The sequence below is a fragment of the Lissotriton helveticus genome, chromosome 3_2 (genome assembly GCF_964261635.1).
Source record: "Lissotriton helveticus chromosome 3_2, aLisHel1.1, whole genome shotgun sequence".
In the NCBI taxonomy this organism is placed as follows: domain Eukaryota; kingdom Metazoa; phylum Chordata; class Amphibia; order Caudata; family Salamandridae; genus Lissotriton; species Lissotriton helveticus.
The window spans coordinates 309,993,289-310,065,377 of record NC_136062.1 but is presented as its reverse complement, the minus strand read 5'-3'; positions in this window follow the sequence as shown (position 1 = coordinate 310,065,377).

Genomic DNA, 72,089 nt, shown 5'->3' with positions numbered 1-72,089 from the left:
GGGGCAACACTTTTCCAAACTATAGGCGAGAAAATATAGCCTGCGGGGAAAAAAGATAGGGTGTGGCCACGCTTAAGGGATATCTTATGAATTGCGTTTTTATTTGTTACCCCTTTGATATATACAGCTACACTTTCCTAAGAAAGAATATTTGTGATTGCTTAATAAAAACTGTTTCAAACCTGGACTGAAATTGTCGCAGCTCAACCACACCTACTATTTTGCTGCAAGGAAGTAGCTCTCCCCGCGACAGAAGTATTCACCACACTATAAGTATACATTATAAGTAAACATTGTTCCAGAGAAGTAGACTACTCAGAATCCTATTTAAATGAAGACCGCAACAGCGTGCTTTGTTTTTGCAACCCCCTCCTCCATATTATAATATTTGCTCCAAAGATGTAGCAATACCGTGCATCGTTGTTTTGCGGACGTGATTTCCATGGCCCAAGCAACACTCACACTACTTGTATGTGCACCCCACATACTGCTTGCCGCAATACGGTGCATTGTTTTCCCGATGGGATTTCCAGAGACAACGCAACCTTGCCACAATACCGGGCACTGTTGTTCTGCGGACATGATTTCCACAGCCTACGCAACATTCAAACTCCCTGCCTCTGCACCGTACAGACATACATGAGCGACATATTTCATACTCAAAAAATATAATAAGATATAAACATAGTATCACTGATTAACTAGTATTGTCATATTACCCAAACATTTGAAACATTTGAATTCGGGTTAAATAATGAATAAGTTAATAATTAATTAGTAATCAATTATTACTTAATTAACTACCCATCCTAGACCCCTACAAACCCAACAACTCATACATAAAACAACTTAAAATAAATTAATTACACAATTTGCATAAATAATTATCAATTTAATAATTTATAATAATTACAAAAAATATTTATTAATGATTTATACCTAATCCTCCTACCCTCTACCCCTGTAAACCTCACATCCCGCTATGACACTATAAATTACTATTAACAATTAAATTAAAAATGATAAATAACAAAATTAAAAACTATATATGGTCCTCTTTGATGGCATCATGGGAGGATGAAATCTGAAAGGGGGTTAGATGGGAGTATGCGCAAGACGGATTGGGGAACAAACCAATTTAACCTATTAAGGCTTCTAGTCATGGGTTGCCCTAGCCATAATGCAGGAGTATGCACCTTTGTGTATATATAAGAGTGCAATTGCGGATGATTGGCATAGTACACCCTGTACTAGGGGTTGAGGCAAGTTGTTCAGCAAGATACCTGGTGGATTGTTGCAATCTACTGATGTAGTTGTGGATTTGTCCTCCGATCTGGTCCTCTGGATTACGTATGCAGTTCTGGGTGTGAGTGGGTCTCATTAGAATAGGGTAGAGGAGGAAAAAATTGTCTCTGCTGTGTTGTCCAGCTAATTTGTGTTGTGCGCCGTCCACCTGTCAGCTAGAATGGAACATCAACATATAAACAAAGACAGGTAGTAGAGCTAAACCTTTATGGCTAGAGGTCGTAATACACATAACCAGATTGTATCACTGACATCACATCGATTTCATAAATATTGTGACACTCAAATAACATGTCAAAAATATTGTTGACACAAATATTGTTTCCCTTTACTTATAAAGGTAAGTACAAAATTACCAGAAAAATATAAATTCACACTGATATCATAAAAAGACAAAAATACAATTTTCTATAAATACAGTTTAAAATAGTAAATTCTAAACATTCTAACACATAGCATTACTATAATGTATATTAAATATTAAATACATGTCTGTAACATTTAATATCAAAAATACATATATACTTATATAAACATACATACACAAATAGATATGAGTATGTATGTTTCTATAAAAATATTTATAATGTAGCCACTATTAGCAACAATATATACTTTCTATTATTTTTTTATGTTTTCTTTCAATTGACTACTATAAAAAAGCATATATGTATACACATGCACACATTTATATGTAAATATATATATGGACAAGAGGACTTGGCTCAAACCCAGGAATGGGTTTTTTAAATGTTCTACGTGTAGAGCCTGCAAGTTTGGGGTGAACAAAACAAAATACAAAGTTCCGTTCAGCCCTAATGAGATACCAATCACAGGACATTTTACATGTCACACAGAATTTGCGATATATGTCTTAACTTGTACATGTGGTCTCTCATATATTGGTACCACGAAATTGCAGGCACATGCACGTATTTTACAGCACCTTTGGGCCATTGTCAACAGTGACTCTAGCTATCCGGTAGCACGACATTTTAAAAAGACACATGCCAATGATCTTCAGTGTCTCAATTATGTTGTCATTGATGCCATCCCACCTCTGCATAGAGGTGGGAACAGAGAAAAACTTCTTAGGCAGCTAGAGTCACCATACATTTTGGAATTCGACAGCAAGGCCCCGAATGGTCTCAACAATACGGAAGACCTACATAACTTTTTATAAGACAAATGTAGTTTAATGAATCAGCTTTTAATCAATGAGTGTCCTGTTTTTCTCAATGTAGCATTTTTTTAGGCCTACCATATATGTTCTTGTCTCCATCCACAGGGGTTCTGTACATATTTTAACTTTCATCTTCTATTCGATTTTTAACTACCCATTTGATTAGTGAATATGTCCATGTATATTCTTAGACAGAGAATAAGATATACATAAATCTTTTTTACTTTCTTGTAGATATGATGTTCACTCCTTGGATGCTGTCTCTGAATTATATGAAATATATCTTCAGACAGAAACCTCCTTGACTAACTGGAGTTGCATCTCAGAACAGCCTACCTGACCTCCCATCGTTCCAATTACATGGAATTTTTGTTAATGTAGTAACTATTTGCACTTTATATCACAAATTATTTTTAACATGGTTTTTACGGACTGATAGTTTTCATGTGTACTGTAATTTCCGTCATGACTCTTAACCGGCTTGTACCATCATTAAGGCCCCAAGTGTAGGTGGCAAACTCAGGATTGCGTATTTTGCACATTTTGCGATGTTTTCCACACAAAGTATTTTGCACTGGTTAAATAGTAAACAGGTATGCTATTTTTGCACATGAGATATGAGTTTTGGAAGTATTGGTTTATCAAGAATCTGACGGACATCAAAATGTAGGCACTTTTGCAGTATTTTGTACTGGGTATACTGTATTTTACTTACAACTGCTAATTAGGATGTTGTAGGCATTTTTTGGACATATAGCACATTTATTTAAATTGCCTGCCATGAAATGAAATTTCAAATAATGTATATTTTTTTTTCATGGAATTGGAACATGCATATTGTCTTGTAGTATTTTTTCTATTGCCATATACAAAACCATGTGACACTAATGGGGTGTGTACTTATATGTCTGATCTCGCATGGAACTTACATGTGATCAAGGCCAGCTTGGCTGGCCGAAACACGTAATGGCAGGTTGCGGTAGCACTGCATACAAAAATGAAAAATAAACCGGAATCACACGAAATGGTGTTTGTGTGTCTCTTCATCGCCGAAAGGAGGTTGAGGATGTCATGGATTTAATTATATATTTTATATATATATATATAACCTACTGGCGGTCGCTAGTAGGTAGTTAGGATTGGCTACCATAGGAAATCCGCAACATTCTATTGGGAATAACTCTGGCGCCGGTTGAGGAATTTGTGTGTAATTTTCCAAACTTTTGGCCAGCTCCGCTCCTTCCCTGGAAGTTTCGGGGGGATTCGTGGGGTGGGGGCTGAGAAAAGAGGGGGGCCCAAAACGTGTTTTTCCCATGTTAATTTCCATAGGACGGTCTGACAAGTCTACAGCCCGAACCGCTGAACGGAATTACGTCAAACTTGGCAAAATTGTAGGGACTGGTACGCAGATGTTCCTTTGCTATATTTGGTGAAAATTGCTCCAGTGTTTTTTTTTTAAATTAACTTCAAAAACACATATATATCTATAGGCGCGCTCCGAGCGCTCACCGGTACGCGTACCGGTGAGCGCACCTGGCGCGCTACGGGAGTGCGCGAGCAGAAAGCTGATTGGCTGTCGGGTGTCTGTCAACATTCTAAACAGTCCGGAGAGTCCGCCATCTTGTGTCTCGGTAGAATCGAGACACAAGAGGTGAAAAGGAAAGGGAGAAATAATTAAAAGGGGGCAGAGTAGACACCCCCTGACCCCCTACGTTTTCTGAGGGGGGCCTAGAAGGACCCTGAAGGGCAAAAAAACTTTTTTTTGTTGAAATTTTCGTGGGGTAAGCGCTGGGTGCGTTCCCAGGTGCGCGCTCCGGTACGCGCACCCTGAGCGCAACACAGGGAAAAACAGTGTAAAAAATTATAGTAAAAAAATCATTTAGAGTGCTTAGAAGTAGGGTAGCTCTGAAAAGAGCTGTTGTGTTATGTGGGTGTTTTTTGTACCTACAAGTAGGTACCAATGCAGAGTCTTATATTCAAGAGGAAAACTCTATTCCCCTCATCTGTAAAATGCACACCATCTCTCCAATACATGCCTTGCATGTTGTAAAACAAGTTTTTGTGGTAAATGGAACCCATACCATAGTCTCTGAGGAAAGCAGAAACTGATTTATTCACATGTTTCCTTGCTTTCTCAATCTGTGGACAAAATTGGTTGGACCAGTTCCATTTTTGCCTTTGGCATATATTAGAAAATACCAAGGCAGTTTTTGGAAAAAGTGACATCAATTGCCCAAAGATGTCCTTTAAAACCATTTCCAGACCTACCCCAGTCAAAGTGCCTAGGTCATTTCCACCACAGTGCACAATTATAAGGTCAGGGTGTGGTAAATGCATAAAGGATTTTACCAATGGTATCAATTGGTGACTTCTCAATCCTCTCTGTCCAATCCATACAATGTCCACATTTGATAAATCAAGGTTGTAAATACCTCTGTTAGCTGCGTATTTTTGACTCCAGTGGACAAAGCTATGACCCACAAACCAGACTTTTGGGATCTTGAAGGTAGATGTGCTTGTATTCAGATGAGTTGTGGAAATGAAATGGCAGTTTGAAAGTAGGAGTTATGTAATGGTTGAGATTCAGTGCACTTGAAAAACAAAAAATGATTGGTGCTTTCTTAACATTCTCCACTGAAAACTAGGGTGCATGCTTTTGTTTTTTGAAGGAAGTCATTTCAATGGTTGAGGAAAAGTCATTTCAAGAAACATTGCACATGATTAGCGGGTACATTGAGTGGTCAAACATCCTTGCTGCTTTTTTTTTTTGCAACATAGTATGATGAACTTTTGAACTGTGTGCTGGGTGAGGAGGGAGTTACCATGGTAACAGGGGAATGAGCACTGGGGGGATGGGTGAATGTTATGTGACTTTCAAAGTGTTCAAAAGTACCACCAATTAAAATGTGCAGTTTCTTACTCCACTTCATTAACTCCTTCTCTTACTCCTTCTGTCCTCTCACTTCTACACTCCCCTTCCCTCATTCTCTCTCTGTTAGCCTCATTCTCTCCGTCCCCTTAGTTTCTCACTCCTTTTCTATCACGCTCACTCCCTATAACTCAGCCATACTCCTACACTCACCTTCTTTCAGACCTTTTCCTTTACTTTCCTTCCTCTGTCTTCCCATCCTTCGCTCCTTCACTCTTTTCCCTTCCCTAACTCCCCTTACTCCATTTCAGTAACTCCTTCTCTCAATCCCTCTGTCCTCTAACTTACTCACTCCCCTTCTCTCACTCTCTCTCTGTTACCCCCATTCTCTCTGTCCTCTTAGTCTCTCACTCCTCTTCTATCACACTCACTCCCTATAACTGAGCCATACTCCCACACTCACCTTCTTTCAGACCTTCTCCTTTACTTTCTTTCCTCTCTCTTCCCTGCCTTCACTCCTTCACTGTTTTCCCTTCCCTTACTCTCCTTACTCTACTTCATTAACTCCTTCTCTTACTCCGTCTGTCCTCTTACTTCTACACTCCCCTTACCTCATTCTCTCTGTTAGCCTCATTCTCTCCGTCCCTTTAGTCTCTCACTCCTCTTCTGTCACGCTCACTCCCTATAACTCAGTTATACTCCCACACTCACCTTCTTTGAAAGCTGTCAACAACCAGCTCGCCGCCTTCCTCGAAGCCAACAAATCCCTCGACTCCTCACAATCTGGATTCCGAGCCAAACACAGCACTGAGACCGCCCTCATCGCAGCAACAGACGACATTCGAACTCTACTGGACAATGGAGACACAGTCGCCCTCATCCTCCTCGACCTCTCTGCAGCCTTCGACACAGTCTGCCACAGCACCCTTTTACAGCGCCTCAAAAACATCGGAATCCAAGGAAAGGCACTGGAATGGATCACCTCGTTCCTCTCCGGAAGAACCCAGAGAGTCCGCCTCCCACCATTCAAGTCCGAGGCCTCTGAAATCATCTGCGGCGTACCACAAGGATCCTCACTCAGCCCCACCCTCTTCAACGTATACATGAGCCCCCTCGCGACCATCGCCCGCCAACACAACCTCAACATCATCTCTTACGCGGATGACACTCAACTGATCCTTTCTCTCACCAAGGACCCCAGCACCGCCAAAACTAACCTACACGAAGGAATGAAAGAAGTCGCCGAATGGATGAAACAAAGCCGTCTGAAACTGAACTCAGACAAAACAGAAGTCCTCATCTTAGGTAAATCCCCCTCTGCTTGGGACGACTCCTGGTGGCCGGAAGCCCTCGGAAAAGCACCCATCCCGACAGACCACGCACGGAACCTTGGCGTCATCCTGGACTCTTCACTTTCAATGAACAGACAAGTCAGCGCCGTATCCTCATCCTGCTTCAACATCCTTCGCATGCTCAGAAAAACATTTCGCTGGATCCCCACCGAAACAAGGAAAACAGTCACCCATGCTCTGGTCACGAGCCGACTGGACTACGGAAACACCCTCTACGCAGGTACGACCGCCAAACTACAGAAGAAACTACAACGAATCCAAAACGCCTCAGCCAGGCTCATATTAGACATCCCACGCAACGAACACATCTCTGGTCACCTTAAAGACCTCCACTGGCTACCCGTCAATAAGAGGATCAATTTCCGACTGCTTACCCACGCACACAAATCACTCTACGACATCGGACCAGATTGCCTCAACTCTCGACTGTCCTTCTACACCCCCTCCCGCCAACTTCGATCTTCCAGCCAAGCATTCGCCACTGTCCCTCGCATCAACAAAACCACCATGGGAGGCAGATCCTTCTCATACCTGGCTGCCAAAACATGGAACTCACTCCCCGCTTACCTTCGCCTCACCCAGAATCACCTAGCGTTCAGAAAACAACTTAAAACGTGGATATTTGACAAATAACCCCCCTCCCCTCCCCAAGCGCCTTGAAACCCTCTGGGTATGTAGTGCGCTATATAAATTTTATGACTTGACTTGACTTGACTTTGAAACCTTCTCCTTCACTTTCCTTCCTCTCACTTCTCTTTCTTTACACCTTCACTGTTTTCCCTTCCCTTACTCTCCTTACTCCACTTCACTAATTCCTTATCTTACTCTGTCTGTCCTCTTACTTCTACACTCCCCTTCCCTCATTCTCTCTCTGTTAGCCTCATTGTCTCCGTCCCTTTAGTCTCTCACTCCTCTTCTGTCACGCTCACTCCCTATAACTCAGCCATACTGCCACACTCACCTTCTTTCAGACCTTAACCTTTACTTTCCTTCCTGTCTCTTTCCTTCTTTTGCTCCTTCACTCTTTTCTCTTCCCTTACTCTCCTTACTCCACTTCACTAATTCCTTCTCTTACTCCCTCTGTCCTCTTAGTTCTACACTCCCCTTCCCTCTTTCTCTCTCTGTTAGCCTCATTCTCTCTGACCCCTTAGTCTGTCACTCCTCTTCTATCACGCTCACTCCCTATAACACAGCCACACTCCCTCACTTATGTTTCTTTCCTCCCTCACTCAGGGCCTCATTTATGAGAAATGACGCATCGCTGCGTGAAAGCAGCGATGCGTCACTTCTCAGTGCGCTCTTCTTGCGACATTCCTGATGCGTCATATTTAATGTATGACGCATCATGTCGCAAGGAGTTACAGATATGTCAGTATTTCTGACGTATCTGTAAGCGCAAAAGTGACGCATTGCTGGAGTGTGTCACAAAAGTGACGCAACTCCAGCAATGCATCCTTTCACATGGGGCAAGCCCCATGTGAAAGGGCCTGCGTCAATCTTACGCCTGCTGTGAGGCAGGCGCAAGATTTTGACGCAACGGCGTCCTAAAAGTGACGCAGTGAAATCTCATAGATTTCACTGCGTCACTTCTACGACCCTTCCTTGCGTCAATACACCCCCTTTGCATACATTATACCTAGGCGCAGGTATAATGTGGCGCAGGGGTTTACAAAGTGACGCATCTACCTAGATGCGTCACTTTGTAAATATGACTCAACAAGGTGCAATTTTTAGACCACTGGTGCGTCACAAAAAGTGACGCACCGGCGGTGTAAAAGTGACGCATGGCCTCATTAATGAGGCCCTCAGTCGCCTACTCTCACTTTTTCTTTCACTTTCTCTGTCTCTTCACTCCCTTACTCACCTTGTCTCACACTCACTTGTCTTTATCCAGTCTGTATCTCTACTCTTTCCTAAACATTAGTGCTCCTGTTCTACACAGACACGGTAGCTCCAGACGCTGCTCCCCGCTCTGTCTGCCACCTGAAGTGCTTCTGCCTCCTCGCCTCGCTCTTCTGCCTGCCATTGCCTGCCTCGAGATAGCGCAAGTACCCATTATCGTTTAAACTGGGACTTTGTTTGAGCATTATTCTACCGTAGCGCTCCGTTTGCCTAACTACGCTGTAATCAATATTTTAAAATTGATGCGCTGCCTGCCTAACTAATTGTTGCCTGATCTCACCGGTGCCACTGACATCAGGATCGCGTTATCGATCTCTGTGCCCCAATCCGGTTTCGATTTTGGCTGAGGCCATTTTGAGCTTGCAGTTGTTGTTGTTTGCTTTCGGTGTCTTCCCTGCCCAGATCCCCGCCCAGCTCCCGCCTCCCAGCTGACCATCCCTCGCCCCTCCCCCTCTTCTATCCGCATATGACACATGTTCCAGCGCACAGCGGTCACGCGCAGCGGTCGCGCCCAATGCGCGCCGAAGGTAAGCCCGTCTACGCCCGTCCGCGCCTGGACCGCGCCCAGCGCCAGACCCCCTGGTCCTCGCACATCCCCCTCCACACACATAACGTACGATGCCGCCACCCTCCTCGCCCTCAACCCCAGACACACACCACAATGCTACGAAGCTGCCCCGGGACGTACCCACGGTCCCTTCTCCTGCCGCTCCTGCAAATTTACCAGCGATAAAACCCATTCCACATCCACTACCCCCAAACACAGTTCCGATGCTAACCACCTGAAGTGCATATTGCTGAACACCCTCTCGGTCCACAGACACGCCACGGAACTCTGGGATCTACTCGACACTACATCACCAGACGTCGCCTTCCTTACTGAAACATGGATGAACGCATCATCAACACCCGACATCGCCATAGCCATCCCGGACAAATACAAGATCATCCGAAAAGACCGCACCATCCAAACAGGAGGAGGCATCGCCATCATTCATAAGAACACCATCCGAATCACGACCAGCTCCGACGATAACGTTACAACCGCCGAACACCTCCACTTCCAGATCCACACCGACCCTAGAACCACAATCAGAGGCACCCTCATCTACAGGCCTCCAGGAACACGTAAACAATTCAGCGAAGACATCACTGACTTCATCAGTCCACATGCCCTCGCCTCCGAGAACTACATTCTACTAGGAGACCTCAACTTCCACCTAGAATTGAAAAACGACAACAACACCTCCACCCTTCTGGACAACCTGGCCAATCTCGGCCTCAAACAACTTGTTGACACCCCCACCCATGTAGCCGTACATACACTCGACCCAATCTTCACCTCCAGCAAACACATCTCCTTCGACCACACCACAGCTCTCCATTGGACGGACCACTGTTGTGTTCACTTTAGCTACAAAACCACCTCGACCCACAACCCCCCACAACTTATCCCCCGAAGAAAATGGAACAAAATCACCACCGACCAACTCCTCACATCGCTCAACCAGAACCCACCCACCCTCTCAACGGACCCAAATCAAGCTGCCATCAAATTCAAACAATGGATCACTCACAGCGCTGACGAATTAGCACCCTTGAAAAACCATCTCACCAAACAAGACTACAAAAAGGCCCCCTGGTTCAACGATGAACTTAAAAAATCCAAGAAGCTATGCCGTACTCTCGAGAAAACATGGAGAAAAAACCCAACCCCCGACAACATGACCACCCTCAAATCAGCCACCCGCAAACACCACCAGCTGATTCGATCCACCAAGAAATCAGCATTCAAGAATCGACTCGACAACAATGCCCACAACAGCAAGGAACTATTCAACATCGTCAAAGAATTCACCAACCCCACCGCAGCTTCAAACGACATCACCTCCCAAGACCTCTGCGACTCGTTATCCACCTTCTTCTACAACAAAATTGCCGACATACATAACAGCTTCGAAAACAGTTCCAACGAACAATACTCTCCACCCCCCTCAGACTCTAAAACGCCCTCTAACAACCTCAGCGCCTGGAACCCAATCACCACTGAAGACACCATCCGCCTAATGAATTCCATCCACTCTGCCTCGCCAACAGACCCATGTCCCCACCACATCTACAACAAAGCAGACTCCATCATCGCACCCCATCTCCGTGATGTCATCAACTGTTCCTTCAACTCTGCTACCTTCCCAGAAAATTGGAAACATGCCGAAGTCAGCGCCCTCCTGAAGAAACCCACAGCTGACCCCTCTGAACTTAAAAACTACCGCCCCATATCCCTCCTCCCATTTCCGGCCAAAGTCATCGAGAAAGCCGTCAACAGCCAACTCGCCGCCTTCCTCGAATCCAACAACTCCCTCGATCCCTCACAATCCGGCTTTCGAGCCAAACACAGCACCGAAACGGCCCTCATCGCAGCAACAGACGACATCCGTACACTACTGGACAACGGAGAAACAGTGGCCCTCATTCTACTCGACCTTTCCGCAGCCTTCGACACTGTCTGCCACAGCACCCTCATACAACGCCTCAGCAACATCGGCATAAAAGGTAAACCCTTGGACTGGATCATCTCGTTCCTAGCCGGAAGAACCCAGAGAGTCCACCTCCCCCCATTCAAATCAGAGGCCACCAAAGTCATCTGCGGTGTACCACAAGGTTCTTCACTTAGTCCCACCCTCTTCAACGTCTACATGAGTCCACTCGCTTCCATCGCGCGCCAACACAACCTCAACATCATCTCCTACGCTGACGACACCCAGCTGATCCTTTCCCTCACCAAAGACCCCAACACCGCCAAAAGCAATCTTCACGAAGGCATGAAAGAAGTAGCCATATGGATGAAAAATAGCCACCTAAAACTCAACTCAGACAAAACGGAAGTGCTCATCCTAGGATCATCCCCCTCTGCCTGGGACGACTCTTGGTGGCCTTCGGACCTGGGATCCGCATCCATACCCACAGACCACGCACGTAACCTAGGCTTCATCCTAGACTCCTCCCTCTCAATGACCAGACAAGTCAACGCCGTCTCATCCTCCTGCTTCAACGTACTTCGTATGCTCAAAAAAATCTTCCATTGGATCCCCAACGAGACAAGAAAGACTGTCACCCACGCACTGGTTACAAGTCGACTAGACTACGGAAACACCCTCTACACCGGAATTACAGCCAAATTACAGAAAAAACTCCAACACATCCAAAACGCATCGGCGAGACTCATTTTGGACATCCCTCGCCAAGATCACATTACCGGCCACCTGAAAGACCTCCACTGGCTTCCCGTCAACAAGAGAATAACATTCCGTCTCCTCACCCACGTACACAAGGCCCTCTACAAACTAGGACCCGAATGCCTCAACACTCGACTATCCTTCTACACACCCACCCGCCAACTAAGATCCTTCAATCAAGGCCTCGCTGCAGTCCCGCGTATCCAAAGATCCACTATGGGAGGTAGATCCTTCTCCTACTTGGCAGCCAAAACCTGGAATTCACTCCCCACTCACCTCCGCCTTACACAGAACCACATCTCCTTCAGAAAAGAACTGAATACCTGGCTATTCGATAAAAATTGTACCCCCTCCCCAAGCGCCTTGAGACCCTCTGGGTGAGTAGTGCGCTATACAAATCCTTGAACTTGAACTTGAACTTACCCTTCCACACCCCCGTTCCTTTACTACATTTTCTTCACTTATCCTCATTCCCCATGTTCACTCTCCTTCTCCTCACTCTCCTTCCCCGCACTCACTTTCTTTCAGTCCCCCTACTTCACTTCCCTTCCCCTCTCGTCCCTTTTATTTGCTTTCTCGCTCATTTTCCTGTTCTCTCTCACTGCACTCCACTTCAGTTACTCTTTTTCATTTTTTTAAGAATATATCTCTTTTTTGAGAATTGGAGGTAGTTCTAAAAAGAACTTTTTTTTTCTTCTTTTTTCATTTTTTTCTCAACAAAAACAAAAACAGTGAATGGCAAACTGCTCAACAGGAGCAAAAAAAAAAATCAAAATTAGGGCTGGGGACGGCAGCGGTGGTTCTCTATTGCTCGAGCAATGATCATAATACTTTGTTCCCCGTAACAAAGTAGTGCATCACAATGTTTGCGTTTGATTGAGGCCTCATTAAAAACAGGCTGAATATTTGGGATCAGCTGTTCTGGTCGCCCCCTCACTGATGCAGTTGCTCCTCCAATTGAAGTAGAGGCACCATCCCTTGGAGCCTCTCGTGCCAGAGCCCTGACACTCTCCCGGGCATAGTTCTGGGGGTGCCTCCTCTGGACGTGCCGAATCATAGTTGAATTACCAAAACTATACTTCCTTCTGGGGTCTCCTCGGGAAAGTATAGTATGGCAGATCTTACACTCCACCTTTGGAGCATTTACTTTTGTAAGTCCCTCAGGTATAGAACATTTTTTCCAGATGAAATGTTCTTTCACCTTCGGCTGAGGAGGCTCTTCATCTATGAAACCATCTGACTCCTCACTGCTGCTGGATGCTCTGGCAGCCATTCTATCCACAGATTGTTAGCACAGAAAAAAAGAGGTCTTGCTCTCACCAAAGTGAAAGAAGAAGTGAAAGAAAAGGGTGGGGTTTTCATTCTTTGAAAAAAAAAACTGTTAGCAACCAATGAAAATTGTTATTTTAAGATCAAATGACTTGACGCGCTTACGCTGCGCGCACCGGAGCGCTTCCGGGGGCGCTTACGCCGCGCAAACGTCGGCGCTTCCGGGGGCGCTTACGCGGCGCGCCTGAGTGACGTTTTGGTAGCTTTACAGAAATGCAAAATCATTTTCATTCAGAAAATCAAAAATACTGCTTTTATAAGTATGGTACAGAATGTCTTGCATTAATATTTAGTTTTCATACATATTTTTCTTTACGAGCGCAGAATTAGCCTCTCGCTGCACTCTCGGGAGAGCTTACCGGTGCGCGCACCCTGAGCGCTCCAAGTCAAAATGATACGGGTAAGCTTACCGGTGCGCGCACCCTGAGTGCACCAGGAAAAAATGATTAAAAAAAATATATACATTGAACAAATAATTTAAAAAAATATATATATAATTAATAGTTGTAAAAAACAGCTAATAAAAAAAAATCCTAGGTTACAAAGTCGATATACAAAGGAATTAGCTTTTAAAAAAACTATGAAATTGACTGAAAAAACCATAGGTTTCACAAACGTTATAGTTAGGAATTAGCATTTAAAAAACCTTTGAAATTCAGTGAAAAAACCATAGGTTTCACACTCGTTATAGTTAGGAATTAGCATTTAAAAAACCTTTGAAGTTCACTGAAAAAACCATAGGTTTCACACCAGTTATAGTTAGCTGAACATTTTACTCATACAAAACCATTGAAATTCCCACGTTATAGTTAGTTGGACTCACTATAACTCGCACGCCCCCAATCCACTGCTGATGATGTCACATATTACATCATTCATGACATGGGCAGTGACACCACTGATAACATCACTGATGACATCTCAAATGACATCACTGATGACATCACTGATTACATCTCAAATGACATCACTGATGACAAATGTCATCAGTGATGTCATTTGAGATGTCATCAGTGATGTCATCAGTGATGACACTGACCATGTCATAAATGATGTAATATGTGACATCATCAACAGTGGATTGTGGGCGCGCGAGTTATAGTGAGTCCAACTAACTATAACGTGGGAATTTCAATGGTTTTGTATGAGTAAAATGTTCAGCTAACTATAATTGGTGTGAAACCTATGGTTTTTTCAGTGAATATATATACACTTGCGTTCAGTATGAAAATTACAGCGGCTTTATTTTAGACAATATTGCCAAGTCCCAACGCGTGTGCTCACACGTATCGGCTGTATCCTGCCGAAAAGAACGCACCACGCAGAAGGTAGAGCGCCGGCGTCAAGAAGGATCAAACGTACATTGGAGATATATAGATATATCTATATCTATATATCTATCTCTCTCTCTCTATATATATATATATATATATATATATATATATATATATATATATATATATATATATATATATGTATATATATATATATATATATATATTTAATTATCATAACCAAAAACAACAAATGAATACAAATAATTTTTACAACACAACAGGAATCTGCGAGAGGTAGATATTATTAGGGACACCTCGGAATAAGAGGCAGACACTGATCACTAAGAGTTGGTTCCTGGAAGAAGAAGAGAAACAGCAGGACCAAGCTCGGGACCAAATTTTCCTCAGGAATACCAAATCATTAAAGAGACATGGTGAAGATATCCATCCTGAACCAGACCCCCGGAATCAGTAGGAGAAATGTCAGGAGAAGCACAAAGAGAAGGAAATACCGGGGGACCAGAACAGGTTACAAGACACAGGAAAACGTTCCATGGCAAATAAATAATCAAAATCTAACAATTGCCAATCTAACAGAAAATAAATTAATGCCTGCGGAGAAAACAGTGTTAAAATTAGGATTGACATTCTGCCCCACAAGAAATTGGGATTATGCTCAAACAAGAATAGATCTGTATCTTTTTATAAGAAAACTCAAACTAAAGAGAATGTTTGCACTTAATCCAAGGCGTAGCACTGCACCAACAAATGCAACTAGCACCCCCAGGGACACTTTGACTGGTAATGATCTAAGCCCACCAGTCACACTGTATCAATTGGAAGCAACAGTGGATGAGACAGGCAGACAAGAAACAAGTGATTCAGTAGAATTTCTTAGAGAACTGGGTATCGAACAGAGAAATGTCAAAAGTAACTTTAAAGCAAAGTCTAGATTTATACCCAAAGGACCATTTGATGTGGTGGACTGTTTCCATGAAACGGTTATCAGGGATCTAGACAAACGTAGGAGAACTGGAAACCACTCAGGACAATCAGGAAAAAAGAAATTTAATTTGAGTAAGGAAGAACAACATGCTGTAATATCACTCCAAGATGACCAGAACATAATTATCAAACCCTCAGATAAAGGCGGAAATATCGTCATATTAACAAAGGAACAGTACCTGGAGGAAGCACACAGATTACTAGGTGATCAGGAAAGCTACGTCAGGACGTCAAGGTCAACTTACAATGCCAGCGTGGTGGAGTTTGAAAGAATGCTTAAAAATTGCTGTGATAAAGGCATTCTGTTGGAAGAAGAGTACAGTTTCATAAAAGTGGTCTATCCTGTGATACCGACTTTCTATTATTTACCCAAGGTCCACAAGAATAAGGAGAAACCACCAGGTCGTCCAATAGTTTCATCCAAGGGGAGTCTCCGGAAGAAGGCGTCAATTTATGTGGACTCCTTTCTTTCTCCATTAGTAAGAGATCTCAGCTCAATTCTACAAGATACCACAGATTTCATTCCTCTAACACAAAACACAAAACATTCAATGGGAAGCAGATTGCATCATGATAATCATGGACATAACAAGAGTATCTACCTGCATTTACCATGAAACAGGACTAATGGCCTTGGAGGGCTCTCTAAACAAAAGATCGTTAAATTATGTGGAGCATAATCAAAGGCTCCTACAAATGGCTTCATTCTGTCTAAAAAAGAACATATTTATGTTTGCTGGGCAACTATACTGGCAGAAACAAAGAATAGAGATGGGCATGTGCTTAACCCCCAGTTACGCAAATCTTTTTGTAGGGTCGTGGGAGAAGCAAATGGCCTGTGACAAACAATTGGTTGAAAAGATTCTATTATGGTCTAGGTACATAGACAACCTTTTTATCATATGGCCAGGTACCCAGGGCGAGGCTGAACAATACATAAAAGATCTTAATGTGAATTAATTGAATTTGATCTTTACCTATAAAATTAGCACAACGAAGTTACCATTTTTAAACCTAATGGTATTTACTAATAATAATAGGCTCTGTATAAAAGTGTTCAGGAAACCAACAGCTGACAACGTGCGGAAAGTCAGCATCCAAGGTGTTTTATTAATAGCATACCCTATAGTGAGCTGTTAAGAACGAAACGGAATTGCACCCTGGAGGCAGACTGTGCACAAAGTGAAATGCTACATAGATTCAGGGAAAGGGGCTACACCAATGCAGTCCTTAAGAATGCCAGTAAAAAAAATTAAAGAACAGGCAGGACCTCCTTGCATATAGTGGGGGAGAAAATCAAATTGGAAGGAAGACACTAGTAAAGATGGTACCAGACTAATCTTGAGTTCCTTGACAGAATCTAAGCAAGTACGAGAAATCATCGAGAAGAATTGGGGGATACTACAGGCATACTCAACTTTACAGAAAGAACAACAAGATAAGCCTCACATTACTTATAGGATAAATGTGTCTCTTAAAGACGCATTGGTGCACAGTCACTTCCAAAATAAGAAAATCAAAGACATTGGCATGGTAGGTTTCTTTCCTTGCACCAAATGTAAGGCGTGCAGAGGCAGCATCAAGGTCAAGGTGTACGAAATACAAGGGAAGACTGTTAACAGATAAATCTCAAAACTGCTTAATTGCAATTCTGATTTTGTAATGTACTTCCTGGTATGCCCTTGTGGCAAGAAATACATCGGAAGTACTGTGCACCAGGCAAATAAAAGGGTTCTAGAGTACAAAAGAGCAAGACATTTAAAGGAGAAAGATTTAGATACTTTAGTATTGACCAGGTGCAACATAAAGAGGGAGGAGGGGATATAGTGAGAGCACTCAGACAAATAGAATCCAGATATATAGTAGATCTTCAAACCAAGATCCAGAAGGAGCTGAATAACGGAGGAGGAATTGTTGATACATGCGGGATAATAACAATCAGGAACTAGAGTAGAGAGGAGGAGAAAGGCTCCAAAAGTTGATGAATCGAACCTAAAAGAAGATTCATCAGGGAAGGCAATACATGCACATAAGTCCTGGTGCTTTAAAAAAGGATCAGATGCAACGTGAGGAAAGTTATTAATCTATAAATTAATTTAGGAAGGCCGATTTGCGTTATTTTAAAGGATCCTAGGGACCCTTGAGAGTTTCACTGCCAGCTATTGCACTTTATGTCACTAATAAATGGTTATGAATCATGAACTATAGGAACCTCTTTTTTTATTGGTTTCTTGAATGCATATGAAATGACAATTAACAATTGGCTGGGGGCGGAAAAGGAAAAATAATTTTAACTAGAAATCGATAGCCAATTCAGGGCTGAATAAGTTGGGTCATTGGCATCAGCATAGATGCAAATATGATTGGGATATGGCATATTGATATGCAAAATCAAATGTCCCCACCCTATCAGTATGATAGTTTTCCGAAATTCGGAAATAGGTCCTGGAATCATGTTAATATTTACATTCGTATATCAATGTGTATCGCAATTGAATCCAAGGCTCATACAGGGCATAATATGTTGGGTTGGTAGGCCAATAGATTAGATATTTTTAAAGATATAGGCATGGGTATCATCGAAGGAATGGTCCTAATTTGAATGATAAATGGCAAGATTACAAGCCTATGTGCAAGGAGCATACACAAGACCATTACAAAATGGCCACCACACTTGTTTATTTGTTTTGCTGATACTTAATAAGGAGTCCTATGTTCATGTTTAGTTGATCTTGTTGAATCATTTACACATCACTGAGGTATTTAATTGACAAAAATGAAATGTGGCGCTGATATTGACAAAGGCCAGGGAGCCAAAATGTGTTTGTCAGCCATGGTGACACGCTGTGAATTTACGATAAAATAGTATTTGTCTCAAGCCCGGAGTGCCCAACGTCTCTCAGAAAGGTGATGTGATTAAGCGTGTCCGCCATCTCCTGCTGGAAGAACCCACTGTGCTTATGAGCGGTAGCTGTGACTGAATCTGGAGTAAGGATCACATATATATATATATATATATATATATATATATATATGAAACAAATAATCCACCTCCCACAGTGACAGCATGGAAGGAAGCATGGACACGAAGTGGCTTAGGATACGGCATCTCTTTATTAGTTGATGTCGTCCTCGATCCCGAGCACAAGGAGAGACGCGTTTCGGCCTCAGGAGGCCTTTGTCAATCTGGTTTGGCACCGTTTGCAACAGTATTATATAGCCCCTCCCACTGGACTTATGAGTGAACATAGAGACCATACTGTGGTGTATGTGATCCTCTTCAAGTAACATAACATCTAATGCATGTAGTCTGTAGCTGGAAGTCAGCAAAATGAAAGTAAGGCATACCATCAACAATTATTGTGCATAATGCCTATATTAAAATTGCCCAAAATACCTAAGATTCAGACTGCATAGTTTGTTTATGCATATAAATCACATCAGACGCTATAGACAGTGAGAGTTAATATGGGTATTTAACCTCCGTGACAAAACCATAAATCCTATAGTGCCTAATGAAAAAAAATATATGTCAAAAGCAATTTAAAAGACAATTTAAAAAGCCGCTACTATAGAGCATTTCTATTCATGTCACAATAATGTCATTCAGTGTCACAGAAGAGCTTCTCTCGAGCTGATGCCAAGATCGTAACAGCCCGACCTCTGACCTCAACCATTAAATCACTTTCAGTCTTGCCATAGTATTAGTGTCACGCTCTAATTTATACATGCTACAGGGTCCGGATAAATATACTCTCCTCTCGGGGTCACAAAACTGAAAAGTGAGCAAACTGGAAACTCACAGTCTATCGAGCTCGTGCTCTCATATATATATATGTCTACCGGTCGAAACGCGTCATGCAAAGGAGGTCGTGGTGTAAATAAAACAGCACCGTAATTTCACGAGCCAACCAGTGGTCTGTACCTGTTCTTTTCTTCTCCGAGTTTCAAGGGGATACGGATGTTTGCTACAGGACTTGGTTGCATATATATATATATATATATATATATATACACGCTCCTTTGCCTGACACCAAAGATTGAGCAGCACCCGAACACAGGACCAAGGTGGCAAGCCTTTATTTCGGAGTACAAGTGGCACGCTGCAGGCAGTTTCGATCTGGCAGCCACAAACGTGACCTAGCCTGACGCGTTTCGAGGGTGTGTCCCTCTTCCTCAGAGGCAATCGCGATTGCTGGTGTGCTCCGGTTCCTGTCCCAACAAGCCTATTTAACGCCCAGGATGGGCGGGTCAAGTGTCCCACGGCATCATAGAACTTGTGGTCCCGGCAAATCCAACCACTGATGGTGCACTAATGTTCTGTCCTTTTCAAGCCCACAGATGGGCCACCGCTCACAGCGTCCACTTTAAGCCCCGGTCTGTGCTCCACAAAGACGGCATAGGCATATATACTGCCGTGTGGCCCCCGCTCTTTAGATAGGGTGGTGCCGCTCGATGGCTGGGATGCCGCCAAAAAATACACGCTCCTTTGCCTGACACCAAAGATTGAGCAGCACCCGAACACAGGACCAAGGTGGCAAGCCTTTATTTCAGAGTACAAGTGGCACGCTGCAGGCAGTTTCGATCTGGCAGCCACAAACGCAACATAGCCTGACGCGTTTCGAGGGTGTGTCCCTCTTCCTCAGAGGCAATCGCGGTTGCAGGTGTGCTCCGGTTCCTGTCCCAACATGCCTATTTAACGCCCAGGATGGGCGGGTCAAGTGTCCCATTGCATCATGGAACTTGTGGTCCCGGCAAATCCAACCACTAATGGTGCACTAATGTTCTGTCCTTTTCAAGCCCACAGATGGGCCACCGCTCACAGCGTTCACTTTAAGCCCCGGTCTGTGCTCCACAAAGACGGCATAGGCATATATCCTGCCGTGTGGCCCCCGCTCTTTAGATAGGGTGGTGCCGCTCGACGGCAGGGCTGCCGCCAAAAAATAAACGCTCCTTTGCCTGACACCAAAGATTGAGCAGCACCCGAACACAGGACCAAGGTGGCAAGCCTTTATTTCGGAGTACAAGTGGCACGCTGCAGGCAGTTTCGATATGGCAGCCACAAAGGCGACCTAGCCTGACGCGTTTTGAGGGTGTGTCCCTCTTCCTCAGAGGCAATCGCGGTTTGGCGGTGTGCTCCGGTTCCTGTCCCAACATGCCTATTTAACGCCCAGGATGGGCGGGTCAAGTGTCCCACGGCATCATGGAACTTGTGGTCCCGGCAAATCCAACCACTGATGGTGCACTAATGTTCTGTCCTTTTCAAGCTCACAGATGGGCCACCGCTCACAGTGTCCACTTTAAGCCCCGGTCTGTGCTCCACAAAGACGGCATAGGCATATATCCTGCTGTGTGGCCCCCGCTCTTTAGATAGGGTGGTGCCGCTCGACGGCTGGGCTGCCGCCAAAGAATACACGCTCCTTTGCCTGACACCAAAGATTGGGCAGCACCCGAACACAGAACCAAGGGGCAAGCCTTTATTTCGGAGTACAAGTGGCACGCTGCAGGCAGTTTCGATCTGGCAGCCACAAACGCGACCTAGCCTGGCGCGTTTCGAGGGTGAGTGCCTCTTCCTCAGAGGCAATCGCGGTTGCAGGTGTGCTCCGGTTCCTGTCCCAACATGCCTATTTAGCGCCCAGGATGGGCGGGTCAAGTGTCCCATGGCATCATGGAACTTGTGGTCCCGGCAAATCCAACCACTGATGGTGCACTAATGTTCTGTCCTTTTCAAGCTCACAGATGGGCCACCACTCACAGCGTCCACTTTAAGCCCCGGTCTGTGCTCCACAAAGACGGCATAGGCATATATCCTGCCGTGTGGCCCCCGCTCTTTAGATAGGGTGGTGCCGCTCGATGGCTGGGCTGCCGCCAAAAAATACACGCTCCTTTGCCTGACACCAAAGATTGAGCAGCACCCGAACACAGGACCAAGGTGGCAAGCCTTTATTTCGGAGTACAAGTGGCACGCTGCAGGCAGTTTCGATCTGGTAGCCACAAACGTGACCTAGCCTGACGCGTTTCGAGGGTGTGTCCCTCTTCCTCAGAGGCAATCGCGGTTGCAGGTGTGCTCCGGTTCCTGTCCCAACATGCCTATTTAACGCCCAGGATGGGCGGGTCAAGTGTCCCACGGCATCATGGAACGTGTGGTCGCGGCAAATCTAACAACTGATTGTGCACTAATGTTCTGTCCTTTTCAAGCCCACAGATGGGCCACCGCTCACAGTGTCCACTTTAAGCCCCGGTCTGTGTTCCACAAAGACGGCATAGGCATATATCATGCCGTGTGGCCCCGCTCTTTAGATAGAGTGGTGCCGCTCGACGGCTGGGCTGCCGCCAAAAAATACACGCTCCTTTGCCTGACACCAAAGATTGAGCAGCACCCGAACACAGGACCAAGAGTTTGAGTTTGAGTTCAAAACATTTATTGAGCGCGCGTACACCTGGCGGTTTCATGGCGCTATGAGGTACTGAGCCCTAGAGGGTAGGGAAGTCGGGGAAGATGAGGAGGGGTGGATTATGAAGGGAAGGCTTGTGAAAAAAAGAAAGGTTTTTAGGGCCTTTCGGAAGTGGGAGTATTGAGTGGAAGATCTGAGGTTGGCAGGAAGAGAATTCCAAAAGGCGGGGGCAAGTGTGGAGAATTTCGTGCCCCCCCTCTTTTTACGTCTGAAGCGTGGGACTGCCAACAGGTGTTGGGAAGATGAGCGAAGTTCCCTGGCGGGGGCGTATGCCTTGATTTCCTAAGAGATAAAGGCGGGAGCTGTGCCAGCCTGGGCTTGAAAGGTGATGCATCCCATCTTGAACTGGACTCGTTCTCAAATAGGGAGCCAGTGTAGGGACTTTAGGAGAGGAGTAGCGTGATGGAATTTTGCCAAGTTGTAGACCAAGCGCGCCGCCTGGTTTTGAACCAGCTGTAAACGTCGCATGCTATAGGCGGGCATACCGCAATATAGAGCATTTCCATAGTCCAAGCGGGAGACCACCATCGTTAGGACAATGAGTTTAAGGGCAGAGAACGAAAAAAAACGGGAAACTTTGCGGATGGTGCGAAGTGAAAGGAAAGAAGAGGACACCACTGAACTGACCTGGGAGTGCAGGGTGAGTTGGTTATTCAGTTTGATCCCTAACGTTTTTACGGAGGAGGAAGGGGATGGAGGGGGACCTAGTGAGGGGAGCCAGAAGAGAGAGGTCCAGGGACTGAAGCAACCACCTGTCAGAATCAACTCGGTCTTATCTGGATTTAACTTTAGGTGGTTGTAATTCATCCAGTCCCGGATGAAGATCATAGTGGACTGAAAATTCACCATGGACTCTGGGGATGGGGACAGGGTGAAAATAAGCTGCAGGTCATCTGCATAGTTAAGAACGGTGACTTCCATTTGGTGGAGGGCGAAAATAAGAGGGGCGATGTACAAATTAAATAAAAGGGGAGAAAGGGAGGAACCCTGGGGGACCCCGCATGGGACTTTCCGGAAGTCCGCCGAGAAGTCGCTCAGGCGTACTGCCTGGATGCGGTCCCTCAGGAAGGAGGACAGCCAGACCAGGGCCGAACCTCCGATCCCCGCCGCCCTAACACGAGAAAGTAAGATGGAATGATCAACCGTGTCAAAGGCGGCGGAGAGGTCGAGGAGGACCAGGGCCTGGGGAAGGTTGGTGTCCATACCCTCTCTGAGGTTGTCAAGGACCGATAGCACCACTGACTCCGTGGAGTGTGCGGGGCGGAACCCCGCCTGCCGGGGGGCTAAAACCCCACTCTCCTCCACAAAGGTGCTAAGCGTACGGGTGACATGGCGCTCTAGTACCTTCCCTAGGAAGGGCAATAATGAAACAGGGCGGTAGTTGACAAGGGCGGAGGGGTCGGCTCCAGGTTTCTTTAGGATGGGCAAGATGGTGGCTGTTTTTAGGGGTTGGATAACAATGCCCTGAGACAGTGAGCTGTTGAGAAGTTTGAGAGGGGGCTGCACACAGGTGGAGTAGATATGTCTGAGGATGTGAGGGGGACAGGGATCCAGGGGTGAGCCTGATTCGACCGTCGAGAGGAGGGTAAGAAAGGCCTCCTCTGTCAAAGGGGGGAGGGATACGAGGCGAGCCTCGCCTAACGGACACTGGGGGTCGACAAAAGTAGGGGGGGAGGAGGGATGTTTGCTTTGATATTAGAGATTTTATCTAGAAAGTAGGTATTAAGGGAGTCGCAAAGATCCTGGGAAGGAGAAGGTTTGAGGGTGGTTCTGTCAGAGTAGGCCAGATCTTGTACTATAGAAAAGATTTCCCTGGGCTGATTTTCAGCGGCTAAAATTTTTGAGGAGAAAAAGGCGGTCTTAGTGGCCAGAATTGCTGTTTTATACTGGGATAGGAGAACGGAGTACTGGGTTTTAAGGTTTGGGGAGTAGTCACGCCTCCAGGCCCGCTCAGCATGACGTACTGAGAGTTTTAGGGTTTTGAGTTCTTCATTAAACCAGCGATTAGCGTCATTCGGACGTCTGGAAGACACCCGCCTGAGGGGAGCGACAGAGTCGCAAGCCGATAGGAGCCAGGAATTTATAGAGTCGGCTTGGGCGGAAGATGACAGTCCGTCTAGGTCCGGGCTAGATGCGGAGAGTGTGACAGATAGAAGACCACATCCACCTTGCTCCAAGAGCGCGCCCAGGTGTTTCTGGGAAGGAGAGGCTTGGTGACTGGGTTAAGGTGTAGGGAGAAGGATATCAGAAAGTGATCAGACCAGGTGCAAGGGGAGATAAACAGGGAGGCTATCGGGCAGTTGAGGGACCAAATCTGATCAAGGATGTGACCCTGATTATGAGTGGGAGAGTGAACGTGGGAGTCGAAGTTGAGGGTACGAAGGGTTTCTGAGAATTCTTTGGAAGTAGGGCATTCTGCAGGGTCGGAGGGCCAGAAGTTAAAGTCTCCTAACACCAATATGGAGGAGTTGTTGACCGCAAGGGTGGCCACTAGATCTTGGAACCCGGGGAGAAAGAGTTGAGAGGGCTGGGGGGGACGGTACATGAGCAGGCAGGTAAGTGGGACTCCGAAAGACGCTGAGCGCACAACTAAAAAGTCGGCTGAGCCAATGGAGGAAAAGGTTAAGGACTGAAAAGAGAACTCTCTACGAGCAATCAGTGCGACGCCGCCTCCTGATTTTCCGGAAGGACGGTCGGTGCGCAGAGCGTAGTATGTGACGGGAAGGGTAGCTAACAAAGAGGGGAGGGAGTGGTCAGCGAACCAAGTCTCAGTGAGAAATAGTAGGTCTGGTTTGTGCAGGTCTAATAACACAAAAAGTTCATGGCAGTGCTTGACTGCTGACCTGGTGTTGAGGTAATAAACGGAAAGGGTGGTGGGTACAGGGGGCGCAAGGTGGGCGTCAAGCCGCACCACCCTATCTAAAGAGCGGGGGCCACACGGCAGGATATATGCCTATGCCGTCTTTGTGGAGCACAGACCGGGGCTTAAAGTGGATGCTGTGAGCGGTGGCCCATCTGTGGACTTGAAAAGGACAGAACATTAGTGCACCATCAGTGGTTGGATTTACCGGGACCACAAGTTCCATGATGCCGTGGGACAATTGATCCGCCCATCCTGGGCGTTAAATAGGCATGTTGGGACAGGAACCGGAGCACACCTGCAACCGCGATTGCCTCTGAGGAAGAGGGACACACCCTCGAAACGCGTCAGGCTAGGTCGCGTTTGTGGCTGCCAGATCGAAACTGCCTGGAGCGTGCCACTTGTACTCCAAAATAAAGGCTTGCCACCTTGGTCCTGTGTTCGGGTGCTGCTCAATCTTTGGTGTCAGGCAAAGGAGCGTGTATATATATATATATGTATATTACCTACTGGTGGTCGCCAGTAGGTATATATAGTTAGGATTTTTTCTCTATGGGATTTTTGAAAATTCTATGTCTAATAACTTTGGCGTTTGTGGACGGAATTGGCTGACATTTTCAGGAAAATGGCACATTTTGTTTCTGAGCAGCCCTTGAAAATTTGGGGGGGGTTTGTCAAGGGGGGGCCGAGAAAAAAGGGGGGTCCCAAAACGTGTTTTTAACATTGAGTTTTCCATAGGGCGGTTGGCCTCACTTTTAGCCCGAACGGCTGAATGGATTTGCACGAAACTTGGCAACATTGTAGGGACTGGTAGCCCGATGTGCCTTTTGTAGGTCTCAATATATGTGCTCCAGTGGATTTTGAGAAATTAACGTTTAAAAAAAGATATATATCTGTAACAGCGGACCTGGCAGCGTCCCAGGACGCGTACTTTACGCGCAACGGAGCTTTGTGAAGCGAAGCTGATTGGTTCTCCGGCGTCTGTCAACATTCCAAAAAGTCCGTAGCGGCCGCCATCTTGTCTCTCGGTAGGATCGAGAGACAAGAGGAGGTCAAAACAAAGGGGGAAATAACTATAAGGGGGCATAGTAGATCCTCGCTGACCCCCTAGGTTTGATGTGGAGGTTTTAAAAGGGCCCCGCGGGGCAAAAAAAAAAAATAATAATAATAATCGAACGGCTGAATGGATTTGCACGAAACTTGGCAAAATATTAGGGACTGGTAGCCCGATGTGCCTTTGCTAGGTCTCAATATATGTGCTCCAGTGGATTTTGAGAAATTAACGTTCAAAAAAAGATATATATCTGTAACAGCGCTCCGCTTCGCGTAACGGAGGTTTGCGAAGCTGATTGGTCATTCTGTCACTGGGCTATAGTTGGGCTACATCTGGCTGATATTTGGGCTACATTTGTTTTTTTGTGTGTCTGGCGGCCATCTTTGGGCTACATTGGGCTACATTGGGCTTCATTGGGCTACATTGGGCTACATTTGGGCTCCAACATATATATAGGCCAATGTAGCCCAATATATATTTTTCAAAGTTAATTTTCGTAAAAACCACTGGAGCATATATCTTGAGACATAGCAAAGGCACATCGGGCTACCAGTCCCTACAATTTTGCCAAGTTTCGTGGAAATCCATTCAGCCGTTCGAGCTAAAAGTGAGTCCAACCGCCCTATGGAAATGAAGGAAATGAATGGGTAATTTGTAATTAGCAAATAGCTAATCGCAAACTAGGAATGGTAAAGAATCGCTATTTATTCCTTAAAGTTCGCTATTTAGGAAATGCAAAAAACGTTGATGATACATATGGCGGTTCTTCTCTAACAAGATAAGAAACATAGGGATACATTTATGATGACTGGCGCATCACCAGGGATGTGTTAGTCATTCTGTGCCGCTGTTCCGTCACCTATGGTGTGCTGCATTTACAATGCGGCGCATCATGGGGCAAAAACAGCACAGATGCGTGATGTATCTGTGCCGTAAAGGTGGCGCATTGCTGGAGTTGTATCGCAAGTGTGATGAAGCTCCAGCAAGGGTCGGGGGTGCCCCTGTCGCAGGGTTTCTGTTCTCACACAGAACTGTGGACAGAGGATTGGAACCTCGGCGAATTAGGGTGTTCCAAAACTCACGTTAGTAATCAAAAACTCCTTAGCAAGCTAGGTACAGTGTCACATTGGATATAACAAACTCTCAATGTTTAGACAATCCAGAATATGAACTTATAGTACCTCAGGATACGTGGAACTCATGAACAGTCGGTCGTTATATATTTCCTAGAAACCAGAACATGGAGTTAAGAAGAACACATGTGTATTTGAAATGTTTATTTACTAATGCCGTCTTCTCAGGCGTAGTATCTTAGATAATACAAGTACACATATTATCAGTAGCAAAATTACCAGCATAGTTACTAGTACATAAAAAGCGAATGGTGATAGTATGTTAACATGCTGTAAATGAATAAGAGTTAGCAACACTTATAAGCAGCCGCGGGCCGTGGAGGGAGTTACGGTGAGGCAGGGAGGCGGGGAGGGGGAGAAGCAGGGTGGAGAATACAAGTACACATATTATCAGTAGCAAAATTACCAGCATAGTTACTAGTACATAAAAAGCGAATGGTGACAGTATGTTAACATGCTGTAAATGAATAAGAGTTAGCAACACTTATAAGCAGCCGCGGGCCGTGGAGGGAGTTACGGTGGGGCAGGGAGGCGGGGAGGGGGAGGGGCAAGGTAGAGAGGGCTCCACCCTGCTTCTCCCCCTCCCCGCCTCCCTGCCTCACCGTAACTCCCTCCACGGCCCGCGGCTGCTTATATCTCACCCTCCCTAATACACATATTATATTATTTGCTAAGAAGGTCTCTTTGTGTTGGTTTAGGGCGTGCCCATACTTTAGTGTCTTAGATTTGAAGGAATCACATCAGCATACACCAGCTCTCTCTTCATGTGAACCGCATCAACTGTTGTGTATGTGTGTTCGGCAAAGCAATATAAAACCCGCCTCATGCCCAGAATTGGCAGAAGTTGCACTTATGTTATGAGTATGAAGTCGTGGAGATCAGACCTCATAACAATTCTGTATCGTGTTGTTCTTGAAACTTTAGCACTCGCTGTACAGATATAGTTTAACAAGCAAAGCAGATAGTAGAGCAATAACATATTATTCTCATGTAAACCACGATGAACTACTAGGTGGAAAGCTAAAGCAACAACTAAGTGTCGTGTGCAGAAGTTGCAAAAAAGGAAAAATGGCGTTTAAACCGGTAATGAGCCCATGCTAACTTAACACGGTGTAAAGATATCCAGGACCTAGATGACACCTCCCCATGATCCGGAAACGAACTGAATAAGATAATAGAAGTGCCATCTCATGAGAGCAGATTGCAAGTTTATATGTGGACGGTCCGCAAGGTAAAGCATTAAAAACTAGGAAAATTTAATGCTAAAGAAAAATAAAACAGCCAAGTACTTTATCGAGTCTTAAGCCAATAGGCAAGGTAAATAATAAAAACTTGACAAATAAGTCAATGAATTGTCAATGAAATGCTAGTACTCAGCATATCAAACATGAAAAAGGTCTATGACATAACTGTGTATGCAAAATAAGCTGCAACAGCCTCCAATAGGAAGTCACCGTCTTCATCCGAAAACAGTTCAGCCATCCAATTTAAAAGCGGAAAAGAACATACGTGCTCTCCCAGCACCGGATCCTCTATCACCATCAGAGGACAGCTCGGTGGGTTTTCAAGAAAGTTCTGTTCCAAGAAAGACTGTGCTGCCGCCAGTAAATTCCAGGGACCAAGTAGTCCATGCATCAATGCCACAGCCATAATCCTTTCGCCAGGACAAACCAACTCGTGAGTAATGATAGGAGTCATCAGCTGATTAAAGTCGACGTCAGGAGAAACCGGTCCGCAGAGACACAAATCAATGGCCCAATCGAAATCACAGGTCAGGCAGTGAAATACAGGCTGGACACAGGTGAAGTAGGAGAATCGAAAAGATAATCCATATGCCGTGCTTAATATCGCCAACGGCATTGTGCCATAATATTCTAGCATGCGATTGCGGAACAGTGTCAGCAGCTGCAGGGTGGGAGGTTGCATAGGAGGGACATCCATATTTAAAAATGTAAAAAAGCACAAGAGCGTCCGCTGGTAATGCAAGTAAAAATGCCAATCCACGAACCAGAGTGGAGAAAATAGAATGAAAGGAAGCAGGGATGACTCTAAAGATTTTCTCAAATGAAGTCACGAGACCACTGGTAACAACTTTAAAAAAGTGCGCCAGGGTCTTTGTGGAGGATGCGTTAAAGATAGTCGGAACCATCTTGCTGAAATTGAAAGGCAAATCTGAATTGAAAAGGGTCTGCACCTCTGTACGGGTGTTCGCTATGTGAAGCACGAAAGTTTCACGGGCCGAACTCAAGGCCACCTCTCTCTGAGACAAAAGAGCTCTTATTCTTGCCATGCCGTTGAAATCTGTCCCAAGGTTGGTATTTGTGGCCAGATTGAAAACTCCCTATGTTCATGTGTGGGAGGAAATAGAACATTTCTGCAGCAAATAACCCGTTCACTTACTGTTACGATAAAAGGAATACTTTTAATTAACTCAGAACAATCTTCATTATTGAGCATCAAATAACTACCATTTTCCAACAACTTGAACGTGGGGATGATAGCAGGAACTGGCGTGCCTTGCAACACGCAAGCCATATTTGGTCGGTGTTTGTTGCATGAACCGTGTAACTGTATGTGCCTACACATTAGTGAATGATCTGGCGTCTCAGTGCATTCCTCTCCATTCAGATAAACTTCTTGATCATCTTTGAAACATCTGTATGTGTATGGAAGCGACCAGACCTCATGAAGAAAAGCACTACCTAAAGGTTCATAACGACCTATTGGTATATATTTCATACAATTTGAAAACTTATATAAAGCAAAAGGCAGCGTTATTAAACCGTGGATAAGGCACGTTGCCAAAAAACCCGCAATCCTCTGCTGATGATGTCAGTGAGCATGTCATGAATGATGTAATATGTGACATCATCAGCAGTGGATTACGGGTAATAGTATCTCTAGTTTACTCCCCTATATCTGTCTTTCTTTTAACATAAGTGTCTGTTTCCTTCCCTTATACTTACTGTTTTTGGTTCGCTTCTGGTTCGCGTACCGGCGAGCGAACTGGGAAGCGAACTAAGAGAAATAGAGGTTGGCACAGTTCCAAATATTGTACCAATTTTTTAATAACGGGGAGGTAGTTCTGAAAAGAACTTTTTTTTTTATTGTTTTTGTTGTTTTATATTTTTTTTATTATTTTTCGGAACATTTTTTTACTTTTTTTGAATTTTTCTGAACAGTTTTATATTTTTTTGGGTTTTTCTTGGAGGGGGCAATGAAAACGATTCATTGTAAAGGGCTCAACAGGAGCAACAAAACAAAAAAAGAAGTATTTATTATTTTGGGCGTTTCGTACAAACTTGCATATGATAGTCAATAGCTCTGTTGATCAGAGTGATGCTTTTTTCTCCGTAGGAAATGAATCCATCGCAAAATACGCAGATGTGTTTTACTTCACCAAATTTCATTTGTATATTTGGCACCATCTCCCTGCCCTCTGGTCCCGTTACTTCCGGTACAACAGATCTTCTGGCCATAATAGGGAGATTATCTAGGTCGTTCCGAAACTGTGCAGCACTGTAGTTGTTAGGATGCCACCTAGTCATATGGCGATGCATTGTGTAGTTTCCGAAACTGTATTTTTTCTCGGTTCCTCTGGACAGTCTATCTTGACATATAAGGCAAGTTACGTATCTTGCATTTACTTTTTTCTGACCTTTGGGAATTTTAAAAAATTGCCAAATGAAGTTTTCTTTCCGGTGAGACGTCCTGGGCTGCTCAGGCAAAAACTGCCTCTCTTCGTGCTCGTCGTCCTGTTCCTCTTCTTCTTCTTCTTGTTGAATTATAACTTGAGCAGGTGGTCCACTCTTCCTTGGATGTGGTGGAGGTGGTGGGGAAGCACCAGCTGAAGCTACTAAAGAAGCTATTGCTCAGTGATCACAAAGGGTCTTTCTCTCACAATGATGAAAGTCAGAGTGAGGAAAGAAGGAGGGATTTTCATCATTTGGGAAAAACAAGAGTTCTCAACCAATCAAAAGTGTTCATTTTAGATTATATGACCTAGTCTTACATCATTAGGAAACCAAAAGTGAAATGAACCAATGAAAAGTGTTATTACCAAGTCACATGACTTGCTGTGTTTACGTTAAGCGCTTTGCAGGGCCTCCCGGTTTGCTTCCAGAAACCTGCGCTTTGCGACTCGCTTCGCGTACCAGTTCGCTAACGTAGCACGTCATATGACGTATCACGCGACAACGTGAAACGTCATGCGGACGGGAGGCGTCACGATGTTGTTTTCTAACGCGGCACTTGCGGTAAAGAAACGTTTACCGGCTCGCGGTCTATTTCGCGGCATCAAGGTCAGCTAACGGGAAGCTTCCCGATTCGCGAAGTGGGAACGAAGAAAACAAAATATTTAAAAAAAAAATTATTCATAAACATATAAAATATATTTTTGGATTTAAAGAAGAATACATTTTACAGCTACAGATATTAGCTGTTAAAAAACCAATGAAATTCACAGAAAAAACCATAGGTTATAGACCATATATAGTTAGGAATTAGCATTTACAAAACCTTGAAAATTCACTGAAAAAACCATAGGTTATATACCATATATAGTTAGGAATTAGCATTTAGAAAACCTTATTTTACTCACACAAAACCATTGAAATTCCATATATAGTTAGTTGCACTAACTATATATCGCGCACCCGCAATCCACTGCTGATGATGTCACATATTACATCATTCATGACATGGTCAGTGACATCACTGATGACATCACTGATGACATCTCAAATGACATCACTGATGACATCACTGATGACATCTCATTTGACATCAATGACCACATCACTGATGATATCATTCATGTGACAATACAATGCATCTCCTCACATTTTAATATAACCTCTGTTTCACCCAGTGTTAAAAAGAGAGTATAATTTTTGAAACCATTGACACACCAATACTAGTTACTACATACGCACTCACTGATTGCTACGTCTACACACACCTTCACTCATTCACCCATACAATCATTCATACATACAATCACTCATCTTTACAACACTATCATATGCACTCATACACCTATACAGACACTCACAGTCTGCCACTCATCCATGGAGTTACTCACACACCTAGTCAGTCCTGTAAAGAATCAATGACACTTCCATTTTCTTGTCTATACAGTTAAACATAGAGCACCTTACATTTTCAAACATATACTAACACATACTTACCTTCTTATACAATCATTGATACAAGTACAGATTGATCTGCACAGAGTCACACACCTCCCAGCTAGCCACACACACACTCAGTCTCCCATACAAATACTTGGGCAATCAATCAATAACCCATATAGTTACTCATATAGCTACTGATCAACACATGCAGCAGTTTACAGAACAACAGACATAATGATGCACAAATTAAGACAGTTTAGTCACTAACCCATGCACTCAGTGAGACACATTTAATCACTCACTCATACAGTCAGTCACGCACCTACTAAATCCTTCATCCAGACACTTCTACATCTACTCATTCTTCAATATGTAAAACATATTTAAACTTTTCAGAAACACACAGTCACTGGATGATGTCATCAGTGATGTCATCAGTGATGTCACTGACCATGTCATGAATGATGTAATATGTGACATCATCAGCAGTGGATTGCGGGTGCGCGATATATAGTTAGTGCAACTAACTATATATGGAATTTCAATGGTTTTGTGTGAGTAAAATAAGGTTTTCTAAATGCTAATTCCTAACTATATATGGTCTATAACCTATGGTTTTTTCAGTGAATATATATATATATAGATAATGTATAGCTAAACAAATACTATTACATATATTTAAACAAAATTAAAAATATTGTAAAGTCTATGGAAAATAGACATACTATTTCCACTCCAGTCTGTGCAACAGTATGGAAAGTGTTGGACTCCGAAGGGGTAAAACCTTCTATTCTCACTCCAGTATGTGCAACAGTAGGGAAAACATTGGACTCTGAAGGGTCAATTTTACTCTTCGTACTCCACACTATGCAACAGTAGGGAAAGTGTTGGACTAAGGAGGGGCAAAATGTACTATTCCCACTCTAGCCTGGCAACAGTAGGGAAAGCGTTTGACTCCAGAGGGGTAACAATTACTATTCCCACTCTAACCTGTGCAACAGTAGGGAAAACGTTGGACTCCATAGGTGTCAAATGTACTATTTCCAACAGTAGAAAAAGTAGTTCACATCAAACACATATTTTAATAACTCTATTAATTGACCAAAAATGCAAAACTTATAAATAAATATAAAAAACAATGAACCAATTTACAAAGTTATTAAAATGTTTAATAATTTCTATAATTTGTTTTAATTAATTGATCATTTACTTAATTTCCCGCAGTATACTCCCACAAACTTAGCAACACACAATGAAATGCTATATAATACAATAGTATAACACAATGAACATATTAGGTAATCAATAAAATAGTTTTTAATACATTCATAATTAATTGTTAATTATTACTTAAATAACTTCTCACCCTGTTCTCCTACAATTAAAACAACTCGCACCTAAAATATAACATACAAAATATAATTATAAAATAATTTACATAATAATAAATCAATTAACTATGGTAATAAAAATTAATCATTAATTGGTAAATGATTAGTATTTAATTAATTTCCCACCCTATATCGCTACAAACCTAACAATCCACACCTAAAATATACCTTGGAAAATATAATAATTACACAATTTGCATAATTAATGATCAATTAACTAACTAATCATAAATTAAATGTGAACACTGGTTGAAAAAAATAAAAATAAAAAAATAACACGATTATAGGCCGTCTGAACAAGGTTATAAAGCACTAGGCACTCTGAAGCCATTTTAACCGTATGGTTGTTTTAAATTTGAAGTTTTTCATGTACCAGTGCTAGCAGCACATCCCCAAATGTGAGTCAATTGTGGTTTGTGATAATGACTTTTTTATTATGTTAGTGGAATACAAAAAGACATTTTTGACTTTAGTCAAACCACCTTGTATTTAGAATTTTATTATGTACCAATGAAGCTTTTTTATATGTGATACCACGGATTTATTGTGAAATTAGTTTTATGCAATTTTGTAATGATTTTAAATAATCACGCAATAAACTACTACTACTAATCGAAAATTAATAATTGACCAATTAATACTTAATTAACTTCTCACCCTATACAAACGACAAATTCAACAATCCACTCCTATAATATAACTTTAAAATATATTAATTACCCAATTTGCATAGTTATCAATCAATTAAATAATATCATTTAAAAAATAATTGTCAATTATTTATACTGAATTAACTTTCCACCATGTCCCTCTGCAAACTTCACAACCAGCTACAGCACTATAAATTGCTATTAACAATCACATTTGGTATTCAAGCTCTGGTTGGCACCTGTCCCGGGATGCTATGTACCCTGAGAACATTTCTACCCCTCTTCTCGATTGATAAAAGGAAAACTTATTCAGGCACTAACTACTTGCAGACTTGACTACGGAAATGTTCTATATTTGGGCCTACCGAAATATCTCCTGAATTGCTTGCAAGGGGGTTTCAGAGCACAGCGGCTAGATTAAGTCTCAATCTTGGTTCTAGAACCTGTATGACTCCAGACCTAGATTCCCTGCATTGGCTTCCTGTGAAAAAGAGGATCCAATTCATAGCACTAGTCCTGGGCCACAAAGCCCTACATGGAAATGGCCCCATTTACCTTAGGAAGAAGCTATCATACTATGCCCGTTCCAGGAGATTACGCTCTACCTCTTGTCATCTAGCCACCATTCCAGGGTCTGCCGGGCTAGAACCGGCGGGTGCTCAAGCCTGGAATCAACTTACGCTGGGACTCCTGGCTACTTCTAAATTGCCCATTTTCAGGAAACAATTAAAAACCTGGCTGTTCAACAAATGAAGTAATTTTGTTAAGTTGGGTGCCCATACCTTTTGTCAGTGCTGGGAGACTCTTCTGAGTAGACGTGCGCTATATAGGTTAGAAAAAAAAAAACAATTTTGCATCACAATATTAGAAACTATATTTAACAATATTAGTAACAGTTGTACAAATGATATATATCATATACAATTACAATATGAACTAAAACACATATAGATAATTAAAAAAATATATTTATATAACTATATTATTGAAAACGATTTTAAGAACATAGATATTCTTGAAAACGATATTAAAACACAGCTGTTCTTGTAAACGATATCACCTAAAAATCTAAATTTTTGTCCATGATATTCCTGCATCACAATATTATTGTGTCATGATATAAAAAGTTCGATATTTGCGTAGCTCGATATTAGGAATACAATATTATGTCCAAATACCAACCAGATTGTGCTGTTACTCACTCCTTCAATGTGCCTCATGTGCCTCCTCTGCTCCCAAGATTACTCGACCCATAATCCTGTGACTGTGATATATGGAAACACGAGAAATAGCCTTTCTTTCCACTGAATTTGAGAGACATGAAGAGGCAAGTACCTGCTTTCAACTAGTGTCAGTGGTATAGGTGGGTCCAGTGACTACATTTGTACTCTCTTCATGGTGTCACAGACAGCCATGACCTTGTGCCAATAATCATTGATTGAATCTCTGTAAATCCAAAATTTCAATATATGTGAAACCTTTAGTCCTCCACTTTTATTTTGAACTAAAGACCTATGTTCCAATGTACTAATCTGTGTTTCCTACCAAGGAAGTGAAAACTATACTGACTAGTTTATGAACCTGAAACAATGCAGCCTATCAACAAAGGTACTGGCAAATTCTGTGATTTAGGTAAATGTAGGTTTAATACATCTATCCTTCTTTTTATCTCTCACTCCTGTCTACTCCCATCAGTCCACCAATACTGCACTGCCATAATATCTTTAGTTCCACCGCTACTCTTTCTCCTAAGAGTTCAAAAATCCTACTTATCTCTTCTGCCCTTCAAATCCTAATCCTATGCTTCCTCTCCTATTCATTCTTCCCTATTGTTCTATACCTATACTTTGAGCCTGATTGCAATGCCCCTTGGACCGACTGTCTTACCGCTGTGACCACGATTCGATTCCGACCTTCGGGGCTCCCTCTGTATTATGATGCAACCGCTGCTAGAGTGGCGGTTTCATCTAAGGTGCTTCACATACTCCTGAATAGGTTGTTGCAAGTGCATGAAAAATCACAAGAAACGTGATATATACACACATGCATGACATATGTGGGGATATGCCATGTGCACCATGTACCTCATTGCTGGAGTGTGGTGATCTGTGCACAGTCCAGTTAATGAGGATACATGCCACCTATGGCATTCTGGCCCCCACAGGGACATAGTCTTCGGGGTTAAGCTGCTGCTGTGTAGGGGGACCTGGAGAAGGGGATCCCACTGGAGACTGTCTGGGTGAAGTTGATTTGGGTGAGTATGCACCCCAAATCCATTGTTTCTGATGACTCAAGGCAGGGGGTTGAACTTCCATGTTCAGGTCGTCGGAAACCCACATAGTAATCCGGGCGGCACTCAGAGGTCCCTATAGTAACTTATGGATGGTGTTTTTCTCACCAGGTTGGTGGGTGAGGGCTTCATGAACACACCTAACAGGTGCCAGCTGACAAAAGAAGTCAGAGTCTTATAAAAAAGTCACTTGTAGCTAGTTCTTGTTGATAAACATATGGCGTTTTTCTCTGATATGTAGTCCACTATGCATCATGCCTTCAAATGTTTCCTATATAGGTTTAACTGATAACTCACAGTGTTTCAGATAAACACAGTAAAGCAATGGAAAGCTCATCATTTAATCCCTCACTCATCTTCACTCCACAACCCACTTAAGTGCATCAAACAATGTCAGGATAAGAGCAACAGTCTGGTCACCATGCACAAGACCAAAATGTTTCACTCATAGGCTTCAGCAAAACTCAACATTGGTCCAGCCAAGGGCTATCTAGTGTGCTTCCCATCTCCAAGAGTACTTTGGAAACTCATCAAGAATATGAAACTCTATAAGCACAGTTACAATACAACACAGCATGTTCAGCAGAGATTTAAAAGTGTGCTAGTTTTGTTTGTTTTCTTATTATTTAGATAGTAGTCAAAACCCATCAGTAGTGATGCTTAAAAACACACCCCATTTTCTTAATCTGCCAGAGTAGCTTACTTCAAAATAAAGGAGTTTCCTGTTAAGCAGACAGACTGCTTTATTGAAGTAGGATACATTACAGGGAGATGAATGAGCTGCATGAGGGGGAGGAAGGGCAGAGGAGAGCTGCAGTATCAAAGGAGAAATTGAGCTTCAGGTCAAGTGATGAGGGATACGTAAAGCTTCAGAGGAGCATTATTTAGTCATCAAAATTGAACTTCACTGTAAACCAACAGAAGCGTTTTACCTATAGGTTATTACAAAGGGCCTCTGCCACTCTGTGTTGGACCTTGTCCTGTCTGCACGTTCAACCCCAAAGCTTTTACCTACTTACCTCCAAAATCACTTTTGTTGGCCTTACGACTGTACACTTTACCACTTCTAACCAGCGCTAAAGTGCGTGTGCTCTCTCCCCTAAACATGTTTTTATTGGCATAAACGTAATTGGCATATTTAATTTACTTATAAGCCCCTTTTAGAGTGGTATACCATGTACCTGGGGCCTGAAAATTACATTTTACAACTGGGCCTCCTGCATCACTCATTGAGATCCCCACTGAATTCGCATTTTAAAACAAGTCCCAGGCCTGCCATTGCAGCCTGAATGCAGTTTTAAACTGACATATTGATTTGGAATTTAAAAGCCCTTGCCAAGTCTTAAACTCCCCTTCTGTTATATATATCACCCCAAGGGAGGCCATAGCTTGCCCATATGGCAGGGTACTGTGTAATTAAAAGGTTAGACATGCACTTTTAAGTTTTTCATGTGCTGGTAGTGAAAAACTCCTAAATTTGTTTTTCACTATGGTGAGGCCTACCCCGCCAATAGGATAACATTGGTGGTTTCTTTTTACCTCTAATAAGTTGTACCTTCCAATAGGGAGCAAATAGCTCTGTCATGTTTGCCATCCATGAAAACCCTTTTTTTGTTTAAATCTGTTTTCTAACATTGTTCATAGTTTTAAATTGGTTTCTTAAATGAGTGTTGCCAGTGCATGCACTACAGTTACATTATACATTTCAGTGCATATCAAGAGTTAAGACAAATTATTCCTGTATGAAGTATCAGCACATATATTGTGAGGGGCATCACTTAAAATGATGCTCCTGCTCCCGCGATATACATATTTCATGCCATGTGGAGTGCCCCTAAGGCTCTCACATTCTCTGCAATGGCTATGCTAAATTCATGAACGGTGGGACAGGTTATTAACCAAATGAGGATAAAGTAAAAGAAAGGAGGAATGGGGTAAATCTGTGTGAAACTCTGCCGCTCCCTTTCCTTTGTTCGTCGGTCCACATGTGCGAGCTGTGTGTAAAGAAACCTTCTTATGTGCACATCTGCCCAGCTGGTGATCTAAGTAAGAGTAGTACAAGTCACACTGGAAGACAATCGCAATTACATATAAAACTTGAAAGGATCAAGAATATTATTATCGAAAATTAGAAACCACCGACTTAGTCATTTGCCATGAATGGTTGTGATCTAATTGCATCACCGTGTTGGATTATATCCTAAACATTACATCACAATACATTTCAAGATTATAACATTTTTAGAAAAGGTGCAAGGGGGATGGGTGGTGAGTGCAAGAGGAAAACAGTGGAAGTGATGTGCCAAGAGGAAGGTAGTGTGCATATATACATCAACATCCAGTGTTTACAACCTATCCAGCCAGATGTCTGGCATGTACATAAATGCTAAATCATAACATAATAAACATGATGCAGATAATAAATCTCTTTTATCTATGTCTGAACACAAGAGAAAAAAACAATGTTGACGTTTCGACCCCTAAGTGAAACAGCAGAATTTCAGCCTTGGGAGTGGGGTCTTCATCAGGACAGGGTGGAGGGGAGTTAAAAAGCACCTATGAAAATGGGGAATGCAAATTAATGCGGTGGAATGACAGTGTAAGAGACAAATAAATCAAACAGATCTTAGAATGAATTTCCCAAAAAAGGGAACAGCAAGAAAGCTTCAGGCTCAAATGTCAATCAATGGGCCTTGTTAGCTCATAAGAGAGTGCTGTCAGAGTAATCCTTCCATCTATACCCCTGTCTTAGTGGTAACCTCTATCTCCAATGAGGAGTCACCCATGGACTCATCTGCCTCTTGCAACTCTGATAATATGGTCTCCCATTCTATGGCCAATGGGAATTTTCGGAGTCCCAAGCCTTCCTCTCTGTGTAGGGCAACACTCTCCACCTTGGCTCAGTTGGGTAGGTAGCGGCACCATGCTGCTATGTGTGGGGTGCCCAATGCCTACCAATGCTTTGTGATTAGGCGTTTGGCTTCAGATAGGCCCAAGTCCTGGAAGCGGGAAGTGACCCTCTATTTCCTCCCTCTTTTAAACAGGTTAAGGATATTGACCTCCCAACTAAAAGGTATGTCTCACCCAGTGCAATGTGATAATGCAGCGGCACCTTGTGCCAGTATGCAGAAAGCTCTGGGCACCCCCATAATATATACAGAATGTCTGCATCGGTTAAGTGACACCTAGGGCAAGCAGAGTCCGCACAATGAAAATATTTATTTATTTTGGCTGGAGAAAGGTATGTCCGGTGGAGAATAAAAAATTGTAACTGCCAAAACTGTTGGTTACGAGGAACATGAGAGTGTCCCTCCAGGGCAGCCACCCATTCTGCTTCAGAGAATACCCGACCCAGATCCCCCTCCCAGTGGGAGCTTAACGAGATAGCAGTATGCTGCCGGAGTACCGCTGTGAACCGTGGAACCAGGTGGCCCCCTTCTCCTATGACATGCAGGTATTGGATTGTGTGATGTAAAGGAGGCTCTGTAGTTAGGCAGCCCCATTTGGAAGATAGAGAGACTATAAGTGAATGTGTAGGAGGAAGCTCCCCAAGGGGAGACCCTCCCCCTTCACCAGTTCTGCGTGTGGAAACAGGGACCCATCTCGGAACAGAGCTCCAATATCTTTATTGCCAGCTGTGTCCCAGTCTCTCAGTTCCTCTGCCAAGGTGGTTCGCTGCCCCCTGGGACTACACAGCAGGGGAATAGCAGGGGCATAGGGTTTTGTGGTGCAGGTAATGAACAAAGCATCTACGAAAGCATTTATAAGCTACTGCAAGTGGCAGGGGGCCATGCATTTGGGTCACGGGCATTGATGGAATAAGTGCAGAAGGACAGAGTGCGAAATAGGCTGCAGAGTACTGCCCGTTTTCTCTAGGTGGCGGAAGGCCAGGCATCTGGAAATCCACTGCACCAGGGCAGCTAGATAATAGTGCTCAAGATTGGCAGCGGTCAGGCCGCCCTGCCCAACGGGTAGGTAGAGCTTATTAATAGAGACTCTGTGTCTGGATGCCCCCAGATAACATATCTGGCTATTCTTTCTGTTGTTGGAAAGTTCTGGAGGCAAGTAAAGGTGTAGGTTTGTAAAACAGTAAAGGAGCTGGGGCAGGGTCACCATCTTAGGGAGAGCAGTTCTGCCAGAGATGGATAACGATAGATGCGAATAATCAGGTGTTGAAAAATGCCGGCACACTGTGTCACTGGCTCGCCACTTAGAGAATATCCAGGATCGGGGGTGCTCTCCTTGAAAGGAAACAGAATAGACTTTGTGGCATTAACCCGCAAGTCTGATACATCAGCGAATGTTGTCAATGTCAGATCCAATGATGTAGGAAAGCGTGGATGTCTCTGATATATAGCAGTATGTCATCAGCATACAATGAAATTGTATGCTTGCTGTCCCCAACAGGAATCCCTGTATCCACTCGTGTTTGGACATATGCCCACAGAGGTTCCACTGCTAAAGAAAAGAGCTGGGGAGACAGGGTGCATCCCTGTCTAGTCCCACGTCCCACTGCAATGACCTCTGAGATATATGGGCTTCGGATGATTGGGCGCATACATAACATCTGGCTCAGCCCTATGTAAAAGGTCCCAATGCCAAATTTAGACAAAGTGGCAAATAGGTAATCCCATTCTAGTGAATCAGATGCTCTCTCCAGGTCGAATAGTAGGCAGCCCCAGCGGCCAGTCCGACGGGGCATACTTTGCCAATCTAAAATAGCGACGGAAGTTGAGAGAGTTGCTGCGGGCTAGAACAAACCCGTTTTGATCAGTGTGGACCAGGGTGGGGATGCAGGGCGCTAGCCTATTGGCTGAATTTTTGCAAGGATTTTATAATCAGTATTTAAGATTGCAAGGGGCCTATAGGAGTTCAGGGACGAAGGGCTCTTTGACCGGTCTCAACAGAGAGACCACATTCGCTGTGCATAAAGATGGCGTAAACTTGGAGTGGTCAATTGAGGCAAAAAAGAGGGCATGCAGGTGAGGTATGACTGTATCGGCATATGTTTTAAAGAACTCAGCTGGGAGTCCATCTGGCCCCAGTGTCTTCCTGGATGCCAGGAATGGAAATGCTTCTCGCATCTCCTCTACTGTGATAGGGGGATCTAATATGAGGCACTGGCCGAGAGCCAACGTGGGCAGGTGAATAGTGCCTAAGAAAGTGTTGATTTGCTGGGAAGACCTGTGTGGGAATCATAGAGAAACGCATAGTGGTGAGTCATGGCTGTGTCTATGTCATACTGCGTGGTATGCATGAGTCCCAGATCATCCTGTATGGCGTGGATTGGACTGTGGGGGTGTTCCTGGCATATCAGATAAGCCAGCAGCCTACCTGCCTTATCCCCTGTGGCATGTGTGCGAACAGAATGAGCTGAGAAGTTATGACATCTCAGCAATTCCAAAAGAGTGAGTTGCTCGGCTTGCATGGCTTCAAGTTTCACTTTAGCCTCAGTGTGTGTGACTGATAGGGATTCCTGCCGAAGGAGTTTTTTCACAATGGTTCCCAGGGAGCTATGAAAGTTGTTTACGTATGCTCCATGTCAGGCCCAGACAGCGCCTCGTTTCACCACCTTGAAGGTCTCCCCTTCGGTGGATGGGGAATCCATGGTGCCCACATTGATTTTGAAGTAATCCAGTAGTGATGCTTCTAATGAGCTACGGAATGCCGTGTTCTCTAGTGCAGCTGGTTGCAGCTTCCAGGCGGGGATTGGGTGGGCTCTCCCCTCCCAGGTAACTGTCATGTACTAAGGGTTGTGATCTGAGTGGGTGGCCCCTAGGTACTCAGTGTCTTGGACCAGGGGTAGCAATGCGGGGGAGGCCAGGATGCGGTATAACCGCACGTGCAGGTTGTGAACTGGCGATTAGAACGAATATATACGTGCATTAGGACCAACACTCCAGCCGTTTACACAAGACTTGTGCATTGGACAATGATGTACGCATGAGGAGAGGGAAAGAGTGGTCTGAGGAGACATCTAGCACTGCATTGTAGTCGCATCCTAAGAGACAGGAAATGCCACTCCAGTGAGACAAAACCCTGGATAAGTTGCTCAGGAAAGCATTTTGGTCTACGTTATGGGCATATATGGATACCAGCAAAACAGGATACCCATTTAGTTTGCCCGGAAGGAGTATGTATCCCCTGAATGAATCTGTCACAACCTCTTCCTCCTCCCAGGGCACTCCTGTCCTCACCCAAATCAATGCACCTCCTATCATGGAAGAGAAGGTTGTGTTGTATACTTGACATCTCCACCCCTGCAGTAATCTGGCAGCTTCCAGCTGAGTCTGATGTGTCTTCTGTAGTAGGGCGATACCAGCAGCTCTTTGCTGCACATATACAAATATGGAATACCTACATGAGGGGGAGTGAATCCCTCTCACATTCTAGGTGATGATGGTAACTCACGTTATGTGGATGATCTGTAGTTATCTGTGTGGCTACTCCCGTTTGCCGCGGTATACAAGAGTGTGGGAGGCAGCAGCAGTTCATGTGCGAATGCCGAACCTGAACAGTAGAAAAACAAATAAACAACAACTAGGTTGTGCATAAGAGTGAACCAGGTTTGAGGTTGACCCAAACAGTCTTGCCAGAAATGCAGCAACTCATATTCAGCCACGCTATGAAACTGCTGAGGGTGGTGGTCTGTCCGGCCTATCCCCCAGATTGGCGACTTTAATTGAAAGAAGGGAGAGATATCCATCAAGTGTGCATGCAAGGTTAGCTAGTATGCAACCACGCAGTGTCGCAGATGCAGCGATTACTTGATAGACGCCCAGCGAATCGCATCTCTGCATCATGAAGAGAGGTCAGTTATGCCGTGTACTAAACAATCATATCTGACGCCTAAGCGGTGACATCCAGAGGGCCAGGCGACCCCGAGTCACCAAACCAGGCCCGAGTAGAGTCAACATCACCACAGAACCTGGATGGTGACACCCTGGAGGGCACCAGCGAATGTACAATTTGAAGGGCAGCTGCCACCAGGAGGGCCTCCTGCTGCTCCATCAGGATCTTTTCTGGATCGAGCAACTTCAATGACAAAGCTCGGCTCCTCCCTCCTCCTCTCATACCTCTCTGCCGGATACGCCTGTCCTGCCTGGATGGTTATCCACTGTCATGTGGCCTGGTTGATGTCCCCAGGGCAGACCCTTCTGGCCAGTTCCATGCATCTGAAGGCGTGTCGAGGAATCGTGAGGTTCCAACCTTTAACTCTGGCAGGGAGCATCAGGGAATATCGTATGTCAAGCCCCCGCAGTTGTGGCTTTACTGCCCTGAAGGGGGCACGTCTTTTCTGTACTTGGGCGGTGTAATCTGGAGAGACTACTGTGGCATTTTGTATTTAGGCCCCGGAGGTTTTCCGAGTCTCTCTCAATATTGTGTCTCTGTCTCTAAAGTTCAAGACTTTGAACTAGAACCATCTGGGGTTGGATCCGGGCGGCAGCCAGCAGGCTGGCACTCAATGGGCCCGCTCTACCACAAATTGTGGGAAAAGAACACCGGGCAGGAGCAGTTCCTACAGCTGCCTCTGCACATACTCTGCTGGGTCTTTCCCTTCTGCCCCCTCTGGTAGGCCAACCACGTGTACATTATTGCAACGGCACTGACCCTCTGTATCATCAATCTTGTCCTCAAGGATGCAGACACGATCCAGCTGGTCCTGCGCGGTCGAGGTGCGATTGCGAGTCTGGGGTTGCAGATCAGTGAGCGTGCGCTCAGCTGTGTGCATACGCTCAGATAATTTCTGTTGATCGCCCCTCAAGAGTGTGAAGTCTGAGACCACTTTGTCAATCCTGGTCTCAAGGAAAGTACACGTCTGCTCCAGTTTTGTGCCAATCTTTTTGACAGCAGTCAGTACTGAGTCAATTTTGGATGAGAGGTCTAGCTGTTGCAACTTTGCAGTTCCCGCTGCCCATGAGGATACCCCCACTCTGGGGTATCGGGGGTACCTCACTGCGGAACAAACAAGCGGAGGCAGCCCATGACCAATTACTGTGCACTAGGCATCAAGGGGTGTGGGCTATGATGTGCCCGGCCACACCGGTGAGTGATGGTCTTGGGCCGGTTTCTCCATGCAGCATCCCTTGGCCTATCCCAGACACCGTTTTGCGTAATATACTGTGCGGGAGATCGTCAGCCACTCGCCTAACGGCTGTGCCACCCAGCACCATCGTCACCACTCACCCTGGCTTGTGAAACTTCACACTGCCCTGCAGCAAGAAAAGTCTGGTCCACTGGTGGATCAACACCCTGGTAAGGATGTCAGGCTTCTGATGCTGATGAGCCACCCCAAAGCCGAGCCAGTCATAGTCCCCACACCTTGATGCTTGGGGGCAGCTCCTTACGCCCTGGGTTCTGTGGCTGGCAGGCTAGTGCTACAGGTTTCAGTGCCTCGGTGACCCCAGGCCAGTACCCCACAAGCACCCCCTTCAGTCTGTAAGATGATTACAACTGAAAGTCCTTGGGGCTCGGGCTCTGTTGGCCTCCGTTCTTAGGAGCTACTGCACTGGGCCCAGTTGGACTGCTGAATAGATTCCCGATGTTCATTCCCCCCACCTCGTGGCCAAGACAGTATCAGGCGGACCATTCTCAACCCTCCATGGGGGGGTCTGAATGGGTGTGGGGCGAGGTGCAGTGGTAGCGTCCGTGACTTGTGCCCCGTGGTGCTCGGTTTATGAGAGGAGCAACTGCTGTCAGCCACACAGAGACTTGGTCCCTCATTGGGCTGGAGAGAAAGGAGGCAGCCTAGGCCAGAACCGACCCTAGTACCACCTCCCTTGCGCTGCCGGGCAATGCGCCACCTTGTCGCAATGCCCCCCACCATGCCGTACTGTTGCCAGGGGGGACCTAGGCCCTCCCCTATGATTCGCACTCGCCACCTCAGATCTCCTGCACCCGGCACACCTCATCTGTGGCAGCTCACGGACCCTGGAGCATGTCCAGTGCCTACTACGTCTTCCCTTCTCTAAGTGCTCTCCGGTGCTTCAGGTGGGTGGAGTCCCGGTCCCCTCCTCAGTTCTCCAGCCACTGCTGCAGGCTCAGTCTTGGTAGGCCCTGAGTTGGGCCACCTCTAGAATCAAATCTGGGTCGTGTAGGCTGCAGGACCCTTGCGCTTTACTCAAATGGTGGCACCTTTCTCGGTATTGTTGCCCACGGCTCCAGGTCTTTCCCAGAGACTCTCTCCGCTCCCGGAGGCACCTCAACTCGCCACAGTCCACCGGGACTGGTCCTCACTCCAGGTAGTCAATCCGCTCTCATCGGCTGTCTCCCTCAGCAGCTCTGGGCCATCCGGACTGTAGTCACGTCGCAGCCAGCACCCTCCGTGGCACTTTCATTCGCTGCCCAGACTGCACCAACAGGCTCACCTCACCCCAGGATCGCTGCGGCCACGCTGTGCCTCGTTGGTTGAAGGTGTCAGGGCATTCTTTGTGCCATGCAAGGTGCCGCTGTAATAACCAAATGTTAGACGGGGCTCACTGCACTTTATTGCTCAAATTCCATCAGGCTCTCAAAGGATGATCAGAAGAATTGAGAGACAGGGCACAGAGCTAACTCAAAGTGCGTCTGTCATCTTGGGCAGTTAGCCACACACCCTCCCTTCCATGAAAACCCTCTTTAATAGGATTTTTCATTATAATTTTGACACTGCCACTTTTAAAAAGTTGGAATTTTCCTTCCCTTAGCCCTTTGTGCCTGCAGCCTGTCTTACATCTTAGCACATCACATGACTGGGTGTACCTGATAGTTAGACTTTGTAAACTCCTCCCAGACAGTCACACAATAGAGGGATTGGATGTGCCTCAATGGACAATATGCTGGCAGGTTGTGCAGAGGGCAGAGCTAGACACAGCCCCACTTACAACTGAAGCACCTGTACTCTTCCTTGACATAAAGGGCCTAAAGGACCTGCTTTGTCACAGCACCCAGCTCGGAGCCAGGGCTGGGGAATCAGATATTCTATGTACTTCAAAGTACCGTTCCAGAAGCTTCTGCCACCTTTCAGAATAAGGGTGCAACAGTATAAACAGTATAAACAAAAGACCTTCAGTCCCCCTCTTCAGTTAATACTGGATTTGCGGAAGACCTTGCAGAGGACTACCTGCTGCTGTGATCTGCTGTACACTGTACGAGACTGCTGCTGTACCTAGATGGACTGTTTTTCTATCTGGAGCCTGCCTTGAACGCTCAGAGATCAATCCTGCTGTTGAGCCCTGCAACTTAATCTGCACCTAGGACCACCAGAATGACCTGAAGAACAGGACATTAGTCCATGCTATCCAAGAACTGCATCATCTGCAAACCGATATGAAGAAGGAAGAAGGTACCCCGGAGCAGGACTGGTTGCTTTTCGTGAATCCCCTTTATAGGTATCTAACCTATTCATGTAATTTACGCCTAATATCATTGATGTACATCTGTTATATGGTTTCCTATAAGTGGGGGTTTCTGTTATGAAGTTAATAGAACTGTGAGTCTTGTTCTTGGTTCTTTGTTCTAAGTTCTGATTAGAGTGTGAGGCTAATAATTCCAGGGTCGGCAGTTTCCCCTGGCACCTTGTGGAGGACAGATGCCAGATTGTGTTCTCTCAATAAAGCTTGATAATATACACCTAATGCAGTGTAGAGTAGTTATCCCCCTCTCTACAATTTGGTGATGATCATGAGGGATTCATGGAGAACGAATGTGCATCTACGAGCACTAACACAGCCTGGGTGGTCCAGCGTGTCAACATTGACGACAAGATTTAGGTTGGACGTGGTTGAGTAAGATTGGAAGTCACAACAAAAAAAAGTGAACTTCTTGGGAGCGCGGTGGCAAGAGAGAAAAGGTATTGTGCAAATCTTTGGCTTACCATAGCTTGCGGACCAGAACAGGAGGCAGTTTGCATTTGTGTGCTCACACAAGCAGGCTCAGGGTGAGCAGGCACATCTTTGCACGCATGCTTCACCCCCTCCAGGTCACGTATTCTTTTGTCATCACACTACTGGAGCGCAGCGTTGCATGTAACGTGTGGGTATCTTGAAGCCTGAGGAGAGTGCAGACACAGAAGTTCTGTTATCTGCACACCACTTATCCTCAGGGTGAGAGAAGCGCTGGCAAGGAGGTTCAGCAACCTGCTTCGTGTTGATTTTCGGTGATCGGCACCTAGTGACTTTGTGTTTGTTTTTCTACTATTTCTGTGAAGCTTATCAAGAAGTGATTTAATCTAAATCCTAGCATTAGCAAATAACATTGGGTTAGTCTCTATTAAATCTCAAAATTGATTACCTAGCTGGTTTAAATATTGAGAGTCTAATACCTACAAGTGTTTATAACCTCAGTCATTCTCACAACGAATAGGGCTTCAAATAATAATATCATAGCGCTGCCTTTTTTCGTGAACTCACCTGGAGTTCCAAATTTACCATGGGAAGACAGGATAGAGATGATGGAAAATTATATCATTGCGTTAGATGCGCAAGAGTTTTTGGCAGTTGGGGAAAAAAAGCACTTTTACTGAGTGTACTAGGTAATTAGGGACAGAGAATCTTTAAGTACTTACCAGTAGCAATAGGAACAAAAGGGCAACTTATTTCCAACATATGTAAGGAGGCTGTTAAGCGACTGGAAACCAGATTTGCGAAAGAAGTGAACTTGGTTATGTTGAGGTACAAGTTTTACAAAACAACAACTTGAGAGTGAGGAAAAGACCTTGGTACTTGTCCCATTCCCCAGTAATGTATACAAAACAACGTGGACAAGTCCTGTAGCAGGTTGAGTTTGAGATTGTTCACCTGTACACTAGCAGAGGAACGCAGACAACAGATAGGTGTCTTATGAAACCCCTCACGCACCTACCTACTAGGTGGCATGTACAACACAATAACATCAATGCACATCACAGAAAGTCTCTTTCATCCATGTGCTGTAAGCACGCACAGACACGCTTTCTTTGTCCAAAGGAATCACGTAGTGTAGCCATAATCCAAATTTTATTTCTTTTAAAACACAGTTCTTCACAGCCGATGCGCGTTTCGCCCCCTATGGGCTTTCTCAAGGCTGCAAGTCATACATAAAACAATAAATTACACTCTATATTACCAAACTATTGTTATTAAATACATATTAATTTATGGTTAATCCATCCATCTAAATAGATGTTGAAATCTCCTCATAAAATCCTATATGAAACCATATGTGACACAACCACCAATGATTTCTTCATCACCATCCTCATGCTTGTTATCAGTCCTCAAGAATTACAGGCAATCTTAGTGCTGCCACACATGAGGCACGGAAGTGCAAAAAGAACAGCCACCATGTGCGATCACCAATACACGTGCCATGCAGTTAGCCTGGTTCCACTGATATGTACCCAATGCCATCACAATAGAGACACCCAAAGCACACAAAAGAGAAAACACACCAGTATGATCCATGAATATATAAAAAACACCCACAACACCACATCTCATATATATGTGCTCAGTATCAAACCCTGTGTGCTCCCAGGCACATCTACACCAAGAGGGCAAAGCAAGGGGGAGTTCACCAAAACTCCGATTTGTACAGTACTCTATCTCCCGATACTTGTGTAGTTCACACTCCCTATAGGAATAGATAGCACTGTTATGACATATGGGCAATTTTCCTTTGATTACATTCATTGTATCTCCAAAACTTGTCAGACTTGACCCATGTCTCAGGATCTTACCTTAAAGAAACTTCCGCCCAATATACGCCCAGTTCATCCTAGATTACATTGTGCGCTCGGTGTTAGGTATTTTTCACATCCTCACATCCCTACTTCCTTGCTGTGGATTCCGACCAATGTAAGTGTATCCAATCGCATGCTGTCATTATGTGCAGCTCTTAATCCTATGTTCCTATATGTAGTCCCTCTGTATCTACAATGTGCTTCCCCACTTTGTATTTCATAACAATTTGTTATAGGAAAACACCCGGGGTTGAACTGGGCGTATAGGAGGCCGAATGCAATCCAGCTGTGCTTCAACACCTGTTTACAGTGGAGCAGGTTGATTGTGCAAAGTGAAGTGCTATGTGAAGTGAAATTAAATGATAAAAATGCATGTAGGAAATACCCTTGTAAAAGTTTTAATGAAAGGGTCCTATGGCAAGAGTAAAAACATAGGTGGGATATATGTGAGGTGTAGATAAGCCTCAATACCCCTAAAAAAGGTGTAGGTCAACTAGTTTCAGCCTTCTACGCTAATCGTGAGGCTTTCTTCAGGACCAAGAGTAGTGTGGGTGGGCCAAAAAGGATTATGTGAGGCCACCGTGGAGTATAAATCAGCACACACCCTAAAGTGCGCTGTGAGTGCAGTGGATCAGGTCACTTACAGATCCAGCGAGAAGAGTACCTGAAAAGGAAACAAGGAAAATGCAACAGTTATTTTTATACCATCATTTAGCTATCATGCATGTCCTAAGCATCTGCGTACCGTTAGACTTAGGGTGGCGTAACCTGCGCTGAAAATCAAGTGTCATGCATTTGGAAACGTGGTTTAGCAGAATCACGCACTAGTATTCGCTGGATCTGTAAGTGATTTAGGGTTTAGGTCAGTGTAGTGGTGTTTGTGTAGTGTAGGGGGTTGTGCTGGAGGTAGATTCAGGGTTTAGGGTGGGGCAGTTGTGTTTGGATAGAGTAGGGGGTCGTGTAGGGGGTAGATTTAGGGTTTAGGGTAGTGCAGTGGTGTTTGAGTAGTGTAGGGGGTCGTGCTGGGGTAGTGTTTTAGGGTTTAGGGTAGTGCAGTGGTGTTTGGGTAGTATAGGAGGTTGTGCTGGGGGTAGATATAGGCTTTAGGGTAGTGCAATGGTGTTTATGTAGTGTAGGGGGTCATGCTGGGGGTAGTGTTTTAGGGTTTAGGTTAGTGCAGTGGTGTTTATCTAGTGTAGGGGGTAGTGTTTTAGGGTTTAGGGTAGTGCAGTGGTATTTGGGTAGTGTACAGGATTGTGCTGGGGTAGATTTAGGGTTTAGGATAGTGCAGTGATGTGTCGGTAGTGTTTGTGGGTTCGTGCTGGTGGTAGTGTTTTTGGGTTTAGAGTAGTACAGTGGTGTTTGTGTAGTGTAGGGAGTAGCTGGTGTAGTGTGTTAGGGTTTAGGGTAGTGCAGTGGTGTTTGTGTAGTGTACGGTGTAGTGTCTTAGGGTTTCGGGTAGTGCAGTGGTGTTTGTGTAGTGTAGGGGGTCATGCTGGGGGTAGTGTTTTAGTGTTAAGGGTAGTGCAGTGGTATTTGTGTAGTGTAGGGGGTTGTATTTAAGGTTTAGGGTACTGCAGTGTTTTTAGGGTAGTGTAGGGGGTCGTGCTGGGTTAGATTTAGGGTTTAGAGTAGTGCAGTGGTGTTTGGGTACTGTAGGGGCTCGTGCTGGGGTGGTGTTTTAGGATTTAGGGTAGTGCAGAGGTGTTTGGGTAGTGTAGGGGGTCGTGCTGGGGTAGTGTTTAGGGTTTAGGGTAGCGCAGTGGTGTTTGGGTAGTGTAGGGGGTCGTGCTGGGGGTAGTTTTTTCAGAGTTTAGGGTAGCGCAGTGGTGTTTGGGTGGTGTAGCGGGTCGTGCTGGGGGTAATGTTGTAGGGTTTAGGGTACCGCAGTGGTGTTTGGGTAGTGTAGGGGTCATGCTGGGGGTAGTGTTTTAGGGTTTAGGGAAGCGCAATGGTGTTTGTGTAGTGTAGGGGTTCGTGCCTGGGGTAGTGTGTTAGGGTTTAGGGTTGCGCAGTGGTTTTTGGGTAGTGTAGTGGGTTGTGCCGGGGGTAGTGTTTTAGGGTTTAGGGTAGCGCAGTGGTGTTTGGGTAGTGTAGGGGGTCATGCTGGAGGTATTGTTTTAAAGATTAGGGGAGTACAGTGGTGTTTAGATAGTGTAGGGGGTTGTGCTGGGGGTAGATTTAAGATTTAGGGTAGTGCAATGGTGTTTATGTAGTGTAGGGTGTTGTGCTGGGTGTAATGTTTTAGGGTTTAGGGTAGTGCGGTGGTGTTTGTGTAGTGTAGGGGGAAGTGTTTTAGGCTTTAGGGCAGTGCAGTGGTGTTTATGTAGCATAGAGGGTCGTGCTCTGGTAGTGTTTTAGGGTTAAGGGAAGTTCAGTGGTGTTTGGGTAGTGTAGGGGTTGTGCTGGGGGTAGTGTTTTAGGGTTTAGGGATTATGCAGTTGTGTTTGTGTAGTGTATGGGGTTGTGTTTTAAGGTTTATGAGTAGTGCAGTGGTGTTAGGGTAGTGTAGGGGTTGTGCTGGGGTAGATTTAGGGTGTAGGGTAGAGCAGAGGTGTTTGGGTACTGTAGGGGGTTGTGCTGGGGTACTGTTATAGGGTTTAGGGTAGTGCAGCGGTGTTTGGGTAGTGTAGGCGATCGTACTTGGTAGTGTTTAGGGTTTAGAGTAGCACAGTGGTGTTTGGGTAGTGTAGGGGGTCGTGCTGGGGGGTAGAGGTTTAGGCTTTAGGGTAGCGCAGTGGTGTTTGGGTAGTGTAGGGGGTCATGCTGGGGTAGTGTTTTAGGGTTTAGGGCAGTGCAGTAGTGTTTGTGTAGTGTAGGGGGTAGTGTTTTAAGGTTTAGGGTAGTGCAGTGTTGTTTGTGTAGTGTAGGGGGTCGTGCTTGGTAGTGTTTAGGGTTTAGGGTAGCACAGTGGTGTTTGGGTAGTGTAGGGGGTCGTGCTGGGGTAGTGTTTTAGGGTTTAGGGCAGTGCAGTGGTTTTTGTGTAGTGTACGGGTAGTGTTTTAAGGTTTAGGGTAGTGCAGTGTTGTTTGTGTAGTGTAGGGGGTCGTGCTTGGTAGTGCTTAGGGTTTAGGGTAGCACAGTGGTGTTTGGGTGGTGTAGGGGGTCGTGCTGGGGTAGTGTTTTAGGGCTTAGGGCAGTGCAGTGGTTTTTGTGTAGTGTACGGGTAGTGTTTTAAGGTTTAGGGTAGTGCAGTGTTGTTTGTGTAGTGTAGGGGGTCGTGCTGGGGGTAGTGTTTTAGGTTTAGGGATTATGCAGTGGTGTTTGTGTAGTGTATGGGGTTGTGTTTTAAGGTTTATGAGTAGTGCAGTGGTGTTAGGGTAGTGTAGGGGTTGTGCTGGGGTAGATTTAGGGTGTAGGGTAGAGCAGAGGTGTTTGGGTACTGTAGGGGGTTGTGCTGGGGTACTGTTTTAGGGTTTAGGGTAGTGCAGCGGTGTTTGGGTAGTGTAGGCAATCGTACTTGGTAGTGTTTAGGGTTTAGGGTAGCACAGTGGTGTTTGGGTAGTGTAGGGGGTCGTGCTGGGGGGTAGAGGTTTAGGCTTTAGGGTAGCGCAGTGGTGTTTGGGTAGTGTAGGGGGTCATGCTGGGGTAGTGTTTTAGGGTTTAGGGCAGTGCAGTAGTGTTTGTGTAGTGTAGGGGGTAGTGTTTTAAGGTTTAGGGTAGTGCAGTGGTGTTTGGGTAGTGTAGGGGCTTGTGCCGGGGTAGTGTGTTAGGGTTTAGGGTTGCGCAGTGGTTTTTGGGTAGTGTAGTGGGTTGTGCAGGGAGTAGTGTTTTAGGGTTTAGGGTAGCGCAGTGGTGTTTGGGTAGTGTAGGGGGTTGTGCCGGGGTAGTGTTTTAGGGTTTCGGGTAGCGCAGTGGTGTTTGGGTAGTGTAGGGGTCATGCTGGGGGTATTGTTTTAAGGATTAGGGGAGTACAGTGGTGTTTAGGTAGTGTAGGGGGTCGTGCTGGGGTAGATTTAGGGTTTAGGGTAGTGCTGTGGTGTTTATGTTGAATAGTGGGTCTTGCCGGGGGTAGATTTAGAGTTTACGGTAGTGCAGTGGTGTTTGTGTAGTGTACGGGGTCGTGCTTGGGTAGTGTTTTAAGGTTTAGGGTAGCGCAATGGTAAATGGGTAGTGTAGGGGGTGGTGCAGGGGGTAGATTTAGGGTTCAGGGCAGTGCAGTGGTGTTTGTGTAGTGTAGGGGGTCATGCTGGAGGTAGTGTTTTAGGGTTTAGGGTAGTGCAGTGAGGTTTGTGTAGTGTGTGGGGTAGTGTTCTAGGCTTTATGGGAGTGCAGTGGTGTTTGGGTATTCTAGGAGTTCGTACTGGGGTAGAGTTAGGGTAGTGCAGTGGTGTTTGTGTAGTGTTTGTTGGTTCGTGCTGCGGTAGTGTTTTAGGGTTTAGGGTAGTACAGTGGTGTTTGTGTAGTGTAGGGGGTCATGCTGAGGGTAGTGTTTTAGGGTTAGCGGTAGTGCAATGGTGTTTGTGTTGTGTAGGGGGTAGTGTTTTAGAGTTTGGGGTAGTGCAGTGTGTTTGTGAAGAGTAGGGGGTCGTGCTGGGGGTCGCGTTGTAGGGTTAAGGGTAGTGCAGTGGTGTTTGTGGAGTGTAGGGGTAGAGTTTTAGGGTTTAGTGTAGCACAGTGGTGTTTGAGTAGTGTAGGGGGTCATGCTGGGGGTATGTTTATAGTTTAGGGTAGTGCAGTGGTGTTTGGGTAGTGTAGGGAGTCATGCTGGGGTAGTTTATTAGGGTTTAGGGTAGTGCAGATGTTATTGGGTAGTCTAGGGGGTCGTGCTTGGGTAGTGTTTTACTGTTTAGGGTAGAGCAGTGGTGTTTGGGTAGTACAGGGGGTGATGCTGGGGGTAGTGTTTTAGGGTTTAGGGTCGTGCAGTGGTGTTTTTGTAGTGTAGGGGGTCATGCTGGGGGTAGTTGTTTAGGGTTTAGGGTAGTACAGTGGTGATTGGGTAGTGTAGGGGGTAGTGCTCACCAGGGAGTTAACTGGAAGTCTACTGCTGGTATTGAAAGTGATTGTTCAGTCTGCATGTCAGAATTTTCTAATTAAATAGAAGAGGATTAGAGATCTCTCTTAAAACATGCCCTACTTTTTCTTTCTACAAGACTAAACATAATTTCTATGACAAAATGAACCCCCTCATTTTGTTTTTAAATTGAATGTTTTAAGTGTTACCAGTTTATTCCTATCAGGATGGCTTCAGGAGTGCCATAATGTTGTAAGTAAGTAAGACTGTTAGCGCTCTAGTTGTTCTTTAGAACACTCTGGGAAGCTGGAGTAGAACACAGAGGAATCAACTGCCAGGCTGCTCCTGTTGAAATATAACAGGAAGATATTTGAGATCTCACTTAAAACATGTCCTAATTTTTCTTTCTATAGCACTAACCATAATTTATATGGTGTGATATCACTTCGTACAAGTAGATCCCTTACACTCCTTCCTCTTCTGTAAGTTATGCTAGGTCTACTTGGAATATCATTGCCAATGACACCGTCACATTTCAAGATATCCCAGTTCTTGGTTACAATCTTCTTGATGTTCTTGGATTCTGCATTGTAGGTAAGGATAAGATGCGTACTACATTTCGTCTCATCTCCTTCAGTTGTGTTCTTATCATTCAGGGTATCGGATCTATGGATTTTGTCAGCCCTCTCCTTCGCTTTGTTGAGGACCCAGTTGGGATACCCCCTACTTCTAAAGCGGGCAAGCAACTCCCTGCATTCAAGTTCATATGCTGTGTCAGTATTGCAGTTCCTTTTAGCCCTCAGTGTGTAGCTTGCTATTTATGATTTCAATCTTGACATCAAGGTACTCTGCCATAGTTTTGCTGATGTGATAGGTAAAGACAATATTTCTGTTGTTCTCGTTAAGTACATCGATGAACTGGATGGCTGTATGTTCACTGCCATTCCAGATGACAAAAAGATCGTCGATGTACCTCCACCAAGTACCTAGGTGTTCAAGGTATTCTGCACAAGCGGGGCTGGCAAAGACCTCACGCTCCGAGATTCCCATGAAGAGATTCGCGAAGCTGGGAGCAAAACACGAACCCATCGTGGTGCCAACCACCTGCCTGTACAGAACACCATTGAACAAGAAGATGTTGTTTTTAAGGCAGTAATCCATCATACTGAATAACATCTTACTGTGCTCCCTGAATCTGAGGGGACGCATCTCCAGGAACTGGCCACATGCATCGAGGCCCTGTTGGTGATCATTTATCGTATATAACAATTGCATGTCAAGAGTGATCAAGATGTACTCCTTCTGCCATTCAATCTCCTGAATCTTGGTAAGGAAATCTTTGGTGTCACGTATGTAGCTAGGCAAGCTGTTAACCCATTCTCGTAAGAAATTATCCACATATTTAGAGATGTGTTCAGCACTGTACCTGGAAGATACAATCGGTCTTCCAGGTGGGTTGACAGGGTCCTTGTGGAGATTGGGAAGTAGGTAGAGTACAGGGAGAACAGGGTAATTATTCGTCAGATACCCAAACTCTGCCCATTCCAGGATACCCATGTCTTTCCAGTGGGTAAGCCGATCCCAGATAGTCATTATACTTTCATTGTAGGCCTCTTGTGTGATAGGAAGATAATACCTCAGGTCAGTAAGTTGCCTGAGAGCCTCCCTGATGTATTGGTCCTTGTCCATGACGACAACATTGCCACCCTTGTCTGCAGGGCAGATGACAATGTTGTCGTCATCAATCAGGGACTTGAGTGCTTGTCTTTCACATGCTGACATGTTGTTGTCAATATTATCCCACCTGTTTTTCTTGTGACGGTATGTACAAAGTGCTCTGCTGATACTATCATTAAAGGTATCAAGTGAATCATGGGGTAGAGGAGGAAGAAAGGTGGACTTACATTTAAAACCTGAAGCAGCATTACTATCCGTGACAAACTCATCAATTTTTAATATCTGTGTTTGAAAACATTGCAGAGTTTGTCACGGATACAGCAAAGTCTTTAAGCACAGGACTAGCACAGTGCTGTCCTTGCCGAGCTGTAAAATGACAAAAGCCATTTTTCACTCCAGGCACAGTATTACAGCTTTGAATTGGTAAAATACCACCTCAAGCCAACCTGAAATGAATAAAAGCAACCCCTGACACAGTGTTTCGGTTTTGTTTTGATATATATATATATATATATATATATATTCATATACACACACGTACATTCAACAATGCCATATTTCCATTCAGCATTGCCATTAAGAACACACGCTGTCAAAAAAGCCCTTCGTTTTCTGGAGCGTGAAATAGATGTTTCCGGTGCGATCTTTATTTCTCATTTTTCAAAAGTAAATCGCCGTCTTTGGACGCCTACCCTGTTCGGGCTCCATGTTCGCTGTCAGCTATAAATTGCCATTAGCTTGGTCTGATCCTCTCTCTTATTAACGATATAACATTCATGGGCATTAAAGTTAAATGGAAAAGTAAACCCGCAACCCGAAGGGTGGGAAGGTTGTTATTAGGGCGAACAAACTCCCCAGTTCTGACGCGTGTCTGCTCCCTTCTCAGGAGCCTATCAAACAGAGACATAATGGCGGTGTCTGACCCACGAGCACTCCCTGCCGTGCAAACAAACACTGGTGTCTGCTCCCAATCCACATCTCAGGGCGCGGGGCGTCACCACACCCAGCAGAACAACATGCATCGGGGTTATACAGACCCTTGGTGCCTCAGAGCACAGGGTTTGTGACTCTGTGGCTGGGGAAGGGCCCACAGAGTAACAAAAAATCACTGCCCAGGACTGAGTGCAGCACTCACAGTCACAGCATCAAACCGGACGCAGTGCGGGGGACAGCAGTATCGACAAGACGCTCTACACCAATGAGAACAAGCATTTGCAATGCAATTTGTACCTTGTAAATGTTTCCCCCTCCCTTATTTCCCCCCATGTACTGTTGGTGTTTGGTACAGTCCTGGTCACTGCTCTGTGTCCTGGGCAGCATCAGGATAATATTGTCATTTGTGTATGAAGAGTGAGCATAATTAAAAGGACCACTTTGTGTTGATGGCTTACAACTACAAGAATCATTTGCAATGCAATATGTCTCGCAAGTACACGATTTTGAATGCCTTTTATGTTTTGGTTTTTAAAAACATAAATAACAAGCATTTACAATGCAATAGGTCTTGCAATATGAAAGTTTGAGCTATTGGTGTTGCATTCTTTAGCAATGCCAATAGCTCAAACTTTAATAATGCAAGACCTATCGCATTGTAAATGCTTGTTTATATTAGGTGTGGTCAATACTTAAATTAAACTTTCAGTCTTGCTGCAAATACATTGAAGGTAAGCCTTTTAGAGGCAACAAGGGGTAAGATATACTGGGAATGATCCATCCTAGTTTATTGGGCAGTTTTGGAAAGGATCCTGATGTCTCCATGGGAAACCCCCAATCCATTGAAGCAAAGTACATATATTGTAGGAAAGGCAGGGCTGGATAACTAGTGTTTGTTCTGATTCAAAAATGGATAGGAAAGTCCCAAAAAAGCTGCTGCGTATTTCTTGTAATACGTTTATTTCTCTTGTGATCCAAGAGAGTTTTGCTAGAAAAGACAGCCCACACATGTTTCACCCCTTCACGGCTTAGGCCTGGGGCTTTCTCAAGGCGCTAGCAACTCTCATCAGAATTTCACATAATACTTGACCTTCTGTGACTATCTTTGACGTCTTTAGGATACTCCACTTCAGCAGGCCAGTGAACAAGCTGCGCCGCCTTCAAAGTGCTTGTACTTGCTTGACTAACAGATTGCTAATGTCTGTTTCCTAATCTTACGTGAAAACTGCTTGCACCTTGAGATCTCATCCATTTTGCCCTGGTCACCCCCATTTGTCTGACTGATGTTGGTGGTTACTGATCTGAAAGTGTCCTGGGCTCTTCTAACAAGGCCCAGACCCAGTGCACTGTACTCTAAATGTATATGGTAATTGGTATAATTATAACAAGCTAAGACAACCTACCTGTAAGTCCCTAGCATATGGTAGGTCATGCAGGTTTAGAAAAACCCCAGTAGACTTACTGTACTTTTGTCTTTACTGTCTGAAATGTGAAAGTAAGAATAGGTATCACACATTTTCATTATGAACATTGTTAATAATCAATTATGTAAATGAATAATAATATTAGGACAAACTTTATACAAATAATTTTTTTTCATAATAAATGAGCTACTTCTCTTTAAGAATATAATAGAGGTAGGAGAAACACTATACACAGCCTTTGGGATTGTTGCACAGAACATTCCTCCGAAACATACTGCCAAAGGTTAACCTCCTTAGGAAGGGGCCTCTAGTAGGCACAGAGCAGGCACCTCAAAGATCTTTCTTGGTAGTGGTGGGTTTAGGCTTGACAGGGGTTAGGTTCAGGTTAGATGTAAAATCAGGAGGAGTACAGGTATCGGGATGGTTGAGGATAGGGTTTGTGAGGTAGAGGGAGCTGGAGTTAGTGATGTACGTGTATCTGTATGTTTTGCAGATGCATGTGGGTCTGGTCTATGTTTTACAGGTTTGGATTTCTGTTTTGTGTGTTTTTAGCAGGTGCTCGGTGTTCAGGTATGTGCGTGTTGGTGTTTGGTGGGTGTTGTTTTGGGTGTAGGTGTATTTGTGTGTGCCTGTGTTAGTTTGGATGAGTGGGCTATTGAAGTGGATGGTGTGATGCATGTGTCTGTTTTGCAGTCTGTTGTCTATGTTTGTATGTGTGTGGTTTGGCAGGTGTTTGGTTGAGTGTTTGTGTTTCAGTCAGTCAGTCAAAATACTTTATTGCGATAACTTAATATCATATAAAGACATTGGCAATGTACAAATTGATCAAAATACATATACGAAAAGTTCATACTTAAAAACAATTAAAATACAATGAGACTAAAAACCACACTACATATTACAATTCGCATCAGTATGGAATACAAAGTGCAAAATGCTAAAAAGCTAAAAACAAATACTAAAAAGGAAAACCCCAGCAGGACAGACATAACAGGGGCCAAATATGCCCTAATTACAAGCCATGATATAAATACAAAGAACCTTTTTAAGGTAGATAGTCTGTATTACTTAAGGAGGTAGCCAAATTTTTAGTCTAATGTTCCTGCTCCTAATAGCACTCACCAGGAAACTAGCCACATGAAACATAATCCTGGGAGTCTGTAAAAGCTGTAAAAAGATAAGAGCAGGTTTAACTTGGATAAATCCCTCCTTCTTAAGAATTGGCACAAGGAACTTTCTCCTAGCATCACTGTAGTGACTACAAAACATTACAAGGTGCATTGTATTTTGATCGGAGAAATGATCACAAGAGCACGGTAACGCCTTTTCTGGGGTGCTCCAAACAGGATAAAAACCAAGATTAAAATGTATCAAGTTAAAACGAAAACGAGTTAAAATAAACCTGTGGTAAGGGTGAGTCACAATGTTCAAGTAGTTTTCTGGGCCGTCAGGTATAGATAATATTAGACTAGCCCTAACACTTGATTTTTTTAACTCGCGCTCTTCTCTCTCCAGAGATAGAAGCTCTCTCATTGCGCTTTTTGTGAGCGCAATGTCTTTAGGTGTTATAGAATCTATTTCAGAATAAAGTTCTGGCCTCCCCATCCTGGAAAAATTTTCCTTGATGTAAGTCAACCATTTAATATTATTAGCTTTGTCCAAACACAAACAATCTTTCGTAATGATATGGTTTAAGGGGATTTCTTTGTTAAGCCACAACCTCAGCCATGCTACTAAAGGTGCTGTTTTTATCAGGTCTGTGATGTAGCCTTCCCCTAATTCCATATGTACAGTGTAGGACGGGGTCGTTTGTGGAACACCAAGGACAGATCTAAAAAATTTGTTTTCCATGATTTGTAGAGAATCCAGTACCCTATATCCCCATATAGAACTTCCATAGGTTGCCACCGAAATGCATTTAGCCTTATAGATTTTCAATATGGCTATGATTGGCCTAGCCCCAAGTTTTTTAGAGAACCCCTGAAGGGCTGCAGAAGTTCTTGCTGGAGCAGTTACTCTATTCTTGACCTGGGGGCCCCAATTTCCCTTCTCATCAAATGTAATTCCTAAGTAAGGGAAGGCAGTTACTCGGGCAAGCTTCTCCTGCCCGCAAAGAAAAGTTTTGTGACAATTTTTTCTTGCTACTCTGCCCATGAGCATAACTTGAGATTTCTTTGTATTTATTTTCAAATCTAGTGAGGCCATGAAGATTTCAAAGGCATCCAGAAGGCGTTGGAGCCCCACCCCAGTACGCGCAAGAAGGACCGCGTCATCCGCGTAGAGGAGGACAGGAATCGCCTGTTCCCCTGCACGCGGAATATCAGGGGTCACGTCCCTAAGAGCAGGCTCCAAGGCATTCACATATAGAGTGAACAACAGGGGTGCCAAAATGCACCCCTGTCTAACCCCTTTTTCAGAAGCCAAGGCGTCAGTACACCTGCCTCTCGAGGTAACTCTGATTTTGGCAGTGAGGCCCGAGTGCAGGTCAGCCAGTAAGTTGACTATGGTCCTATCCAGACCCATTTCCAGCAATTTTACCCAGAGCTTCGATCTATTAACCAGGTCAAAGGCAGAGGAGAGGTCCATGAAACCAAGGTACATGGACCCCTCCTTAGCCCTGGTGTATTTCTCTATCAACAAGTGGAGATTAAGACATTGGTCCTGGGTGCTTCTTTGTGGTCTAAAACCATATTGCACATTTGTGAGGATACTGTTCTCAGTAGCCCACTCATTTAATTTCACTAAGATGACTCTTCCTAGGATCTTAACTGATGAGTCAATCAGTGAGATTGGTCTATAACATGCAGGGTCCTGCCTGTTTCCCTTTTTAAACACAGGGATAATTATAGATGTTTTCCATGATGTAGGTATATTATCATGGCTTAATGCATTAAATACCCTGCAAAGTAATCTAGACCAAAAATTAGGGAAGCATTTAAAGGCGTCCTGGCGCCGTCGGGTCCTGGCGCCTTTTTCTTTAGTGTACAGTTTATTGCATGTAAAACTTCCGATATCTCAAAGTGCAATTGAGTCCCAATGGCTTTAATATCATCCTACTGAGCCCCAGGATCTCCACTGGTATGACTGGAATATATGTCACTAAAATGTTTAATCCAACCTTCGTCAGATATGTTTGTTTCAAGGGGGGAATTCTCCTCCCCTGTAAATAGAGGTTGGTTGACAATCTTCCAGAATTCTCCACTGTTTTTCAAAATTGCTGGATCTAAGAGTTTGTTCCAGGCTTCCTCTTTAATCTCTTTTTTCCTGGCTGCTATAGCTTTTTTATACTGAGCTCTGCAGATAGTGATAAGATCTCGATCTTTTGGGACAGCCTTTAAAGCGTTTAGTAGTGCAGAATGTGTTTTTGAACATTTATGATCAAACCATCTTTTGATGGGCACTGTCTTAGGTTTAGAGGCAGTAGACAGTCTGTGGTTAATCTTACAACAAATGCTACCAAAGGCAAGTATCACTTCCCTGTTTTCAGCCTCACTAGATAGGCACACACCAACCTCGTCCTCAGCATCAGCGAGTACCTCTTGTACAAAGGGTTCAGGGATTATACTATCCCATTTTAGTCTACGTCCCTGGTCTTTAAGTTTAAATGCTTGTTTACCATTACAGGGATCATGTTTACGCCCTATGAGACCAGTAGTTACTAGGTCCAAGGAGACAGGATTGTGATCACTAAAAACAGAAACCACAGTTTTATACATTAAAACCTTATCTAAAAAACACAATGAAATAAATATGTAATCAATAATAGAGCCATTGTCTGTTCCCTTAAATGTAGGGAGCCTAACCCCCCCTTCCCCGCACCCAGACTCATATAAGTTCCATCTTGCTAAAAAATTCTCTAAACATTCCCCCTGTTTGTTATGTTGAAGATGGATAGGTGAACAATTCGGGGGGGATTCTACTTCATCGCAAACACACATTAATGAACACGGGTGTATATTAAAATCACCCAAGAAAATGATTTCAAAAGAATTAACATTTTCACTGTAGACTGACAGAAACTGGTCCAATCTATCTAGGCTATATAAAGTACAGTCAGATGTGTTGGAATTATACAAATTTACAAATAAAATATTGGGAGATTCTGCCGACAAAAGTTCAACTATTAGGCATTGTTCGGAGCCAGAATCACATTTCTTTAGTCGACCATTAATATCTATTTTGAAAAGGCTTAACAAGCCTCCCTTGGCTCTTCCTGCAGCGCTAGGCACTGCAGGGATACAAAAATGACTATAGCCATCTAAAGAAAAACTATTATTTATATCACATGTTTCCTGCAAAGCAATTATGTCAAACCTTGTCATAAAATCTGTCCATGCCACGTTTCCTACTTTAGACTTAATTCCTGCAATATTCCAGGTAAGCATACTAAATACTTGTACTTGTTTCTCCTCATGGCATATATGTGCAGGCGAAAGTCAATCATTTTGATCCAAAAAGGATAGAGGAGCATAACGGTTAGACAGCAAAAGGGGTTGTGCAAAAGGATTATGATGAACTGGATGAGGTGGGTGGTATTCAGTATTTCGATGATGATCTTGGCCCCATCTATTATTTATGTCCCTATTGTTGTCCCACCCGAATGCAGGAGTCCTGGGGTAGGTGACATTCTGTTGTTCTCCATAGAATTTTTTTTAAGTTAATGGGACAACAGTACCCTGCCTGCGTTGGGGCGGAAGTAGGTTAGTGAGAATATTTGGTGGGACGCCTGCATGTGAAAAACTCACTGCCACACAATCCCCTTTAAATTTTTTGGGGCGATTTCCTAGCCAGGAAACCCTTTTTGCGGTCTTAATCTCTTGAGCTAATTGCTGACCTCCCCCCCCGAGCTAGCCTCACATTATTTGTAAACCATTGCAATGCCTTATTTGATAAAGAAGTGGAAGATTCTACTATGCCTGCTTCTAAGGGGGGAACATTGGCTAGTACTAGTACAACAGGTGAAGCTTCAACTATAAATTGTAAGGGGTCCGTTGTCTGAGCTTGTACTAGGGGGATTTCAACTGTTAAAGGACCATCCCCTTTACCAGCTGTTTTGTTAGCATTTGGTAGCGATAACTGTGTTGGGGAGTTATTAGGCGGCAGATCATATATTCCTTCACCGTCAACATCTGCGTGCTCACCAATGTTATTGCCCATGTTAACAACCAGCGTGGTAATATTTTCAACTCCCTCCATTAACTTATTCTGCTGCCCTCCTAACTTTTTAACCTCAGTTTGTATTTTATCTATCTTTGCTACTAGAGGTTTAATAATAGCTTTAATTTTACTTTCAATCAGCTCAGCAATTTTTACAAACAAGTCATCATCAACATTAGGTTTTGCTCTCCCCTCTCCATTTTCCTTTGTTTTATCCTTTGGAATATTTGCCCTCTTCCTCCTTGTCCCCGATCTTAGCCCTGCCCGTTTTGGCTGAGTTTTAACACCAGAACATACTGTCCGAGGGGCATGGCCAGATAAGGACTGATCTTCATCTGAGGGACAAGACTGTATCTCCTGATCCAAGTCACTGTCTATATTGTTCACCGGGTCCGCAATAAGTACCTCGGGGGCTGGCACTGTATTCTCAGTTAGATTGCAGCTGCCCTGGTTAATAGAAAGAGCCGAACGAACCTCAGGGTCAGTTTCCAAGGATATGATATCATCAGTGGGAAGAAGTATACTAGGGGTCAAGCATTGTAGGTCTGGTGATTGACTCAACCCCAAAGATTCTCTTCTCTGTATATTTATTTTTTGCACAGTTTGGACCAAATAGTTTTCCATAGTGTTTGGAGCAGTAACCGCGCCTCTTTTTGGCATCCTGCCCCTGATGCAAGAGAACTGTCCCACAATCTTACGTGTAGATATAAACACAACAATGGCTTACTTGGTTATTCCAGTTTACCTCAAGCATCCAACAGCGTTTCTAGCCCTGGCCCTGTCGCTACCTGCCGCTGAGGGCCGTAGAGGGCCCGCCCTTTGCCCGGGCTTAGCCCCGGGCGTCCCGCTCGCGTCCCGCGTCGCGGGGATGTCCGCACTTTTATTGCGCCTTCTGGCGCGCTCACCCCGCGTCTGCTGCGTCTGATGCGTGCCGCCGCTAGGCCTACCGGGTAATGTAGTCCCCGGGGCGGCGGCGCGAGGCTTCGTGTCCGTGTGACTCTCGGCGGTGGCGGCTTGAGGACCTGGCCCTTCGTTTGACTCCTGGCGGTGGCGGCGTTTAGGCAAGGTAGGTGTGTGTCTCCCCCGCTCTGCCGGGGCGTCCGCACTTTTAATGCGCCTTCTGGCGCGCTCACCCTGCGTCTGTTGCGTGTGTGTGTTTGTGTTTGGTCATTATTTTGGGTGTAGGTGTGCTTGTGTGTGAGTGTGTTGTTTTGGATAACTGCTTTTGAGGTGTCTGTATGTTTTGCAGTTGCATGTGGATTTGGTGTATGTTGTGTATGTATGAATGTGTTCGGTTTTGCAGGTGTTGGGAAGAGTGTGTAAGTTTGGGTTTTGTGGGTGTTGTTATGTATCTAGGTGTGCTTGTGTGTGAGTGTGTTGGTTAGGATTGTTGAGTTTTTGAGGTTGTTTTGTGTGGATGTTTTTCTTGTGAATATGCTGGTGGACATGGGTGTGGTGGTGCTTATGGGTATGGTTGTGTTAGTTATGGCTGTGGTGGTGGTTGTGGTGGTAGTCCTGGTGTTTTTGAGTGTGGTAGTGGTGTGGTGGTTGTGGGTGTGGTGGTAGTTGTGAGTGTGGTTCAGGTAGTCTTTGTGGTGGTTGTGGCTATATTGTGTGTGCATTTTGTTTGGGGTGTTTGTGTTTCTCTGTGTTTTTGTGTGTGTGAGTGTATGATGTGCTGCTTGTGTCTTCAAAGAAGTGAGTGTGCTTGGGATAGGGGTGGTACTTTGTAATTGGGATGATGAAGGGACCTGAGATGGGATAAAAGGCTGGACTGGTTGGAAGGCTGCGGTCAGTGAGGAGGCTAGTCTTGCAAGTGTTCTCTGCAAACCAGACTTTGAACAATAAATGGCTTCCAGATATGCTACCATTTGTTGCATTTGGCAACTAAGGCCCTGGATGCAATTCTGGAGTGCAGTCTGGTAAATGTAAATTGTAAATTGATACTTGTATAGCGCACTACTCACCAGCAAGGGTCTCAAGGCGCTTGTACGAATACCGCTGTGGAACCCATCCTGGCTTTCCCTGTGAGGTGTCCACTCCTGGGCACCCCGAAGGTGGAGGCCAGGCATCCTTAGCGTTGTGGGGGCCGTTGTGCAGATTAAGCAAGCTATTGCCCAGAGTTGCAGAGTGGGACTCCATGATTGGAATAGGCACCGAGGCGAGAATTAACAGGTCTGTGGAATTTTGAGCCCAAGACCCGCCGAGGCGGGGAATTGAACCCTGGTCCCGGGCTAGACCTCAGGGTCTGCCGCTCTAACCATTGAGCCACACTTCTACACAGTAATGCTGCATAAGAGCTCAATAGCCTCCTCACTGAGAGCAACTGGGTGTACAGGGCAGATGGTGAGGTGACTATGGCGAAGTAGACCAAAGACCTTTTTTTTTTTGGGGCAGGTTTGGCTAACTGGGTGGGGGCAAGTGGGAGGGTGAAGATAGGTGTCTTGGTAGCAGCCAAGGATGTGGTTGGTACAGTTCCTGTAGGGCCTGCCACCACTAGGGAATTGTCATTTATGGAGGTTTCCAAAGATGATGATGAGCTAGTGGCCTCCGTTCCATTCCTCTTACCCTCTGTGCCATTGTGTATTTAGGTGTCCGAGGTCTCCCCACCTGAAACACAGTAGACAGCTGCTTCCCCACCTGCGTGGCCAATGTCCCCATCAACTAGTCTTGAAGATGCTGAAAAGATGTATACAATAGTTTTATTGTATCTGTGTAAATAGGACTGATCATTAAGTTTTCTCTCAAAACATTTTCCTAATTTTCATAGGTCACCTGCTTCACTGCTTTCACTTTTTGTTGATCACTACCTCATGCATGTAGGGAGCATCTTCAGAAACCATTTGGTCATGGTTTTGTAAGTTCCCATTATTGCTCCTATATCATTATTGATCTTTTCTCTTCATTATTTTCAAAGCTCTCAAGAAAGTCTTTAACAAGTCTGACTGAGCCTGAATAGTTGTTTAGAATAGTGAAGAGATGTCACAAATAATCATATAAAGGAAAAATACATTTGTACAGTGTGTATGCAAAGCAACAAAAGCTGAATTATTTCCGTTCATAAACATTAGCATATGAATCCATGTGTGTCAACAATTCCTGCAATGCTGTGCCAATATGTGTATGAACTGAAAGCCTCTCCTTTGTTTGGGCATACTAAGAAAAAAGGCTGGAGGGATTTACAAATGACTTTTACAGCAAAAGTAAATACTGTTACGGGGATTCTGTGTTGGCACAGAACAGTGCACAGGAAACCAGGACCTCAGTGACTTCCGCTGTGCCAGAAACTCACCTCAGCACCCAGAACCCCTATCCGACTGGCATCAGTGTCTCATTCGTTCTATGTCCTACCGCAAAGCTACCAATGATTAGACAACTCAAAACAAGTGACTTAGAATACTCTCAGGAATGGTGGGAATTAAGAACACTCTTTCATTTATGTTCTCATACAAGTCCACAACGTGAGTAATCAGAGACACAGTAAAGTTTAAAATATATATTTTAACTACATGCTCTAAGATGCAGTATTTTTGCTAACATAATCAGGCATATGATTAGAAATAAAACAATCAGAATTGTTACAATTCCATAAAATACAAAGGGAGAAATCATATTATACTGATAGTGAAAAGAGGTCATGTAGCGCCTTGTGTACCGCCCTCCCCTTGCTCGAAACTAGGTTTTATAATAATAGAAGGTCTCTAGGTTTCAACAGGGAATACCATTCCTCAAAGATCAGCTTAGGTGAATCACATCAAAGGATCAGCACGCTCTCTTGTAGATGGAAAGGTTTTTCTCCAAGTGCCTGCAAAAATGCATGCAGTGTAATATTAAAGGCACTTGAATTTCAGCTTCTTGCAGCTGGGTGCATGTTACGTCCAGAGCATGGGGCGATCACCCTGAATCAACAGCATACATTGTTATTTGACCTTGACACTGGGAGCACAAACTGTACAGACTGAGGCTGCCTTGTAAGTCTAGGGATGTGGAAAGTAGACCGTTCTCATGTGAAGAAAATCAAGCAGGTTAACTTACAACAACGGATACATGTAGGGTTGTGTGCAAAAGTGGCAAAGTTGTAAAATGGCGTTTAAACTTCCAATGCGCCTATGCTAACATAGCAATGCGTGCAGGCAGATCTCGTCTTCACTACATTACATAGGGCTTGATACATATCTAATCCTTTTTAGTACATTGCAAAAATATTTGTACATTTGACTCCAAAATATCTTATGTTGTTTCCAGTTTGTTTTACCATTGTGAAAATATTTTTAAAATATGCTGTTTTCACTGTAGGCAAACATTTGTATAACATCACAGTAAATATTTTATACACTGATTCATAAACACATTTTTAATACAAAATTAAAAAGCAAATCACAATATGCAATCAATCAAACCATAATGCAATCCTACAATTTCATAATGTGTCATGAGTTGTGCCTGATTTGGAATTTTCCAGATGAAATTCGCCAATATATATGTGACGGAACATTCCATCTGCAAAAGTCCTTTAAGTATCCTATTATTTTTCTTCATTGATGTATCTGGACATAAAAAAGGGCATTTGTGTCACTCTGTCACTAATGTGTACACATTGGTATCTGTATTTTATAAAATGTATGCATATCAACTTCTTCTTTCAAAACACAGACAGGCTTACATGCACATTTGTGAAGTAGTAAGACATCATGCAACTCTGTCCCTTTTAACATAAATTAAATAGTTTTTTGATTCAAAACATATTTGTGAGATGCTTTTAATAAAAGATGTAGCCATTTAATCTTATGTTTCCAGCCATTTTGGCATGCATGCTCACTATTGTTTGTTTATAATACCAACTCATCAATGCGATGGTTGGAACATCCACTGTATCATTAGAGCATTTAATACTATTGCACAATTAAAAGGGCTAATGTTACTATAATTTGTGGCCTGTGTGGTACTAATGTCCCTTATAACATCTATCAAACTCATGTGATTTGCTGTTTAGGCAGGTATGTGTCTGCTCAAAACAGTCCTTAGGTAGTAAACAGAAATACAGAGGAATAATTTTCAAAAATGCACATACAAAACACATCATCATACACCTTGTGCAAAACTTCGACGTTTAACAAAAAATTGTTATATAACAGGAAAAACTCCAAAAAGAACTTTCTCCCTTGTTGTTGATGATAGGCTCTCAGCTGCCCATCAAGCTGGGGACAATCAACCCAAAGTATGTACGCCTTGTAACTATCAGGCCCTGCTTTCGGCAGACTGATGATGATAATGTAAAATAAATGCAGCCTTCCCTTAATTTGTATAGGCAAATATGATCTTGCGCAACTTAAAAAATTAACTCAACTAAATATATGTGTTAATTTGTATTAACACATATTACGCATAATGTGATGCTAATTTTGTAGAATTCACATGCACTTATCAAATTTACAAAATAATAATAATAATAAAAATATATATATAATGTGTGTGTGCGTGTGTGTGTGTGTATATATATATATATAAACATGGCAGTTATAGTTAGGACCTAGTTTCCATACGAAAAGCATTTTTTTCTTTTCTCAGTAACTTTGGCGCCAGTTGATGAATCTTTGTGAAATATTCAAAACTAGTGTCCCGCTCTGGTCAGCTGCTGTCTTGAAAGTTTTGGGGTGATTCATCAAGCGGGGGCCGAGAAAAAAGGGGGTCCCAAAACGTGTTTTCTCCATGTTAATTTCCGTAGGAAACTTTAGACAAGGCTACAGCCCGATCAGCTGAACGGATTTACACCAATTTTGCAAAAAAGTAGCACTTGGTGCAGAAAGCAACCTTTTTCTTGAATGGTGTAAATCTGTTCAGTAGTTCATGAGAAATTCAAAAAACTAGAGATAGGAAAATCAATTTCCCATGGATACTTTAGCCAAGGCTACAGCCCGAACTGCTGAACGGAATTACACCAAATTTAGCAAAAAGGTGGTGCTTGGTTCAGAAAGCGTCCTTTTTTTAAATGGTGTAAATCCAAATAGTTGCTGTGAAGTTCAAAATTAAAAGTTTCGATATTTAGGGATGCAGTGGAGTCGCGACCCCTCCCGAGCACTAGCTTCACTGTGATTGGCTGCCAGCACTCCAAACCAGGAAGTGTTGGTAGCCATCTTGTTGAACCGAGTCACAAGAAAACAGGGAAACAAAGGTGAAACAGAAGAAAAGGGGGCAAGGTAGAAACATCCTGACCCCAAGGCCTGCTCAGTGGGTCCCACAAGGACCCCCAGGGACAAAAAAAGCATTTTGTTCGCAAATCTTGCCGACATTATTTAAAAAAATGATGCATGGGCTCCCGTGCTTTATTTAAATGAGGCCCCTGGGAGGGCCAGGTCCTGGGCGCATTGTCCAATTGCTAATTTAGATATTGCGGGGTCCCAGTAGCCCCAGTGACTGCCACCTCCCGGGGCTATGTTTATAATAGTATGCAGGAGGGAACATGGCCCTCCCGGAGTTCCGGGGACTCCTACCCCCCTGGGGCTTGATTTTTAATGTGGGGGGCCTCCAAGGCCCCTCCAAGCCCTGTGGACTGCCCCCACTGGGCTTCTCTTAAATATTCACGGCAGGCACACGGCCCCCCGCTGTGTTAATAAAACTATGCAGGGAGGCGTGGCTTGAGGCGTCAAGATGGCAGTCGCACTCTAAGAGTGCTCTGGATCCCCTCCATCATCCACCTCGCATCGGCCCACTTTCCCCAGCCATCGATGCCCCAGAGTCTCGGGGACACATCCTGCACCCTACCTGCATTGCCTTGATCCTTCTGGTGACCTGCCTGATGCCTGTGCCACCCTCGCCGGCCCTCTGCTCTGGGCGGACTACATCCCCAAAAATTTCGGCTTCCTAGGCCTGATCTCGCAGCCTGGAGCCCGACTGATATCATCCTCTCTGCCCCCCCTTGAAGCCCTCTCGGCGGCGGACTGGACGTGTGGACTGCCCTTCTACCAGGGGCGTGCGGAGGAGTGTGGGCCGGCTCTGGAGTGCCGTGGCGGCGCTTGGGGAGCGGAGCGGCGCTCGCAGCCCCCCCAGCGACGGAGACATCCGGAGGAGATTGCAGCTGGGCGGCGCCAGAGGTGGCGTTTCCTGATTGCCGAGCCGCGTCTGGGCCTGGGCTAGCCTGGGCAGATGGGCCTGAGCCTTCCTGCCTTGGGGCACAGGAGTGGTCGCCGAGCCCCGGGTGGCGTGGCCAACATAGCGGCTGCGGAGGGGCCTGGAACCGGTGACGTCCGGTGCTGCAGTTGGAGGAGGTGAGGAGGCAGGGTTTTGTTGAGTGGGCCTCCGTTCCCCTGAACCCTTCAGCGGCCGTGTCGGGCCGCGGTGACACGGGTTGGTGGGATTGAGGCCACGGCCGAAGGCGGGACTGTGTTTTGCAGAGCTGGCGGGATGGTTGGGCCGCCCCTGAGGCCTGGCTTTGCTCTGGGACCTGCGTGGGCCCACCATCGGGCCTCAGTATGTGCCCCCACTGGAGCGCTCCTCTCCCCCCTTTGGCCTGCAGTGACTCTTTGAGTCCCCCGTTGCCTTTGGGGTATGGGGAGACGGGTGCTGGGAGGCCCGCGACGGGGGGTTGGCTGCCCCAAGACTTTCCTTCTTACTGCAGTGGAGGTAGTCGTCTGCTGGCAGCAGGGCCTGTAATGCCATGGGCCATCTTCCTTGCCTGCCTTGGGGCCGGGTAGCAGGAGTGCCCGATTCTGGGGGCCAGCAGGCTTCCTGGTACACCTTGAACTCGTGGTCTGAGAGGGCTTTCTTCATCCAATACCTGCGGGCCCGTGAGGTGCACTACGACTGGGGGAGGGGCAGATCGGCTGCTGTGTCAGGTGGCGCACATGTGTGCCTGTCCCCCCCTTCCTCTCCCTTGGAGGCCCAGGACCTTGCAATTGAGGCCTGTGGGAGGCCCTGGGGCTGTGAGCCCACCGAGACCGCCCCGAGGGCCGCCATTGCCACGAGGAGTGGTGTTGCCTTGGAGAGCGGCCGCCCCCCTTCACCGTAGGGGAGCGGAAGGAGAATCGACCACCATACCGGGTGGCGGGGGGCTGCGACGGAGGCGCCAGTGCGTCCCCTCCTCTCCCCCCATCAAGTAACTTCACCTGCTTCTTTGGGACCATGGGCAAAAACTGCGCTACTCAGGCCGCCACTTCCTCCACCCACACAAGAATGGACCAATACACCAAGCCTGATCGCGATCCAGCCTGGGGCAGCCGGAGGCGAACTTGCCACTATCCTGCAGGCGATCAGTGCCTCACAGGCCTCGGTGGAAACCAAGATCGGGGAGGTGAGGGTCGATGTGGCACTGATTCAACAAGACCTTCGTAGCGCCACGGCCCGCATTACAGAGGCTGAGTCTCGTCTTTCCATGGTGGAGGATGACGTGGGCACTATGAAATCCCAAGTGGCCCGCCTGCAGACACAGACCGTGGAGCTGCAACGAAGGGCTGAGGACGCAGAAAATAGGGCCCGGAGAAACAACCTGCGCCTCCTGAGTTTTCCGGAGGGAGTGTAGAAGGGATGTACTGACACCTTCATCGAGGTGTGGGTCCGGTCTTGGATCCCCAAAGAGAAACTTTCCCCCTGGTTTGCGGTGGAATGTGCTCACCCCTCCCTTGCTCCCAAACCCCCTCCTGGAGCTCCCGCTTGCCCCATTATCCTCCGTATTTTTAACTTCCGAGACAGGGGCGCGATTCTCGAGGCCGCCAGGACTCTAGATCCACTGCACTTCCAAAACTCCAAAATTATGGTCTTCCCGGTTTAGGTGCAAACTCAACGCTGGTCTTACGACGAGGTCTAACAGAAACTCAGGGCCATG